The 69420-nt window shown below is 55.7% G+C and overlaps 4 long non-coding RNA genes across 5 annotated transcripts; 3 read left to right on the top strand and 1 right to left on the bottom strand.

Moving 5' to 3' along the window:
• The first annotated feature begins 18636 nt into the window (after window positions 1–18636).
• LOC135330571 (uncharacterized) lies at window positions 18637–20162 on the top strand. Its single transcript, XR_010392546.1, has 2 exons — window positions 18637–18770; window positions 19749–20162. It is a non-coding gene; the product is annotated as an uncharacterized LOC135330571 (long non-coding RNA).
• A 15606-nt stretch (window positions 20163–35768) lies between these two features.
• On the bottom strand, window positions 35769–37340 carry LOC135330570 (uncharacterized). Its single transcript, XR_010392545.1, has 2 exons — window positions 37171–37340; window positions 35769–36140 (listed from the first exon to the last, which is right to left on the bottom strand). It is a non-coding gene; the product is annotated as an uncharacterized LOC135330570 (long non-coding RNA).
• LOC135330569 (uncharacterized) lies at window positions 36503–42318 on the top strand. Its single transcript, XR_010392544.1, has 2 exons — window positions 36503–36689; window positions 37325–42318. It is a non-coding gene; the product is annotated as an uncharacterized LOC135330569 (long non-coding RNA).
• Window positions 42319–54177: 11859 nt separating this feature from the next.
• LOC135330568 (uncharacterized) lies at window positions 54178–58039 on the top strand. 2 transcript variants are annotated; one of them, XR_010392543.1, is made up of 3 exons: window positions 54178–54840; window positions 55667–55744; window positions 56699–58039. It is a non-coding gene; the product is annotated as an uncharacterized LOC135330568 (long non-coding RNA). The 2 variants fall into 2 exon arrangements; XR_010392542.1 differs by lacking the exon at window positions 54178–54840 and having other exon boundaries at window positions 55169–55744.
• The last annotated feature ends 11381 nt before the right edge of the window (window positions 58040–69420 follow it).

The raw sequence follows: 69420 nt of genomic DNA, 5'->3' as shown, positions 1-69420 counted from the left end.
TGATGGTGGTGTGGCCCATGGCATCTGGAAGAAAGCAAGGGTCAGTGACTGTGTGGGGAAAAGGCTCCAGGATGCACACTAAGAGGGGATGCAAACCCTCATAGGAGAAGATTCGCTGTGCCTTGCTCTGCAGCAAGAAGGAAGCAGGGGTGGAGATGGCTCACACATCTGCCAGGGGGAAATGGTCTGGCTTCTCCCTGAGTGGGTCAGCTGCTGCCTGGCACCTCCCCCTGCTGGTACCATCCCTCAGGCCTAGAATTCTGTAGCCCACCCTGTCCCCCTGCCCCGGACCAAGTAGTTACCCATGTCCTCTGCCAAGACAGGCACACACCTCCTGTGAGAATCACACTGGAGCATGGCCTTTGAACAGGCAGAAAAAGGAGGGCTCAGGAGACAAGAGCTGCATTTCAGTGCCTGATCCAGGGGCAGCAGTCACTGCACAAGAACTGTCACTGCTTGGCTGAAGCTGGGCCCCTTTGCATCTGGGGAAGTTCTGCTCTGGGGTGCTCACGGGCAGACCAGCGGAGGATAACCTGGTCATGACCAGCACATCTTCTTGTGACGAGGGTCGTGCACGTACAAACAAGCATACATGTGCTCATGCTCAGCTGTAGGGAATCACATGCAAATTGTTCACCCCAAGCACTCACACAAATCTTGCATACACGGAGTGCACACAAGCAAGCATGCATTCACACACATGACCGACTTTGGACTTGTAGGGACCACCCCAGGAAGGCCATAGCATCCAGGGGCCACACAAGGCCCCAAATGCATGACTGGCATTGAAACCCAGCAGCGCAGCCCACTCACCAAGGGAGGGAACGACCAGTGACCATTAGAACAGGCTAGGAGGGAGGGAGAGAGAGAGAAGGACGCAGCACGTGCTCACACACCGGAGCCCTTTGGCACTTAACTGAGAGCTACAGGGTTGGGAGGAGCTGTGACACTTCCTGCAAACAACCCCAGAGAGGTGCCCCAGGTCAATGTCGCCTGCCTGCAGAAAACCTCTCTGGCCCTTGGGCCACATCTTCTGATGGCACTGACACATTCCTGCCCTGAAAATCCTTGGGCGTCCCATCCCGGCACTCTACAGGAGCCTTCACGGGAAAGCAGGTATGGCATAAACAAGAAAATGAAAAGACAGCAATGCAGGAAACCATCACACAGCCCATATCGTTAGCTGGGATGTTTTGCATTTGAGATGAGCTTGTCAGAAAATTATTACCTCCACTACAGCTGCCTCTGGGCCTGGGGAAGTGCAAGACCAGAGTGAGCAGGGGCTGTACCCTCGTCTGCCTCATGGTCTGCTCTGCCCTCAAGCTCTCAAGTAGAGTTGAGCAGAGTGGTCCCACTGGAGAGCAAAGGGGCAGGTCTGGGGAACGCCCAGGAGGAAGGGCAGGAGAAGGGCTCCAGGAGTGGCAGGGGCAGAGGGCACCGGGGTGAGCAGGTCCTCCAGACCCCAGCACACAGGCATGCATCTCCTCGAGGGACCACAGGATGGGTCGGAGTGTTACCCAAACTTTTTATAATCAAGCAATTAGCAAGATACACCACAGCCAGCATTAGATGTTATTTCTCTGACTTTGAACCTGGCTGATCAGGGTCACCTCCATGCCTACGTCAATAATTCAGTACTCACAAACCAACCCAAATCTCCCCAAACCCGAAGGCTCTACAGGGCCACTTAGTAACATTATGTGGGCTGCGCCCTGCAATCCTTTGACATTCCAAAAATATCTGCTCACCATGCATCCCTGTGGTAATCCCCACTTTGGGGCCAGCACCTCCTGGTGTAGAGACAGGCTGCAAAGGACTGATGGCAGCGGGGCACAGAAGGAGCATTTCAGGTGAGAGAGAAAAAAAGAAACAAAAGCAAATGAACTCCGTCTGGAAATGTTTCCCAGAGGAGCATGTCCTTTACCTGATCACACAGCACAGGGTGCACCTTTACCCCGTAGGGCGACAGAAGGCGGCAGCTGCACGCAGGGAGGTGCGGGGATATTTGACAGCAGCTCTGCAGGCACTGAGGGTGCAGGGCCGGGCAGGACAGAGCCACCAGGGCAGTGTGTTTATGTGTGAGAGAGAGTCAGAAAATCACCTCCCAGCCACAAGAGAACAGAACTGCTGGGAATGACTCTGCAGGAGGAGCAAAGAAAGAAGTGGGGAAGAGAAAACCTTTCTTCTTATCATGCCTTAAACACTCCTTCTCCAGCTCTCCCACCTCTGGCAGTGACACACATTGCTCCTGAGGGTAGAACCCACTGAATGTCTTCACAGTGACGGGGCCTAGCGGCCCTGGGGTCCCCATGGCAGGAAGGGGCTGTTCCAGGTCTGATCTCTCAGTGGAGTCCTCGTCTCCACAGTCAGAAACACCTGCTCTTCTGCACATCCCTGCTTGGCCATTTGGGGATCCAGGGGGTTTGCCTCACTGTGGTTTCACATCCTGACCTGGGTTCCTCAGCTCTCTGGGGACAGTGCTATTCCTTTCAGGAACAAATGTCCTCCCTCTTTCTACCACTCCTCTTTTTTTCCTCTGCTGCCTGGGAACAAAACTTCTCACCAAAATCCCCACAGGTAGGTGGGGGAACCCAGCTTTGCCCTACCCCAGGGAGTCTGGCTGTGTCCTGTTCAAGGCAGATAACCTGCAACCCCAGAGAGGAACCAGGCTCCATCAGGAGCTGTAGAACAGCTACAAAGCCAGAGGTGACAAGGACATCTTATTACATAGGTGAAGGGGTGAGGAGTTGGCAGGGGAAGGGATAAGGGATCAGTGCATTGTCCCCTTCTCCCCACCAGGGAGCACATGGAGCACTCATCAGGGTGCTGCAATGCAAGGGATGTGGATGGGGCAGCCCTGTACTCTGGAGCAGGAAGGGGATGTGAAGGGGTGGGGAAAAGGGCAGGTGGGGGAACCCCCCCCACACACCTTTTTTGGATCAACTCCAGAGCAACCCCATGCACTAGGTACAGCAGAGTTAGCAAGTTCTGATGGTTTTGTTTAGGCCTAAATTGCTCTTTGCTCCTTAAAATCTCCATAAAAATTATAATCACAGTCTTTCTCCCTCACACCTAAGGCATTGAGCATTAAGGTCAGCACAGGACCCTCAAAATCAATGAGCGTCCTGGAAGGAGAGAGCTGGGGTAACAGCAGGGGCTGGAATAAGAAGGTGAGCAGGAGGAGTTGGGATGGAGCAAGCAGGTTGTGCAGCCTCAGAAGGTAATGGGAAGGAAGGATTCATAGTAATTTATGACACACTCCTAGATAAGAGACTGTACTCAAATGTGAGGTTTTAGAAGTACAAAGAGTATCTATCATGCAAAGAGTATGCTGGATCCCCTCATGGTCTAAACTGACTCCTTGGCAACCAGGAGAGTCTGAGGGGTCCTTTATTGAAACAAAGCTTTCCCGTGAACGTGAACAAAGACCCTATCTGGGAAGAGATTGTCCTTGTGTCCATCCCTAACTAAGTCTTTGGCAATGTGACCTGGGCAGGTAATTTCTCTCCTCCCACCAGGGTACTGTTTCTCTCAAACAGAATGAGCATGTTGTTTCCAAGCACAGCTACCATCTATGCACATTCTAGGTGGAGGTTAGTGGGGCTTTTTACCTACTAGTCCATTTAAGATATGCTGCACCTCTAAGTCAAAGGAGTATGCCGTTTCTGTACTGTGCAGTGCTTCCAAGGCACTGTTCACATGCCTCCAGATGGGGATACCAGGAGGCTGAGGAGAGAAGCCCCAAGAGAGGCATCAGGTCTGCATCCCCTGCCGGGACAACATCACTGCCAAATGCTGTTTCTGCATGCCCAGAGCAGCCACTGGGTATGCCCCAGGCCCCACAAAGTGATCAGGAACATTGTCTTTCCAAGAATGGCCTTCTCACCTAACAGCCATAAACCCACGCTGGAAGGTAGTTCCCATTTGCTGTGCCTGTTTTTCCATGCTGTCTATTTTGTATGTAGTATGTCTGGTTAGTTGTTGATGCTCCCTCAAGTGGCAACAGAAGCCTAAATGCCAGTGGTGATTGTCTGTAGTGGAGTGAACGTAAGTGTCTTGATGAAACGAGTGTGTCTGCCTTTTGGTGGCAAACGGCCTTTGCTGTTGAATGTCTGTTTTATCTGCCTGTGTGAAGGGCTGTTGACAGACGCTGACTTTTCTGTCCTCTATTTGGTGGACTCTGCAAGGAGATTAAGAAGAACTTGTTGCTCCGGGGAAGGGGTGTGCCTGGGAAAGGGAGTGGCTGGAGTGGCTGGGATCCCAGGCTCCAACCAGCGCCATCCCGTACTGTGCTGCACCACAGCATATCCCCCTCCAGCACCCAGGTAATCCTCCAGGAGCCCGGGCCACCCCCAGCCGCAGCTCCCTGCCCTGCCAGGCCCAGCAGCATCACCCAGGGCCATAGCACAGCTGTGCCGGATGTGGGACTTCTGCTTGCCACCACTTGCCATAGCCGGTGGGATGCCAGGCAGTGCAGAGCAGACAGCAGGTGGCTCATGATTGATGGGGGGCGGGGAAAAAGCAGGCTGTGGTATGACTGGGTGCACAAACACCTGGATTCACTTTTGAGGCTCCCAGAAGGAGACCAAGGCCCCTCAGTTGCATGGTGTGATGAAGGGACTAGCCTTACAGGCTTGTGCAAGGCTGTTTGCAGCATGCAGAAGAACCTTTCCCTCAGGTAGGCTTTGTGGGGCTGTTTCATTTACTGCCTCAGCTGCATGCATGTCCCCGTGCACCTCATACCCAATCTGCAGGATCCAGCCTTCCCTGCAGGAGGCTTTGCTGCTTGAGGGCTTAAGGCATCCCCTGGGCTCAGAGCCACAGCCCCCCATGATTCCAGCATCTCCTTGCCCTCTGGAGAGATCTTGAGATCCAGATCCCAGAGCTCTGGCCTTGATAGGTCTGTCACAGGCTCTGCTCTGGTATGCTCCATCTGTGTGTGGTTAGACCACTCATCCACACAGCCCCATCCCACAGGTTGTCCTCAGGAGGCTTGCAAGTTGGTGCAGGCTCAGCTATATCATCAGGGAAAGCGGCAGTTCTGGGTGGCTGAGGTCTATCCCCCAGGAGAAAAATGGAAGGAGGAAACGACCACAGCAGGATGCTGGCATAGAGACTCCTGATGCAAGGCTTTTACTGTGCTGGGCACCACTTTGCCAAGTGCTTAGAGAGCAGCAGGCCCAAAGGGGACAGGTCAACCCTTCCTACAAGGGGGCGTCCCATGAACTCTGCAAAATGAGCCTGCTCCTTTTCCCTAAGGTGGGCAGGATACCTTATTTCAAAAATACACTCCCAGAACAGGAAGTATGTTCCTAGACTTGTCTCCTTTCCTGGCAGCACTTGGTACTAGCTGCACTTTTGAATCCTGCAGCCATGCCGCTACCAGGCTCTTCCTAAGACACTCGCCCTCAGCCCATAAGCCATGTCACCCTTTCAGCTTGTGCTGAATCCTAAGCCTAGTTCTGCCCTCCAAATCCCCTTTACTTCAGCCAGATGCAGACTCTGTTTGTCCCCTCCCAGACACTGCAGAACTTCTGTAAGGGTGAGGCAGGGGTACCGCCTGGACTCCCAGCAGGGACGGATACACAAACAGAAGGTATACGATGGTCGATATGGAGCATTTATTACCTCTGCGTCTAAACAGGGGTTCCCCAGCATTTTCCCGATCAAGGCAATAATGGAGCGGGGGATCCCTGGCACTGCTGAGCATCGGTCCAGGGTGAGGAACACTGGGGCAAGGGGCACTAGATGAAGTTTTTATGTACTGTACACATGCACAGTAAGCATGTTGAGCTCATTGTTATTCTTGATTCACAGCTCAGGTGCAGCGCCACCCTGGCACAGGCTCAACTATGTGACTATGGGTCAACATGCCCTGTTGATGCTCCTTTTCCCACAGAACAGTCTGGCTAGCTTCCATCGTCTATCTCCTCGACATTCTTCCGCACTTTCCCATACAGCTTCTTTCCCTCATCTTCCTCCCCTCCCTTCTCACCTCTGTGCTCATCTTCCTGCAGAACGGTCTCACTCTGACAACCATCCTCACTTACCCATGCTCCCCTAGGTCAGCATTACCTGTGGAGACTGAGAGGGTCCCTGCAAGTGAGGGGGGAAGTAGTACCTTTCCCACCAGCCTCTTCTGCTTCCCCAGAAAGGGATCAGAGTGTTGTGTGGAACGTGGCACCCTGTGGCCTGCCTGTATAGACCTGCCAGCACAGTCTCAGAAAGGCATCAGAAACAGAGGAGACAGATTCCCATCCAGCCCATGACGGACTGGTTCTCCTGAATGAAAACTGTCAGTTGTGAGTCCCTCCCTTGAGGACGTGGCAGATGGATTTCCCGGTGTCAGGAATGAACTGATCATAAGTGTTCCAGAGTGCTGCTCAGCTTAGTTGTGTCACCACAGCTTGCCCCCGCCCTGTGCCAAGACTTGCGCCGTGGCAGATGGATTTCCCGGTGTCAGGAATGAACTGATCATAAGTGTTCCAGAGTGCTGCTCAGCTTAGTTGTGTCACCACAGCTTGCCCCCGCCCTGTGCCAAGACTTGCGCAGCTCTCACCCAGCATTCTCTCCTCTTGCCAAGCACACGCGCCGAGTTCTCAACCCAGGGGCTTCCATTATAGCTAGCAGGCACCTTGGGCATTTGAACTGGGCAGTTAAGAATGGGATGACTGAGAAACCAACGCACCCAGGCATTACCAGGCATGCAAAGAGTTGCAAGGGGAGTCAGTCATCACATGGCAATGGTCAGTTCTAACAAAATAGAAGTGCTTGTCCAAGCTCTGCCCAGTTGTCTTTGCTCTGACCTACCACCTGCTCCTCAGCCCAGGCAGGGCCCACCTTCACCTGGGATAGATAACAGGGGCTGATTTTGTGCCTCTGACACCAACAGAGACCAAAAATGTAACCCACCACATCTTTGATTCCCCACTCCTGTCGAGGCTGCTGAATCCTTTTGGACATGGCAAAGCTATTCCAAACCACACAGTGTGTGAGCAGCATCCTGTCACCTGCCTTGCAGCAGTCAAGGCACCTGCTGGGCTGGGATTGGCAGTCTTTCCCCTTGTCCTGCCAGGGCCCTGCAGGGAGTGTGCATGCCCAGGGAGGCTCCTGCCTTGCCCATAACCCAGGAGCCAGCTCAGCCAAGCCCCAGCATCACTGTGAGCCAGACCTTCTTCCCCCTTCTCCCTCCCATGAGAAGCAGCCCCAAGAGCCAGCCTAGGATGAGGCAGTGGGTACTGTGTGAGACAACGCAGGGGAGAAGGAGGAGGAGAAGGGGGCCTCAAACTCTGCTGGTTCACATGGAGGAGGAGGTGAGTGAAGTGGCTGAGAGAGCGAGGGAGTCAGGCTGGTTTCTACACTGGACCTGCACTGCCCCAGGTGCAGCGACACCCTTGGCAGTAGTGACAGTTTTCTAAGATGCTCATAATGAATGGAAAGCATCTCAGCTAATGACGTGGGCTGCATTCCTGCTTCCCTTGAGGCTGCCTTTTCAATTCCTGATTTATGCCATGCCCATTCCCTCAGGGAGGCTTCTTTTGAGTGATGGGATGGGAGGCCCAAGGATTCCCATGCTTGGGAAGCAGTGTATCAGTGTGGGAGAAGAGCAGCAGTGTATCAGTGTGGGAGAAGCCGCGGAACAATTGCCAGAGGGGTCCCATGCAGGCAAGCGATGTCAGCCTGGGACAGTCCTGTGGGGCTGTTTGAGGCCCCATTCTCAGGAAGGGGTGCAGCTGCTCCCCACCCTGCAATCCCTGGAATAATGCCCAACGTTTCCCATGTGTGAGGATGTGGCATGTCCTTCTCTCACCCTCCCTCCCAGCTCCCTCCGATGGTCCCTAGTCCATACCTCCACAAGCAGGTGAGCTATGTTGCCAGGTTGCGTGTCTCTTCCGGGTAACACAGCTCCCAGGAGAAATCTGCTGACCTGTTAGTCTTCCTCCTCTCTCTCTGGGCAGGCAGTCCCTGAGAGTCCTCAAAGAGTGCTGTCAGCTTGCCTGGGGCCTTGTCCTGCGCAGAGTGCTCCAGCCCTGCCCTGCAGTGGAGGTCCTCAGCTACCTTCCCCGTGCCCTGCTTTGGCCAGGGCTTCCCCATAGCCCAGTCCTACCTGCACCTGTCCTGGCTTGAAGGCACCCCACATCCTGAGAGGAGTGTGACAGTGCTGTCTGATGGGCCTCTGCCCTGCTCTGCTCTCAGCCTGACCGTGGGGTTTCCCAGTCTCTCAGGTATATCCTCAGGAGTGGAGGCAGAAAGGGAAGAAAGCATCAGGCCACATGGGCCTCGACTCTCCACTCTGTCCTGGGCCTGTATATCATGGCGAGGAGGAGCCTTCTGAGCAGCAGCAGGGCCATCCCTGGCTCTACTGCCCCAATAGACACCTCCACATTGGCAGGTTTCAGAGTAGCTCTTCCAGGCCAGTGTCCAATGAGGGCCTCTCCCTCCCGGCAGCAAAGGGAGGCCAGTCCTGGAGGACACGCAGAACAAGAGCCTTCTCGGTGCCTGCATCTGTGGTATCTTCTCCTTCCCTCCATGTGAGGACATGCAGAGCATGGAGGCTTCCCTCTACTCCCAGGGAACTGCTGGGTCCCATGCAGAGAGCTGCTGATCACTGCATGCTTGTCCCTGGTTACCCTGTGCTGTGGCATGGCCATAAGATGCCAGGCAGGGCAGCATCCCTGCTTTGTTTTTGCACCCTCAGCCCTTCTTGCCCTGCTCATGATCTGGGCTTGAGGCAGTGCCCACAGGCCGGACCATCTGTTGCAGCTGTTCTGCGGGGAGGCCTCTCCCTGGACACTGGAGGGCAGGGGGAGATCCCCAGCTTCTGTGGCAGGAAGAGGTCAAGTCAGTGTCCTACAGCTCAGAGGGGCTGCTGGAGGAATGCCACAACCCCCACTCTTCCTTGCAGCCCCTTGATGCACTGGGTGACGTGCTGCAGGGGTCCCAGCTCTCTTCCACTTCTCTCTCTCCAGACTGCATCCCACTAACCTGCCAAGCTCCACCATTGGGGCACTCAGGGCACTGTGTCTTCCCTCCTTCCTTCCTCCCACAGATCTTGGGGAAATACTGCTCACCTTGGAAATGACAAGACACCATCCTCATGGCTGTTGAAGGCATGAGAAACACCAGAGCCTATGATGCCCCTGCAGCTGCCCAAGTGCTGGCCTTGGCCATGAGAACCTGCCTCCTGGCTGCAGCATGAAAGCAGCCTGTGGCTGCTGTGCCTTGGGCTCTGGGGGAGCCCCAGACTCTGATGCCGTTTGAGGCCAGCAAAGAGTGATGGGAAGGGAAAGAGGTGTCCTTGGCAGCTGGGGAGACTGCTGCCATCCCACGGCAACCCCACTGTCAGCCAAGTCCTCTCCAGGGGTCCCGGGTTGTGAGGTACATCTATGACAATCTCATGGCCCCCAAACCATCTTCCTGGGGGGGGCCACGGACACCACACACTAGTGCCACAGCCAACAGGGCACTGCCCAGTGCACAATCCCTGTGCGCAGAGACATGCAGCCTGTCCCTGCCTGGGGGCTGCCTGTCCTCTCTGTCCCTGCATGCCCCCACCTTGCTGAGCAGGGCAGAAATGCAGAGCAGGGCAGCGGTAGGGTGAGGGTGAGGGTGAGGGTGAGGTGCAAGGCAGGGGCAGGAGCTGGGCAAGGCAGGGATCAGGGCAGAGGCAGGAGCAGGGTGTGGGCTCTGTGCCCCTGTGTGGAAGGCAGGAGGGTATTTCAGAGGTGCCTGGAGACTACCTGACCAGCAGCTTCCAGGTAATCCATTTGATCTGTGGGTCTGAGCTCTGCGCTGCTCTGCTCTGTTCTGGAGAGCATGGGAGAGGTGGTAGCCTCCTGCAGGGCATGGCTCTACTTTTAGCATGCTCCCAAATGCTCCAAACTCTACACACTGGGGACACCTGAGTGTGCCGGGCAGCCTGGGGCATTTCTGCAATCCTCCCCTACCCAAACATTAGCTGTCCCCCACACAGCACGTCCCCTCCCTGGCCTTGTCCTACAAGTTCACCTCATTCATACACAATTCCCAGAGAAGCAGCTTTGTTTCTCTACCATGTGTGGACGTCTTTTATTTGTGGGGACAAAGGCAAGCAAGAGAAATGGGCCATGCAAACAAGCAGGATCACTAAAGGGTGGCAGGGCACCCAGTGTCTCTGGCATTGCAGGGCAGCCCAGGACATGCAAATGCACTTTGCCTTTGCCACAAAGCACCAGCTGCTCTGCTGGGCCACAAAACCTGGAGCCGAAGAAGAGAGCTTTAGCTGATCCAGGCATCTCCAGAGGTGTTGCAGGGCAGGAAAGGCAACCTGCTTTCTGCAAAGCTTGCATCACACATCTTCCTTTGTTCTGTAGCCCAGGTGTGCATTGGCTCCCAGCACTGCAGGTGCCCTGGCTGCGCTGGCCTGTGCCTGCCAGGAAAGCAGCCTGCTGTGCCCTGCTCCTGCCACAGCCTGTCAGAGCTGGCCCAGCATAGACCCCAAATCCTACCTGAAGACCAGGCAACTCCCAGGGCTGTCAGAGCATTGCTTGGGCCTGGTCTCTACCGGAAGGGTGGACAGCAAAAACAGCAGCCCTGCCACGGCTCTAAGCCCTGGGTTAGCTTGCTCTGCAGTGGGGAGGTGGCTCTGCACTGCAGCCACTGCTGGGTGCACGGGGCAGCATCAGGCCCAAGGCTCCAAGTGCAGGGCAGAAACCCCCAGGCAGGGTCAGGGGGCAGTGCCAGGGAGGGCAGGCAGCAAGGCTGGGTGAGTTAATGGCCCCAGGGCCACCTGAACTGTTCCTTCTGTATGGGTTGCTTCATCATCTGTTGAACCACCTCTTTCATTCCTTTTGGCTGTAGAACTTTGTGGACTGAAACTTTTCTTGCTTTCTCTGCTCTACATTTTAGCCTTTTTGTCATTGTTTTTTTTTCCCCTTTGAAAGTCTGCCTTCAGGGCCACTCTCGATTTCTCCCACTCTAGCAATTACGCCCCACAGAGGACAGTGGAGATCAGTGATCACTGTGCTCCCAGGTGCTCTCTGGTCTCCTGTTACCAGTTGTGGTGGACAGATGAGTGGACTTTTGCCTTAAACATTTCTTGGTACATAAGGTGCAAGCAAACCATAACCCCGAACAAGCCATCTGTCCCTGGCGGAAACAGGACTAAGCTGCTGCGACCCCCGAAATGGTCTCCCTGCGACCACCCAGGACACACCGAGCCTACGCTGAATGAGACTACGATCAGGGAGAGACTTTGGGACCTGGACTGTAAATTATTGCCATTTTAGCACAACTTCTGTAAAACTTGCTTAGCATGAGTAGCTAAATTTGCTGAAGCCTGAGGCCGCCCTCCCTAGTTCAGTGAGAAAGGGCCCCAGAGCTGGTGCAGACTGGAATGATAAGGGAGTCGCCAGCAATTTGCATTCCTGTTCACTGCTGAAACAGTGCTAATTGCTGGAGTTACCAACTCTTTGTCTGGACCTTGAGAGATGATGGCGGGACCCGAGGATTGAAGACACACCTGTCGGCAGAAACTGCAACAGTAAAGATAAGGGAGAAAAAAAAACAGCCTGCCTAGGAACAACGATGAGACCCAATAAGGAGCAGGAGACCCCAGACCCAAAAATTACTATTGGTCTGAACTACCACGTGGGGGGTGGGAAACTTAATTTGAAAAAGCTATAATTGCCCAGGGATTTCTTTGTTCGGGGTACCTCTTCGGAGGCACCCAACTCGAGCTGTAACTACTGCACGTGTGTCATTACAACCTATCTATGTAATTTGCCTTGATTTGGCGCTAAGCTTTCCAGTGGGAACCTAGGGTCGGACCCTGCTCGAGTTGTAGTTACTGCACGCGCATCGCTAAAATTTACACCCAGGGTGAAGAGGACCAACGGGACGCCGCTGGATCCACGGGTGGTGATATCTCTTTCTCTCTCTCCTCCCCGCTCCTTCTCTCTCCCCCCCGCCTTTCTCTCTCCTCCCCTTCGCCTTTCCCCACCTTCCCCCCCCCCCCCCCCACTTCGTGGAAAATAAAGTTAAAAGGTTTTACGATATTTGACCGGGTTTAGCGTCTTAATCTCGTCCTTGGGATCATAACGAAATTCTCCTGATATTGGATCGGGGCACCAGTTCAAATTCGAGAACCTTTTTGTTTCCTCTGCAGTAAACATTCCTTCGAGTGTGATTCTTCCTGAATTTATTCATGAGTGTTGGCAGCTGGTATTGTATCCACTACAGCATAAAACTAATGGCTAAGTTGCTACACTATATGTGCATGAGCATTAGTGAGTGGGAGAATCAGGGGCCTCTCCCTCTCCTGATCAACAGCAATATTTCCTGTATTTCCAAACAGACGTTTAAAAAATTAACATTTCTGTAGATATGCAAATACAATCACATTTACAAAACTCCTGCCATTTCCTTTTGCTCTGCTCTCGTCCTTTCCCCTTTTGATATTTCCAGGGGAGCTGTAGATCCCTGTGAGCAAGATGCCCGTGCCAGGGACGGTCCCTGCCTGCTCTCCCCAACACCCACGAGCGCTGCAAGCAGGTTTCGCTCCCGTGGGGCTCTCACGCGTGCACCCGTTGAGGCCCCGCGGCTGAGCAGCCGCCTTTCCCGGGGCCGCTGTTGCCGGGCTTTCACCGAACAACCGACCGGCGGCAGCAGCTTCGCGGGCAGCAGCAGCCTGCGGCACCTGCGGGGGGGGGTGGGGGGTGTCCTTTCGGGGTGCGCTATTCCCGCGCAGCAGCTCAGGAGCCCTTCCTGCGGCCGGGCTTGAGGAGCTCCGGCACCGCCGGCTCCCGCCACCACCGCGGCTCGTCGCGCTCCGCTTTGTGGCGGCGGCAGGAAGGCTCGTCCCCGCCGCGCTGCCCGGCCCCTGCCGCTCCCCTCCCGCCCGGCCCCTGCTGCAGCCGCGCGCCCGGGAGCGCCGTGCGCGGCGCGGAGCCTCCGCCTGCGTGTGCCGCAGCCCCGCCGAGAGCCCCGCTCCCGCCGCTATTGCCTCCCCGACGCCGCCGCCCCGGCGCGGGCACGGGCGCAGGCGAGTCGGAGAGCGGGGCCGGCGCCGGGACAGGGCGCAGCCCCGGGGCGGAGCTGGCGACAGCGCGGGCGGCGGCGGCGTCCGAGAGGAGACGCCGGCGCCGCAGCAGAGAGTCGCTGCTGGCGGGGGGCAGCGAGGCGCGGGCGGCCGAGCGGTGCGGCGCGATGCGGCGGTGCCGGGGCGCAGGGCTGGCGGCGCTGGCCATGATGGTCCTGGGTGCGCGGGACTGGCAGCGGCGGGGTGGGGGCCCGTCGCTGGGCAGGGGGTATTCTCCGCGGGGCCAGCACCCGCACTCGTTTCTCGGCTTTTAAGGCTCTTTCTGCCTCTCTGCCTCATCTGCCATCTCCCTTTCTCGGCTCTCCTGTCTACTTTTCCTGCCTTCATCTGTCCATCCACGCGTCTGACTTTCAACCCATCCCTTCATGCATCCGCACCAAACCTCTAAGCCTTCTCCAGTCTCTCCACACACTGATGCAGAGATCATTCTCCACGTCAGCCACTCGCCGCATGTCCCCATCCGTCCCAACCGCATCTGTCTCGCTGCCCCTTTCCCTCTGCCTGACCCTTTCTCTGGGATTCTCCTGCGGAACCAGCTGTTGGAGACAGCATATCACGGGCACCAAGTGATTTTCAGCATGTTTGTCTTCTTTCTCAGCAGTGGCTGTGGGCAGGGCCCAGGTGCAGCAGGAGCCGTCGGCAGAGACCACCGAGGGCACTGGCATTAACATCACCTGCTCACACCCCAGCATACAGACCGGCGACTTCATCCACTGGTACTGGCAGCTCCCAGGACGAGGTCCCGCGTTCATCACGAGTGCTATCAAAGGGTCCAAAGAGGTGCAGGACCCGCCGGGGACCCTGTTCGTGGCCGAAGACCGCCGCTCCAGCGTCCTACATCTCGCCCGGCCCCGCTGGCGGGACGCGGCGGTGTATTACTGCGCCGTGGGAGACCCGGCGGCACAGGCTGGGGCTGCGGCCGGGCACGAACTGCCGCGGGCGGGGCGGGGTGGGGCGGTGGCGGGGGCTGGGGATGCGCCTCGCGCTGGCCCACTGGGGGCGCTGCCGCTCCGCCTGTCGCGGCCGCCTCTCCCCGCACCGCGCTGCGCCGGGCCTGCCCGTCGGCGGGTGCCGCTTCGGCGGGTCCTGCTGCGCCGGAGCCTCGGCGGCGGGACGGCCCCCCGAAATGGTTCCCAAGCTGCCGAGTGGGCCAGCAGCTCCTCCCACCCCTCGCCCCCTCCCCCGCCCCACTGCTGCCCCCGCTCCTCTAAACCGCAACGAGGACAGACATTCCCTGTGCAGCGGTGGGTCAGCGACCTGAGTGCTGGTGGTGCTAGTGGTGCCCGGAGAAGGGGCAGTTGCAGTGTAGAGAGGCATCGTTTATAAGAGAGAGGGTTATAGTGGGGTGTCCTCTTCCTACTGGATTCCGGGAGTGTGTTCTACCAGATTCAGGGTGTGTGCCTGTCCCTGCATGGGTGATTGCTGCAGCAAGTGCTCTTTTCGAAGGTGTCTTTCCTGGGGAGCCCCCTCTGTGGCCGAGAGAGAAGGAAGAAAAAAACGCTGTGGTGTGGGTACGGAGTGTCAGACACCTGGGGAGAGGCACTTTTACTTGTGCATGGTTCTATCTGCATCCAGACTGTCCCTGGGACAGGGTGGACGTGGGTGCATGCAAGGGTTCCTTTTCCATCCTTTCCAGAATTGGCTGGAGGTCCTTCTGTCTGCCTGGGTGCTGGATGGCAGGAGGAGATCATCAGGGCTGTTTGTCCCTTGCTGCAGGATGGTTGGGCAGGTAGCGATCTTCAGGAGGGCCAAAATAGAAGGAAGGTGCCAGTAGCCTCCTTTGTGTCCCTTTTGCTTGACCTCAGCCTGCCTTAACTGTCCGTTAGGTTCCTAGAGTCCCTTGGGCAATGCAGCCTGGGCTTCAGAGGAAGCAAATGCCGCCCACCCATGGCTTGACTGTGCAAGTACAAAACTTCCCATGCTGAACAAAACCCATGGCCCTGGATTTGAGGAGCCTGGATCCCAGCAAGGATCCCTGCAGTTTGTCTGCTTTGCTGAGTGCTCTCAGCACTAGCCCACCATCTGTCTAGAGAGCCTTCTGGCGGTAGAGGTGTGGGTCTCAAGGAGGTCTGTCTGAAGCAGCAGTGTGGGAGCTTTGCTCCACCCTTGTGCTGAGGTTTGGATGCTGCTTTGAGGTGGCAGAGGGAGGAGAAGGCAGGCACCTGCAAGCTTCAGCTCGCTCATTCTGGAAGGCCCCTGGTCAGCCCGTGAAGAGGAGAGCTTGACATGGCCCTGATTTTCCTGGCAGCCGTGGCAGGACTGGCAGACTTTGGTGAGACATGACTTGCAGGCTGAGGAGGAACAGGGCAAGAGTTTGTGCTGTCAGCGGTGGAGGGGAGAGCTGTGAGTCCTGACCCTGCAGGTAACTGGCAGTGTTTCTGTAGGGAGGCAGGGGCTGCAGATGGGGCATCACATATAATCTGAGGTCTGTCGAGTGTCATGGGCATCAAAGGAGGAATAAGATGAAACCTTAATTTTGCAGAAACTAACATTCTTGCATACACTGCTGATAGAGAGAGATGCTAGCTAAGAGCCGAGTACTGCATATAGGGCCTTTTCTCCGAGACATATTGGGTAAAATGCTGCAAATCTGTGTGGGGTTGGATGTAATGCTTGAAGGACATAGAGAGAAGGCTAACTCCAGGCAAGAGCTCAAATGCTGTACAAGGACAGGTCAAGGGCAGATTATGTGGTGTGTAGTTTGACAAAAAGGTTACAGTAAGAAGTTACCATCAGAGGTAGGGGAGGAACAGGACATGTGTTGTCTTGCTGAAGGAGAGACCAACAGTTACTATAGCTCAGGGACTGATAGGAAGACAACTGATGGACTCCAAGCCCATGACCCCCCCTCACAGCTGAGGTGTGAGGAGTGACAAGAACCTGCAAGCTGAAGCATGCGTGGACAAACAGCTCAGCATTTTGCACCATAGGAGAAGTTAGATGGAGAATGGGCATAGCAAGAGGGCTGATGAAGTGGTCAATAGATGGATACATAGATGATCAAAGTTAAAATGCCTTCTGGCTTTACAGGTCACGCACAAAAGGACGCCGTGCTCCAGTTCCCACCAGAAACGACCATCCAGGCAGGATACAGTGCAGCACTGCACTGCAATTTCTCCACCAGCAACCCTTATGCCTACATTTTCTGGTACCGGCAGTTCCTGACCCAGTCGCCTGAGATGCTGCTGTGTGTGGACGGATCCAGACCTTGTGTGGATTCAGGGAGGTTCTGCTGTGTGCTGTGTGCTGAGAGCTCCCAGGTGCTTCTCCCAGGTGCAGGATGCTGAGCTCGAGGACAATGCTGTCTATCTCTGTGCTCTGAGCGCACGCCAGTGTGTGCACTGTGCAGCATTGCACAGAAAGGCTTGTGGTCTGCTTTGGGGAGGTCACCCCATTTCTGGGAACTAGTTTGTCCCTCTGCATGTAGTGCTTTTTGCATGCCAGGTCTGACTGGTGGAGCAAAGAGCTGGCCCTGGAGAGCAGGTGTGACTGCTGCTGGCAAATCAGCCATGGTGGCTGCAGAGAAGCATTAGGTGGTGTTTCCTCCCTGAGGGAGGAAATGTGCTGGTGTTTTTTCATACTGCAGGGCACTGTTCCTTGTCCCCGGCATGGGGGAGACAGCTGGGGAGCCACCTTCACTTTCAAGCTCTGCTTCTCCCGGTATTGGATCAAATAGCCAAGCAGAGAGGTGAGGGATGGGGGTGCAGGGACTGTGAGCCTTAGACCTCCCTCTTCCTTTTCAGGCTTGGGATTTCACCTGAGGCACCCTGACTCCCAGCACAGTTTGCTCTAACCACTGGGCCAGGTGTCTCCTCCAGGCGCTGGACACAGGGAAGTCCAACCCCTTTAAGTGGAGCTCGAGAAACCCTTTTCCCAATGAAGGACCCAGAAGTCATGACTCTGCAGTCACAGAGTGTTCTCCAGGCTCCTGGGCTCTGCCCAGTTGTGGAGTCAAAAAAGGGGAGTGAATTCCCACATGTGCAGGTCCCTTGCTCTCTCACAGCTGGGCATGGCGATCGGGTTTGTATAATTTTGACAGAATGGTTGATGTTAGAGGGGACCCTTAGAGATCATCTAGTGCAACATCCCCCCTGCTCAAGCAGGGTCACCTAGGAGGCTGCCCAGGCGGCTGAGGACCGTGTCCAACTGGCTTTTGAATATCTCCAAGGGTGGTGACTGCACAACCTCTGTGGGCAACCTCTTCCAGGGCTCCGTCACGCTCACAGCAAAAATAGCTTTTCCTGAGACTCAGACGGAACTTCCTGTGTTTCAGTGTGTGCCCATTGCCTCTCGTCCTGTCACTGGGCACCACTGGAAAGAGTGTGGCCCCATTCTCTTTACACCTTTCCTTCAGGTATCTATACACACTGATAAGCTCCCTCCTGAGCCTTTTCTTTTCCAGGCTAAAGAACACCAGCTCTCCCAGATCCGGCCGTTAATCTTTAGGAAGCAATGCCTTGTTCTGCTTGGGCCCATCTTTGTCCTGTCAGAAGAGAATGGAGCACCCGGAGGAATGAACATGGCACCAAGGAAGTGATTGGGCAAATCTTTATGTCTGTTGGTGTCAGAGGGTGGCAACACTCCCACTGTTGTAAAATGTGCTGCTCAGTTCATCACCATGGATGTCTAAGCCTGCCTTGGCTCTGGAGCAGGAGGTAGATCAGGGTGAAAGCCAGGAGGGGAGAGCCCTGTAGCCCCTTCCTACACTGCTTGGGTGGCTGTGGGAGGACAAAGTGCAGCCAGCTTGCTTCGGGGGTGGGGGGAGGTGCAAGGAGAGGAGTCCTTGGCTGGGCAAGGCTATGTCAGTTTTGGGAGCTTCCAGCTCTCCAGTAAGCCTTTTTGCACTGTTGTTCTTCCTGTTGTGACGGGTGCGTATGGTTGATGTGAAAAGACGGGGGGGCTCCGCCACCTACCCATGCCCCCACTGCTTCCCATCCCCTTCCTGCTCCAGGGTGCAGGGCTGCCCCATTCACTCCCTCACATTGCAGCACCCTGATGAGTGCATCCATGTGCTCCCTGGTGCTGGTGGTGGGGAGGACACACTGTTAATGCCCCGTCCCATTGCCTGCTCACTGTTCACCCCTTCACCCATGCAGTAAGATGATTTTGTCACATCTGGGTTTGTGGCAGCCCTGCAGCCCCCACTGGAGCCTAGTTCCTCTGTGGGGCTGCAGGTTATCCCCCCCTGCCCAGGACACACACAGACTCCCAGGGCTAGGTCAGAGCAGGGCTCCCCACCCAGCCTGCTAGAGATTTTGTGGAGAGGTGTTGTTCCCAGACACTGGAGGAAGGAAGAGGGAGAAGTGGTAGCAGTAGCGGGGACACCTGTTCATAGAAGAAATACCACTGTCCAACGAGAAGCAGGGACTGCAGAGGAAGGTGTGAAACCCCAGTGAGGCAAGCACGCTGCACTCACAAAAGGCCCAGCAGAGGTGTGCAGAAGAGCAGGCATGTCTAGCTGGGGAGGCAAAGACACTGGTGGAGGAGAGAAAACCGCAGCAGGGGCATTTCAGGCATGCTGAGAGAATGTGCTTCCTTTCTTGTTCCCTTGGCAGTGTCATTTCCAGCAGCTCCACTCCCTCAAGGCTGGGAGGTGTTTTTTGACTCTCTCTCTAACACACAACCCCCGGGGTCAGGCTCAGCATGCACCCTGAGTATCTCATCCTCGCTGCCTTCCTGTGGCAACCACTGGGTAAGCACCGACTTTTACTTGAGGCTTAGTTCCTCTTTTCTATGGGAAACCCTAGCCCCCCTCTCCACCTCCCTGCCCTCCCCTCCCCCCCCCATATCTCTGCAGGGAGGTGGTCTTGCATAAAGGGACAATGCTGGGAAATGTTGGCTCATGTGTGCTTTCACATGAATAGTCTCAGGACACTATTACTGTTGGAAAAAAAAGGGGAAGACAGAGAGAGGAGAAACCTGCCCTGCTCCCTGTGAACCACCGTCTCCCCATTTCCTTCCCGCAGCCATCCATCTCTGTCTGCTTCTCTCTTCTGACCCACCTGGGACCAATGTTTCACAAATGTCCTGTTGTGGGAGCTCTTAGTTGTCCTGCAGTCCCCACTTTCTGTCTTTGCAATGCCAAAAAGGTGACCTTATGAAGACTGCTACAGGGCCTGGCATGACATTATTAGCTTGTCCCAGTCTGTCTGCCAGCTGGCACAGCCCTGACCACGCATTTCCTCCTGCATGTCATTGCTGCTGGGGCTTCCTTTTCCCTCCTTTGAGCCTTGGTTTCCATGCACTCAGGGACACAGGAACCATCGGAGATGACAGGGTTTTGGAAGGAGGATGTAACTTTCTCCCAGCAGCTCCCTGGGCCCCTGCCCAGACTGAAGGTGTCCTGGTGCCAGCACGTAAGGGCCAGGCCTGACAGGATGTTCCCTGGGACTCTGGGCAGCAGGAGAGCAGGGAGCAAGGGCACAGCAGAGCTGTGCTCCGGGGGCATCCTGGCAGGAGGGCATGGGATTCTCACGGTGCGAGAGGTACACGGAGCCAAGAACTGGGTGCTCCTGTGCCAAACCACTCACCAACTTGCTGTTGCCAGCTGTGGGGCTCCTGTTGCAGAGCAAGGGAGAAGGAGCCTTCTGCCCTGAGGCTTTGGCATCCTGTCATGCTTTTCATCCTGAAGGCTTTCCCCACATGCTCACTAACTGTCACTTTCTTCCAGGTGCCATGGGCCAGACCACTGTCACCCAGCAAGAGGGACCAGTCCCGGTGGAGGAGAGGGGCACCTTCCACACCACCTGCACATACCAGACCTCGAACTTTTATGGCTTGTCTTGGTACCAACAGAAGGAAGACCGAGCCCTGCAAGCTGGTCTCATCTCAGGCGGCAGCTGGCCTCAAGCAGAGTGGCTGATTCACCACAGTGCTGAACACCACTGGGTTCTGGAGGCCAAAGCCAGGAGTGAGGGATCATCTAAGCTCTGACTGTGGAATAGTACCTGCCACTGGTGGCTCCTGTAGGGGCTGAAAAGCCTCTTCCTTGTGGCAGTGCTTGTAGGTCTGTGAGGGACAAATGCTGGGAAAGCAGAGGTGTTTTCAGCCTGTGGAGATCAGGAACACGTCTGTGTACTCGTCAGCCTGCACTGAATGTCTTTGGGAGCTCCTCTGTGCTTGAGGACAGGCCTTGGTCAGGCCGGGTGTGCACAGCTGGGCATATTTTGCTGCCAGCTGAGGAGATGTGCAGGGAGTGTGTGGCAGGGTGAGGTGCAGAAAAGGGCTGTGACATTCCCCCCCCACCCCATGCATGTCAGGAGGTTTCCTATGGAGGGGCCATTTTTCACTCACTGCTGAGTTGTTCCTCAGATCTGCTGTGGCACTTGTGGCCTGAGCTCTGAGCATCCCCAGGCAGGAACTGCCACTCTACAGTGCCCTCTGCCTGTGGAGGGGCAAGAGCCTTCTTGTTTCTCTGCTGGGGCCCCTTGTTCCTTCTGTGCCCTTCCTTTCCTTTCCCCCAGGCACTTCCCAGACACTCTCTCTTGCCCGTCAGCTGATGTCCCTTAGACGTCATCTCCTTTCCTTTGGTGAGACCTCCATCTCCCCTCTCTCTTGCTGCATGCCCTGGTTTTCAGCCTCCCCAGCTCACCTGTGAAGCAAGGCAGATGAGCTGGATCAAGCATAGCCAAAACATCCTGTCTGCATGATGCAGCAGCCACAGGACAGTAGAACCCACAGCATAAGTTCATCCAGGGCCTCCCGTCCTACTTTGGAGAGGGTTTGATGGCTGGCCTGTGTCTGGGGATGTCCTCAAGAATGTGAGCAACGCTCACTCCGGTGCCCTCCAACCTTGCTGTCCTTGGAGCCCTTCCTCCAGGGCTTCCCCCAAGCCCTCCCCCATTTGTTCTCTGCTGGGACCAGTCTGCATGGCTCAAGTCAAGCTCCACTGTGCTCTTGTGATCTTCTGAGAGGTTACATGGAGGTCTGGGACCAGCCCCAGCTCTTGTGCAGGGAGCAGTGCCACGGTGACATGCTTCCATGGCCACAGAGAGTTGTGTGTCAGGCACAAACTGGACTCCCTACAGGCTGCAAACACTGAGGCTGGGAGGTCAGAAATGAGCCTGACAACACAGACTTCTCACTCCTCTGTTGGGCTTTGAGGAAGAAAAGGGCGTATACATTCAAAGAGCTCTCTACACAGAAAGCTCTCCTCATTCCCCAGGTTCAGCTTCAGTAAAACACCTATCCTCCCCCCTCCCTAGTCTCCTCTTCCCTTGTTTCCGAGGTGGATTACACTTATTCTGATGCAGTTGCTCTGGTGAGGTGAGAGTAGTGTAGGCGGTTGGGCTCACATGCGTGACGGTTCCGTTGTGCTACTCTTTGCTTCCTTGTTTTCCCTGCTGCACATTGCTTCTTCACTTTTTCCTGCTGCTCTAGCTTTTAGTGCACTGTTCCAGCATGAGTTACCCACAGGTCACAGAGTTCAAATTAATGTAAAAAACATAACTCACCTGTCAGATTGTCTGTGCTGCTTCCTGGAATTACCTGCTGACAGCAATGTTGGGTCATGCTGAGATATGCACCCTGCAGACCGAGGAGGAGATGCGTGGCCATGTGCTGGGGTCTGAAGGACCTGCTCACTCCAGGGCCCTCCAACCTCACCGTCCTTGGAGCCCTTCTCCTACCTTTCCTCCAGGGCTTCCCCCAAGCCCTCCCGCATTTGTTCTCCGGTGGGACCAGTCTGCATGGCTCAAGTCAAGAGCTCAATGGGAAAGCAGACGACCAGGCAGATGTGGGCACCAGCCCCTGCCAGGAGAAGGGCTGGGCCCCGGGAGAGCTGCTTCACGGTCCTGCAGAAGAGCTGCAAAGGTGTGGGCATCCACTGCTGTCCTGTGGCTTTGCTGGCTGAGAAGGGTTGGGGCTGTGTTGGGGGAATGAGGACCCTGGTGTGTGGCCCAGGCAGGCTGATTTCAACATCAGTCTGCAATTCCCTTCAGCCCAGCACATCTGCAGAGCAGCTGGACTGTGCAGGGCTGTGTGTGAGGTGTGGGGGAGGATATGGGACCTGCACTTGCTACCCGTGCCCTTGGGTGCAGGACACGCCCTCTCATTCTGGTGATGGGTGAGAGAGTGAGGAGGTCCTGGGCTGTGGCCAAGGCTATTACTCCCCCCATCTCCACCTTTGCCATCCTTCAGGACCATCATCTCTGTGAGCCTCCTCCACCAGCCCAGCCTCAGCCAGAGCAAGAGGAAACCCCTTCCCCAAGGGTTTGTGGGGCTGCTCCCTTGCCAGGGCCTGCTACAGTCCTGAGCTGCTCATTCAGGGACAGCAGTGGTGAGGCTCCCTATCTGCAGGACATGTTCCATGGCCACTGGGGTGTTTCTGGGTAGAGATTCAGTGAGAGTGATTCACTGATGGCTACTGGCTCTGCAGTAGCTGGGGGTGTCTTTGTCAGCTCCACGGGACAGTGCCTGACAGGGGTCCCTTGCAGTGTGTCTGCCCCTCCCATTACTCTGGGAAAGGGGTCCCCACCTCCCTTGGCTGCAATGCCTTTCCCTGTGCAGCTTGAGATACTGTCCACAGAGGGGAACATCACACAGACACCCAGGCTTGGATGCAGCAGAACTTTAATGAGTCTAAAGAGGGAAAGGTGGTTGCTCTGAGCTTAGGTCCCCAGTGCAGCCAGCACCAGGAGCAGCCAAGAATGTGCGTCCCTTGACCATGGCAGAGTTTTCTCTGGGTGTGTGTCTGTGGATCCCACAGAAGGCTAGGAGGCAGCAGGTCCCCCCTTGGCTGGCCTTAGTGGGTGCCATGGCCAGTGGAGCAGAAGACAACAAAGGAAGGGGCGAGAGTGGAAGACAGGCAAGTCAGCCATTGGCTGTGTTTTCAGGGAGGCCAGGCTAGCCCCTTTCCTGCCCTGCTTTTGCAAGGGGAGCCCTGGATTCTCAGCCTCTGTGAAATCAGTGGCCTGCATCAGCTTCTGAATTCCTTCTCTGGTGCCACTGGCTTTAGCAGGGGAGACACCTTGTGCCACAGCAGCGGCTAGAAATGCTGGAGAGGTCACAGGACCCAGAGGGGATGGGGACTGCCAATGGCAGCAGAGGTGGAGGATCCCACTGTGGTACTCTGTGGGAAGGAGCTGAGGATGGGTCTGGGCAGGACAACCACCATGGGAATGCCATGGTCAATGACCATGGTGGAGTTCCTGCACTGCCTGACACAGGGCTCCTTGCAGCTGTTGGCCAGTGGGGTGGGGCCACAGGCCAGTGTCAGCTGGCCTTTGTAACTTCGTGACAGGGGACTACTGGCAGCTTTCAGGCTTGGGAGAGCAGAGTGCAGCTCACCATCCCTCCTGCCATGGCCTCAGCTCAGCTGTGAGGCCCTGAAGTCCGTGGGAGTGGAGGGCTGTGAATGGGAGTGGTTGTGCAGAAAACCTGCCTGCTGCAACTCCTGCTGAGCATGTTAGCAAAAGGCCCTGCATGAGAGCTGATAAACGATCCTTGCTGGAGGCATTAATGGAAAGAGATGAAGAGTGGGTAGCCCTTGTGCTTGCCGCGGTAGTGAGGTCCTGAAACACAGGGTGGCACAAGCAGTTGGAGGCTGTGTATGGGGATGAGCGAAGAGAGGGACCCCCTGTTAAAAACAGGGCTCTGATGGGCTCTCTTTCCCCCGGCAGAGAGAGGGAGTGTTTCTGTCTCTGTGCTAGGAGCTGCTGCAGCGGGTGCCGTTCTCGGAGATCTTTCCCTTGAGAAGCCTCGTCTGCGTGGGAGAGGAGGGAAAGAAAAACTGCTGTGGGGATACTGAGCCGGACAGCTGTGTCCAGGCACCTCTGTCTGTGCCTAGTGCTACCTACGTCCAGACAATCTGCAGGGCCCAGGTTGGCATGGGTAGGTGCAAGGATTCCTTCTTGATCTCCTGCAGAGCTGGGTGCAGGCACCTGTGTCTGGCTGGGTGCTAGATGACAGGAGTCTCTGGGGACACATCTCCCTTGCTGGGAGATGGTTTGTCTGGTTGTGACTTCTAGCAGGCACAAAGAGATGGAGGTGCCAAGCAGCCTCCTTCCTGTCCTTTGGACTGGACACAGACTGCCTGAACTGCCTGTTAGGCTCCTACCCAAATGTTGGCCCTGGCCATGAGTGTTCAGCTGTTGGTCAGCCACTAGGGAGCCTGGGAGAGAGCAATGATTGCACCTACGGTCCACTCACTCCAAGGATGGTGGGCGTGCTGTAGACGCTAGGCCATCGTCTCTCTAGACATCCTTGCCACAGAAATCTCAGCCCTACTGCTGAGCTCTGCTCTCCACGGCATACTAAGCAAGGCCATGCAGTCACTGTCCATGCAAACACAAGTCCCCACTGCCAGGTTCTCTAGTTTGCCTACATTTGCCTTCCCAGGTCCATTCTGGCATTCCCACTGCAGCTCTGTGCTTCCTCTCAGTCACCTCCCAAACCTCACCCCTCCCAGAAGTGCAGGGTCCCAACTGCCTGTGGGGATTTCCGGGAGAGGTGTTGTTCCCAGGCAGCAGAGGACGGAAAGGGTAGAGTGGGGGAGGTGAGGAACCTCCAGTGGGGAAAACCCCTGAAATCCCCACAGCACCAAGCAGCAGTGTGCAGAAGAGCATGCATTTCTAGCTGGGGAGCTGAGGACTCCAGTGGGACATCAGGCCAGGAACAGCCACTTCCTACCATGGGGAACCCAATGCCCACAGGCCCCCTCATTGTGAAGACATTCAGTGGGCTCTTGCCTGAGGAGCAACGCGTGTCTCTGCCAGAAGGGGGAGAAGTGCAGGCGGCATGTGTCAGGCATGATAAGAACAAACATTTTCTCTTCCCTCTGTCCTCCTGTGCTCCCCTCTCAGCGTCATTTCCGTCAGCTCAGCTGTTTTGGGGCTGCGAGCTGGTTTTCTGACTCTCTCACACAGAGACGGGAGGCTCGGTCTCAGCATGTACCTCAGCTACCTCATCTTCACTGCCCTCCTGGGGAAATCACTGGGTAAGCATTGGCTTCTACTCTTGGCATAGTCCCTCTTTTTCCTCAGGAAACCCTCCCGCCCTCACCAGGTCTCTGAAGGGATCTGCTCTTGGACAGTGCACAAGTGTTGGGCAATATCAGATGACATGGGTGTTTTGCACCTGTGTTCTGAAGACGCTGTTACTGCTGGAAAAGATGAGACAGCAAAGAAACACCTCGTCCCCTCATCATCCAAGATCTCATTCTCTAGCTTTTCCTTCCCCAGCCATCCACCTCTCTTCTCTGCCTCTTCTGTCCTTCTGAAGAAGCCCTGTGCTGTCTGCAGTCCCAAATTATTGCCTTGCAATGCAGATATACAGGACTTTTCAAAGCTGATGCAGGTGCTGGAAAGCGCTGATCCCACTGATGTTGCTAGGGGAGCCCAATCTCTCTCCTGGCTGGCACATGTAATGCAGCATGCCCTGGCCACCCATTTCTTCCTGCAGGTCAGCACAGCCAGGGCTTCCTTTTTCCTCATTGCCCATGACCGGGGAGGCGCACAAGATGACAGGTGATGGAGAGTGGGATGAAAGTTTTTGTAGCCCCTCCCCGGAGCCCTCACCCCACTGCAGGTGTTCTGGTGCCAGCACACGAGGGCCAGGCAAGACAACCTGTCCCCTGGGCAGCAGGAGGGAGAGTGGGGAGCTGGGAGCAGGGTCACAGCAAAGTGCTCTTCCAGCAGAATCCTGGCAGGAGGTGATGGGATTATCATGCTGTGAGATCTGCACTGAGCCAAGAACACCAAGCTCCTGCCCCAAACCACTCCCTACCTTGCTGCAGAGCAAGGGAGAGGGAGCCCTCTTCCCTGGGAGTTTGCATCCTGAAGCCTTTTTCCCGCATAGTCACTGACTCCTGCTTTCTTCCAGATGCCATGGGCCAGGTCACCGTGACTCAGAAAGATGGTCTAGTCACAGTGGAGGAGAGAGGCACTTTCCAGACCACCTGCACATATCAGATCTCTAACTTCTATGGCTTGCTCTGGTACCAGCAGAGGAGAGGCCAAGCCCCACAGCTGGTCTCGTATCAGGCAGCATCTGGTCTCAGGGAGAGTGGCGGATTCACCACATTGCTGAACACCACTGGGAAATACAGTCTCCTGCGGCTGGAGGAAGTCAAGGTCTCTGACGCTGCCTTGTACCTCTGTGCTTTGCAAGACACCCTGGTGCAGGAAGCTTCCTTGGCTGTGCAAAAACTGGAGGTGGGGAGGAGGATGGGGGTGCATCTGGGCAAGGCGGAGCTCTGGGGAAGGGGCCCTCAGCTTTCTCCTGAGCACCCAGGGGTCTGCAGGCCAAGCTCCTCTTTCTGAAAGGGGCTGGTGTCCATTGCCTCACAGGAAGGAGAAGCTGGTGAAGGAGCCTCTGCCATGGAAGTGTTTTCCATCTACACTCCAGCATGGGACTGCACTTGCCATGGACTGCGCAGAGCGTGCACGGGCTCTTGAGATCTGACCTCTCGGCAGAGCACCAGGGCTGGAAGGGATTGCTCTGGGTCTCATCCAAGTCTTGCAGTCCCATTCCAAATTCCTTGCTCATTGTCTGCATGGCACATTTGCCCAGATCACCAACAGGATGGCCCTTCCCAGATTAGGTGTTTTCTGAAGTACGTAAGGGATGGTGGCACAGTGCTTCAGGAGGAACTGGAGCCATGACCTGAGAGGAGTGAGAATCTCTTGGAGTGGGGAGGAGCAATGGACAGGGGCCAAGGTTTCCTAGTGCATTTGCCAACTGCAGTGACAATCAACCAGCATTTTCTCCCACTTGCATGCATGTTGACCACAGCATGTGTGTGTGTGTGGAGAAGGGGGGGGTGATTCTTGTTCTGGATGCCAGCAGCTCTTGTAAATAGTATATTTTTCACCCTGACGGTTCTGGAGGCCAGAGCCAGGAAGGAGGGCTGTTTCAAGCCCTGGGGGCCTGAGCAGTTCCACAGAGGGCAGTTTGATTGCAGCGCCTGCAGAGGTGAGGGGACAGGAGCTGGGAGCAGAAGCAGAGAGATCTCCAATTGGGGAACTGTCCAGGCAGTTTGCTAGCTTGAAAATATTGACTGCACTTTATGCATAGAAATTGTATTCAGAGCAAAAGACAGGAAAGCAAAGCCCCATGTTTCATGTCATCAGGAGAAAGAGGATTTCCCTAGGAGAGGAAAACAAGCAAACCCCTCACTCACCAGCCCTCTGAGAAGCTGCTAGTGGGAAATGGGGGTGTGGGGGGGAATCTTCTCTTTGTGTGCCTAAAAATGTGGCTTTGTGAAGGAAGCGCTGACCTGGCCTGGAGAAACCTGGACTGGTCCTCCATGTGTGTGAGTGGCTCTGGCTGAGCAGCAGAGCTTGCCCGCAGCACCTCTGTCTGTGTCTGGAAACAGCCTGCTTTGGGCAGTCCTTGTAGGTCTGTGAGCAACAAATACTGGGAAGAGATGGGTGTATCCAGCCTGGTGGGAACAGGAGCACGTGTGTGCACACACCAGGTTTTACCACACTGCTTGTGGAGCTGCTCTGTGCTCGGGGACAAGCCTCAGCCAGGCAGGGTGTGTGCAGCTGGTGAGATTTTACTGCTGGCTCAGGAGATCCCTGGGGAAGAGTGTGCCAGGGTGAGGAGCAGAAAAGAGCTGTGCCACTCTGGTCCTGTGCATGGCAGTCCTTGAAGAATGCAGTGCTTGTGAAATCCCATCTCAGCTGGCCTGCCTAAGAGCATGAGGAGCTAGCCATAGGTATTCATCTTTCTGAATCTATGGCACAACTCAAGGAGTGATCCTCATGTCAGGAGTAAATACAGGTTCACAGCAAACAATCACTCCTAGATAAGAGACTGTACTCAAATGTGAGGTTTTAGAAGTAGAAGGAGTATCTATCATACGAAGAGTATGCTGGATCCCCTTGTGATCTGGACTGACTCCTTGGCAACCACCAGAGTCTGAGGGGACCTTTACTGAACAAGCGAACAAGACCCCATCTGGGAAGAGATTGTCCCTGTGTCAATCCCTAACTAAGTCTTTGACAATTTGACCTGGGCAAGTAATTTCTCTCCTCCCACCAGCGTACTGTTTCTCTCAAACAGAATGAGCGTGTTGTTTCCAAGCACAGCTACCATCTATGTACATTCTACATAGAGGTTACTGGGACTTTTTATCTACTAGTCCGTTTCAGAGATGCCACACCTCTAAGTCAAAGGAGTATGCCATTTCTGTACTGTGCAGTGCTTCCAAGGCACTGTTCACATGCCTCTGGATCAGGATACCAGGAGTCTGTGGAGAGAAGCCCCAGGAGAGGCATCAGATCTGCATCCCCTGCCGGGACAACATCACTGCCTAATGCTTTTTCTGCATGCTGAAAGCAGCTACTGGGTATGCCCCAGACCCCACAAAGTGACCAGGAACATTGGCTTTCCAACAATGGCCTTCCCATCTAAGAGCCATAACCTCACATGCCTCCACTTGGGGATTCCAGGAGTCTGGTGGAGAGAAGCCCCAGGAGAGGCATCAGGTCTGCATCCCCTGCCAGGAGAACATCACTGCCAAATGCTGCTTCTGCATGCCCAAAGCAGCCACTGGGTATGCCCCAGGCCCTACAAAGTGGTCATGAACATTGTCTTTCCAAGAATGGCCTTCTCACCTAACAGCCATAACCTCACGCTGGAAGGTAGTTCCCGTTCACTGTATCTGTTCTTCCATGCTGTCTCTTTTGTATGTAGCATGTCTGCTTTAGCTGTTGATGCTCCCTCAGGTGGCGACACAAGCCTAAATGCCAGTGGTGATTGTCTTTAGTGGAGTGAACAGGAGTGTCTTGATGAAACAAGCATGTCTGCCCTCTCTGTCTGGACCCATAAAATGGGCAGTGCAGCCCCAGGCTTGGGGTATGGAAGGGCCACACAGGCAGCCCCAGGGACCGGGAGCACCATCCCGTGCTGTGCTGCACCACAGCAATTCCCCCTCCAGCACCCAGGCAATGCTCCAGGAGCCCGGGCCACACCTGGACGCAGCTGAGCACCCTGCTGGGCTTGGCAGACTTGCCCAGGGCTGCAGCAGGGCTGCGCTGGATTTGGGGCTCCCACTTGCTGCCTCTTGCCGTGGCCAGAGGGATGCTGGGCAGTGCAGAGAAGAGAGCTGGGGGCAAGCTGGGCCGGTCCGCAGTGGGGGGATCCCAGCCCAGTGGCACGGCAGTTCCCTGGCTGCTGAGGGCTCATTGAGAGACACTGATTTAAAGGGCAGGTTGTTTGTTCTTAGGGGCTGAGACTGGGATCTCTGAGGCAGGGTTATGCAAATACAAGGTTACTGAGAGGTGGAGACTACAAATGATTGATGAAAAGCAGAGACTAAAAGCTCTTCTGCCTCACCAGGTGCTGTGGGCTCTCTCATGCCTACATTTGGTGCCCTGCCTCAATGGGACAGGGCTGGGCACAGGTCAGCAGAGACTTCAGCAGAGACTATGCGTCACCAGAGTTTGACAGTGGGGAAGAATCCCTGTGAGCATCCAAACACAACAACTGTCAGCAGGGTCTACTTGGCTCTGCCCTCAGGTTCCGGTGGGAGGAGAAGGGCACAGAACCAGAGGGGAAGAGAGGGTGGGTGGAGGAAAGGAAAGGCAGTGCTCCAAGGTTGTAAGAAGGGGCAGAGAGAGCCTGCACACAGGTAGGGGTGTGAAGCAGAGCAGATGGTTTGCAGAAAGAGAGAAGCTGCTGGATGGGAGCCGGACCAGAGTCCTCAGATCATTGCCCCACTGTCAGCCTTGCAAGGACCAGACCAGGATGCCCTGATTCCCTCCTGCTGTCAGTGAGAGCTGAAAGCTCTCAGGTTAGAGCACAGGGCTCTTGCCTGCAGCCCTGTCGAAAGGTGAGTGCTGTCCCAGCACAAACAGAGCTTGAGGGGAGACATTGATGTGCAGAGTCAGAGACACCCTTCTGCCCCCACCATGCTCGAAACTCAATGTCTGGGAATAGCAGAGAAATGGAGTGTGGAAAGCATTCCAGAGTGGCCTACTTCATTCATCCTTGGGTGGGTTCCCACACCTGCCAGAGCTGTGAGTGCCTTTGGTCCTTTTTTTCCTTCTCATCTACCTGCTGATGCTGTCTGGGAATATCCTCATCCTGCTGGCTGTGTACTGGAAACCAAAACTGCACCAGCCCATGGACTGGTTCCTCTGCCACTTGTCCTTGCTGCATGTGGCCCTCTCCTCCATGGTGGTGTCTAAAGCCATTGCCAGCCTCATGGCAGGGCCTCATGTCTTTCAGGGGCTGTGTGTCTCAGGTCTTCTTCCATTTCCTGATCTGCACCAAGTGCTTCCTCTACACAGTGATGGCCTGGTGTGTCCTAGACATCTGCCTGATGCTGTGGTATGGAGCACTCGTGGACTGCAGGGCCTGTGTGTGCCCGGCAGCAGGCACCTGGCTGGTGGCTGCCTGCACTCCACCCTCCAACCCAAAGTCACTTTCCACCTCCCCTGTGGCCAACTGCATGGGCTACATCTGCTGTGACATCCCCACCATGCTGAGGCCAGCCTTAATGAGAAGGTGACCCTCCTGGATGGGTGGTTCTTGGCAATGACCTGCTTCAGCCTCACCATCACCTCCCACTTGGGCATCATCACAGTGACGCTGAAGATGTGCTCTGCCCTAAGCAGAAGCCGTGCCGTCTGCACCTGCACTGCCCACCTCACCATGGTGACCACCTATACCATGCTGCTGGTCTTCATCTAGCTGAGACCAGGGTGCCAGCATCCCTTTGGCAGCATGGTTGCTGCCTCCTTCCGCATGGTGACAGCTCTGCTAAATGCCGTGGGATACATGCTGAGGAGCAAAGAGATGAAAGGTGCCCTCACCAGGCTGTCCCGCAGAAGCAAAGGGCTGGGCCAGGTAAACAGACAACTTTCCTTCAGCAGGCAGCAAAGCTTTTCCTACCTGTGCATTGCAGGACTCCTGGGTCCTGGTGCTGCCTCAGCAGAAGCATGATGGTGGGGCTTTGGAGCATGGTTGGTGCTGGAGTTAGGACAGCTGGCTGGGGACCAGCATGCAGCAGGCCTGGGGACGCAGGTCTGCTTCCCTTGTTTCCCATTGCTGAATGTGGTTGGTGGGGGCAGGGAAAAAGCAGGCTGTGGTATGACTGGGTGCACAAACACCTGCATTCACTTCTGAGGCTCCCAGAAAGAGACTAAGGCCCATCAGTTGCATGGTGTGATGAAGTGAGTAGCCTTACAGGCTTGTGCAAGGCTGTTTGCAGCATGCAGAAGAACCTTTCCCTCAGATAGGCTTTGCGTGGCTGTTGCGCCAAAAAAGGGCTGGGAACCAGGTAGATGCTGCATCAGCCATACCTACTGACTCTCTCTTTTCTCTGCCTGCCACCAGGAAAGAGCTGTGTGTATTTTACTCCTTGTTTGGTGTGAAACTACCAATAGTAGGACAAGAGCAGGTCAAAGGAAACTCTCTCTCCTGCCCCTGCATAGCCTCACTTTGGGCCGTGGTGGGGGTAGTTAGGCAGAGGCCCCTTTCCAGGACACCCTCCAGCCTAACCATCTGTAGGGACAGAACCTCAGGTAGAGGGATATCAGCTGTCACATCTGGATCTCTCCAGGGGTACCTCCACATGCTGTGCAGATGGAGACATACTGCACCCAGAGGTGTCACTGGCTGAGGCTGTCAGGAGTAGGGCACTGATGAGTCTGAGCAGAGTAGGAAGGCACAGAGTGTGACGTCATGGGTGGGGAATGTCACATTAGCACAACTGGCACCACGAGGTGTGTCTGGCACCAGAAAGACCACTACACATTTGTGCTCCCATTGCTTTGTTCAAGTTGTTAGCATTGTACACAGGCCTGTATGCTAACAGAGCTGAGAAACCTGGCAGAGGGGACAGAGCTCATCCTTGAGGGACTCCCAGAGACTGTGGAGCTTCTTGCCTTCATCTTCCTCCCCTCCCTTCTCACCTCTGTGCTCATCTGGCTGCAGAATGGCCTCACCCTGACAACCATCCTCACTTATCCATGCTCCCCTGGGTCAGCATTACATGTGGAGACTGAGAGGGTCTCTGCAAGTGAGAGGGGAAGTAGTGTCTTTCTCACCAGCCTCTTTGGCTTCCCCAGAAAGGGATCAGAGTGTTGTGTGGAACGTGGCACCCTCTGGCCTGCCTGTATAGGCCTGCCAGCACAGTCTCAGAAAGGTATCAGAAACAGAGGGGACAGAGCATGTATAAACTGTAGAGTGATGGCCAAAAAGCAGGGACTTCTTGCAGGGAGGCACAATAAACAGTAGATGAAGGACGTCACAATGTGATCCAGAAGAGGGAAAGACCCTCTGCCTGGATTGTGCTGCCTTGTCTAAGGGAAGGCAATTTCCACAGCTGATAGGGGACTCCTCCTGGCAAAGGCCCCTGGTTGCCAGGGCTTTTGGTGCAGCCAATGCCCAAGAGCATCAGGCAAAGCCAGAGTGGCCCTTCTGAAATAAGAGGAAGCCACTAGAGCCAGCTCACAGATGCTGCTAAGGGCAGAAGCAGGGTGCCCATTGTCTGCCCCTCAGTGAGATAGCAGCCAGAAGATGCCTGCAGTGTGGCTTTGGGTTGCCTCAGGACCCAGAGGAGCAGAAGGCAACAAAGAGCAGGCAGAGAAAGGAGTGAGTGGAAGAAGGGGAAGTTAGGTCTCGGTTATGTTTTCAGGGAGCCCAGGCTGGCCCTTTCCAGGCAGCCATTTCCAGAGGAGGCAAGGATGGTCATGTGTGCTGAAAAGAATGGCCTGAAGCACCACTGTGTGTCCAGTTGCACGTTCTGAGTTCCTTGGTGGGTGCTTCTTGGGGTGTGTTCTCAGTGGCTTTAGGAGGGGAGACACCTTCTGCCACAGTAGCAGCTGGAAATGGTCACAGCACCCAGAGGGGATGGGGACTCCCTCACAGCTGAGGATGCTGCCAAAGGCAGCAGAGGTGGAGGATCCCACTGTGGTATTCTGTGGGAAGGAGATGAGGATGGGTCTGGGCATGCAACAACCATGGGAGGGGGCTCAATGGCAATTATGGAGTCCTGGCACTGCCTGACACAGGGCTCCTTGCAGCTGTTGGCCAGTGGGGTGGGGCTGCAGGGCTGGCATGGCAGGCACTGGTGGCAGCAGGACATGTCTAGGGGCTGGAGATACACTGGGAAGAGAGGGCAGGGAGGAAGCAGAGCAGGGAGGTATGTGAGCAGCATCCCGTCACCTGTCCTGCAGCAGTCAAGGCACCTGCTGGGCTGGGATTGGCAGTCTGTGCAGGGAGGCACACAGGCTTCTTCTCCTTCCCCTTTTCCTGCCAGTGCCCTGCAGGGAGCGTGCATGCCCAGGGAGGCTCCTGCCTTGCCCATAACCCAGGAGCCACCTCATCAAGCCCCAGCATCATTCTGAGGCAGACCTTCTTCCCCCTTCTCCCTCCCATGGCAAGCAGCCCCAAGAGCCAGCCTAGGATCAGGCAGCAGGCACTGTGTGAGACAATGCCACAACCCCCACTCTTTCTTGCAGCCCCTTGATGCACTGGGTGATGTGCTGCAGGGGTCCCAGCTCTGTTCCGCATTTCTATCTCCAGACCCCCTCCCACTGATCAGCCAACTCCATCGTTGGGGCACTCAAGGCACTGTGTCTTCCCTCCCCTCCTTCCTCCCACAGATCTTGGGGAAATACTGCTCACCTTGGAAATGACAGACACCATCCTCATGGCTGTCAAAGGCATGAGAAACACCAGAGCCTATGATGCCCCTGCAGCTGCCCAAGTGCTGGCCTTGGCCATGAGAACCTGCCTGCTGGCTGCAGCATGGAAGCAGCCTGTGGCTGCTGTGCCTCAGGCTCTGGGGGAGCCCCAGACTCTGATGCCATTTGGGGCCAGCAAAGAGTGATGGGAAGGGAAAGAGGTGTCCTTGGCAGCTGGGGAGACTGCTGCCCTCCCACGGCAACCCCACTGTCAGCCAAGTCCTCTCCAGGGGTCCCAGGTTGTGAGGTACATTTATGTCAATGTCATGGCCCCCAAACCATCCTCTCCTGGGGGCCACGGACACCACGCCCTAGTGCCACAGCCAGCAGGGCACTGCCCAGTGTACGATCCCTGTGTGCAGAGACATGCAGCCTGTCCCTGCCTGGGGGCTGCCTGTCCTCTCTGTCCCTGCATGCCCCTGCCCTGCTCAGCAGGGTAGAAATGCAGATCAGGGCAGTTGTAGGGTGAGGGTGAGGGTCAGGTGCAAGGCAGGGGCAGGATCCAGGGGCAAGGCAGGGATTGGGGCAGAGGCAGGAGCAGGGTGTGGGCTCTGTGTCCCTGTGTGGAAGGCAGGAGGGTATTTCAGAGGTGTCTGCAGACTACCTGACCAGCGGTTGCCAGTTAATCCATTTGATTTGTGGGTCTGAGCTCTGCTCTGGAGAGCATGGGAGAGGTGGTGGCCTCCTGCAGGGCATGGCTCTACTTTTAGCACACTCCCAAATGCTCCAAACTCTACACACTGAGGACACCTGAGTGTGCCGGGCAGCCTGAGGCATTCCTGCAATCTTCCCCTACCCAAACATTAGCTGTCCCCCACACAGCACGTCCCCTCCCTGGCCTTGTGCTACAAGTTCACCTCATTCATACACAATCCCCACAGAAGCAGCTTTGTTTTCTTTACCATGTGGGGACAAAGGCAAGCAAGAGAAATGGGCCATGCAAACAAGCAGGATCACCCAAGGGTGGCAGGGCACCCAGTGTCTCTGGCATTGCAAGGCAGCCCAGGACATGCAAATGCACTTTGCCTTTGCCACAAAGCACCGGCTGCTCTGCTGGGCCACAAAACCTGGAGCCGAAGAAGAGAGCTTTAGCTGATCCAGGCATCTCCAGAGGCACTGCAGGGCAGGAAAGGCAACCTGCTTTCTGCAAAGCTTGCATCACACATCTTCCTTTGTTCTGTAGCCCAGGTGTGCATTGGCTCCCAGCACTGCAGGTGCTCTGGCTGCTCTGGCCTGCTCCTGCCACGAAAGCAGCCTGCTGTGCCCTGCTCCTGCCACAGCCTGTCAGAGCTGGCCCAGCATAGACCCCAAATCCTGCCTCAAGACCAGGCAGCTCCCAGGGCTGTCAGAGCATTGCTTGGGCCTGGTCTCTACCGGAAGGGTGGACAGCAAAAACAGCAGCCCTGCCACAGCTCTAAGCCGTGGATGAGCTTGCTCTGCAGTGGGGAGGTGGCTCTGCACTGCAGCCACTGCTAGGTGCACGGGGCAGCATCAGGCCCGAGGCTCCAAGTGTAGGGCAGAAACCCCCAGGCAGGGTCAGGGGGCAGTGCCAGGGAGGGCAGGCAGCAAGGCTGGGTGAGTTATTGGCCCCAGGGCCACCTGAACTGTTCCTTCTGTATGGGTTGCTTCATCATCTGTTGAACCACCTCTTTCATTCCTTTTGGCTGTAGAACTTTGTGGACTGAAACTTTTCTTACTTTCTCTGCTCTACATTTTAGCCTTTTTGTCATTGTTTTTCCCCTTTGAAAGTCTGCCTTCAGGGCCACTCTCGATTTCTCCCACTCTAGCAATTACGCCCCACAAAGGACAGTGGGGATCAGTGATTACTGTGCTCCCAGATGCTCTCTGATCTCCTGTCACTCATCCAAATTCGAGAACCTTTTTGTTTCCTCTGCAGTAAACATTCCTTCAAGTGTGATTCTTCCTGAATTTATTCATGAGTGTTGGCAGCTAGCATTGTATCCACTACAGCATAAACAGCTAAGTTCCTACACTATATACATGTAAGCATTAGTGAGTGGGCGAATCAGGGGCCTCTCAGTCTACTGATCAACAGCAGTATTTACTGTATTTCCAAACAGACGTTTAAAAAATTAGCATTTCTGTAGATATACAAATACAATCACATTTACAAGACTCCTGCCATTTCCTTTTGCTCTGCTCTCGTCCTTTCCCCTTTTGATATTTCCAGGGGAGCTGTAGATCCCTGTGAGCAAGATGCCCGTGCCAGGGACGGTCCCTGCCTGCTCTCCCCAACACCCACGAGCGCTGCAAGCAGGTTTTGCTCCCGTGGGGCTCTCACGCGTGCACCCGTTGAGGCCCCGCGGCTGAGCAGCCGCCTTTCCCGGGGCCGCTGTTGCCGGGCTTTCACCGAACAACCGACCGGCGGCAGCAGCTCCGCGGGCAGCAGCAGCCTGCGGCACCTGCGGGGGGTGGGGGGTGTCCTTTCGGGGTGCGCTATTCCCGCGCAGCAGCTCAGGAGCCCTTCCTGCGGCCGGGCTTGAGGAGCTCCGGCACCGCCGGCTCCCGCCGCCACCACCGCGGCTCGTCGCGCTCCGCTTTGTGGCGGCGGCAGGAAGGCTCGTCCCCGCCGCGCTGCCCGGCCCCTGCCGCTCCCCTCCCGCCCGGCCGCTGCTGCAGCCGCGCGCCCGGGAGCGCCGTGCGCGGCGCGGAGCGGCCGCCTGCGTGTGCCGCAGCCCCGCCGAGAGCCCCGCTCCCGCCGCTGTCGCCTCCCGGACGCCGCCGCCCGGGACAGGGCGAGTCCGACAGCGGGGCGGGCGCCGGGACAGGGCGCAGCCCCGGGGCGGAGCTGGCGACCGCGGCGGCGGCGGTGGCGTCCGAGAGGAGGCACCGGCGCCGCAGCAGAGAGTCGCTGCTGGCGGGGGGCAGCGAGGCGCGGGCGGCCGAGCGGTGCGGCGCGATGCGGCGGTGCCGGGGCGCAGGACTGGCGGCGCTGGCCATGATGGTCCTGGGTGCGCGGGGCTGGCGGCGACGGCGGGGCGGCGGCATGAGGGCCCGGCGCTGGGCCCGGGGGCATGCTCCGTGGGGCCAGCGCCCTCACTTGTTTCTCGGCTTTTAAGTCGCTCTTTCTGCCTCCCTCCCTCATCTACCATCTCCCTTTCTCCTCTTGCAGCTCTCCGGCTCCCCCCTCACCTCCTTTTCTCATTCTTCTTCATCCGTCTCATAAGTATCAGTTGGCTTTCCTGTGCTGCTCCATCACTCCATACATCCATTCATTTCCCTATGCCTTCAGCATTTGTTCTTGCCCTGAAATCAGCTGTCCATCCTTCACCATCACACCCCTGCTCTCCTGTCTACTTTTCCCGCCTTCATCTGTCCATCCACCCATCTGACTTTCAACCCATCCCTTCATGCATCCGCGCTGAACTTCTAAGCCTCCTCCAGTCCCTCCACACACCGATGCAGAGATCGTTCTCCACGCCAGCCACTTACCACATGTCCCCATCCGTCCCAACCGCATCTGTCTCGCTGCCGCTTTCCCTCTGCCTGATCCTTTCTCCAGGATTCTCCCTCGGAATCGGCTGTTGGAGACAGCATATCACGGGCACCAAGTGATTTTCGGCATGTTTGTCTTCTTTCTCGGCAGTGGCTGTGGGCAGGGCCCAGGTGCAGCAGGAGCCGTCGGCAGAGGCCACCGAGGGCACTGGCATTAACATCACCTGCTCACACCCCAGCATACAGACCGGCGACTTCATCCACTGGTACTGGCAGCTCCCAGGACGAGGTCCCGCGTTCATCACGAGTGCTCACAAAGGGTCCAAAGAGGTGCAGGACCCGCCGGGGACCCTGTTCGTGGCCGAAGACCGCCGCTCCAGCGTCCTGCATCTCGCCCGGCCCCGCTGGCGGGACGCGGCGGTGTATTACTGCGCCGTGGGAGACCCGGCGGCACAGGCTGGGGCTGCGGCCGGGCACGAACTGCCGCGGGCGGGGCGGGGTGGGGCGGTGGCGGGGGCTGGGGATGCGCCTCGCGCTGGCCCACTGGGGGCGCTGCCGCTCCGCCTGTCGCGGCCGCCTCTCCCCGCACCGCGCTGCGCCGGGCCTGCCCGTCGGCGGGTGCCGCTTCGGCGGGTGCTGCTGCGCCGGAGCCTCGGCGGCGGGACGGCCCCCCGAAATGGTTCCCAAGCTGCCGAGTGGGCCAGCAGCTCCTCCCACCCCTCGCCCCCTCCCCCGCCCCACTGCTGCCCCCGCTCCTCTAAACCGCAACGAGGACAGACATTCCCTGTGCAGCGGTGGGTCAGCGACCTGAGTGCTGGTGGTGCTAGTGGTGCCCGGAGAAGGGGCAGTTGCAGTGTAGAGAGGCATCGTTTATAAGAGAGAGGGTTATAGTGGGGTGTCCTCTTCCTACTGGATTCCGGGAGTGTGTTCTACCGGATTCAGGGTGTGTGCCTGTCCCTGCATGGGTGATTGCTGCAGCAAGTGCTCTTTTCGAAGGTGTCTTTCCTGGGGAGCCCCCTCTGTGGCCGAGAGAGAAGGAAGAAAAAAACGCTGTGGTGTGGGTACGGAGTGTCAGACACCTGGAGAGAGGCACTTTTACTTGTGCATGGTTCTATCTCCATCCAGACTGTCCCTGGGACAGGGTGGACGTGGGTGCATGCCTGGGTTCCTTTTCCATCCTTTCCAGAATTGGCTGGAGGTCCTTCTGTCTGCCTGGGTGCTGGATGGCAGGAGGAGATCATCAGGGCTGTTTGTCCCTTGCTGCAGGATGGTTGGGCAGGTAGCGATCTTCAGGAGGGCCAAAATAGAAGGAAGGTGCCAGTAGCCTCCTTTGTGTCCCTTTTGCTTGACCTCAGCCTGCCTTAACTGTCCATTAGGTTCCTAGAGCCCCTTGGGCAATGCAGCCTGGGCTTCAGAGGAAGCAAATGCCGCCCACCCATGGCTTGACTGTGCAAGTACAAAACTTCCCAAGCTGAACAAAACCCATGGCCCTGGATTTGAGGAGCCTGGATCCCAGCAAGGATCCCTGCAGTTTGTCTGCTTTGCTGAGTGCTCTCAGCACTAGCCCACCATCTGTCTAGAGAGACTTCTGGCAGTAGAGGTGTGGGTCTCAAGGAGGTCTGTCTGAAGCAGCAGTGTGGGAGCTTTGCTCCACCTTCTGTGCTGAGGTTTGGAGGCTGCTTTGAGGTGGCAGAGGGAGGAGAAGGCAGGCACCTGCAAGCTTCAGCTTGCTCATTCTGGAAGGCCCCTGGTCAGCCCGTGAAGAGGAGAGCTTGACATGGCCCTGATTTTCCTGGCAGCCGTGGCAGGACTGGCAGACTTTGGTGAGACATGACTTGCAGGCTGAGGAGGAACAGGGCAAGAGTTTGTGCTGTCAGTGGTGGAGGGGAGAGCTGTGAGTCCTGACCCTGCAGGTAACTGGCAGTGTTTCTGTAGGGAGGCAGGGGCTGCAGATGGGGCATCACATATAACCTGAGGTCTGTCGCGTGTCATGGGCATCAAAGGAGGAATAGATGAAACCTTAATTTTGCAGAAACTAACATTCTTGCATACACTGCTGATAGAGAGAGATGCTAGCTAAGAGCCGAGTACTGCATATAGGGCCTTTTCTCCGAGACATATTGGGTAAAATGCTGCAAATCTGTGTGGGGTTGGATGTAATGCTTGAAGGACATAGAGAGAAGGCTAACTCAAGGCAAGAGCTCAAATGCTGTACAAGGACAGGTCAAGGGCAGATTATGTGGTGTGTAGTTTGGCGAGAAGGTTACAGTAAGAAGTTACCATCAGAGGTAGGGGAGGAATAGTGCATGTGTTGTCTTGCTGAAGGAGAGACCAACAGTTACTATAGCTCAGGGACTGATAGGAAAACAACTGATGGACTCCAAGCCCATGACCCCCCCTCACAGCTGAGGTGTGAGGAGTGACAAGAACCTGCAAGCTGAAGCATGCATGGAGAAACAGCTCAGCATTTTGCACCATAGGAGAAGTTAGATGGAGAATGGGCGTAGCAAGAGGGCTGATGAAGTGGTCAATAGATGGATACATAGATGAACAAAGTTAAAACGCTTTCCTGGCTTTACAGGTCACGCACAAAAGGATGCTGTGCTCTAGTTCCCACCAGAAACGACCATCCAGGCAGGATACAGTGCAACTTTGCAGTGCAATTTCTCCACCAGTGACCCTTATGCCTACATTTTCTGGTACCGGCAGTTCCTGACCCGGTCGCCTGAGATGCTGCTGTGTGTGGACAGATCCAGACCTTGTGTGGATTCAGGGAGGTTCTGCTGTGTGCTGTGTGCTGAGAGCTCCCAGGTGCTTCTCCCAGGTGCAGGATGCTGAGCTCCAGGACAATGCTGTCTATCTCTGTGCTCTAAGCCCACACCAGTGCGTACATCATGCAGCATTGCACAGAAAGGCTTGTGGTCTGCTTTGGGGAGGTCACCCCATTTCTGGGAACTAGTTTGTCCCTCTGCATGTAGTGCTTTTTGCATGCCAGGTCTGACTGGTGGAGCAAAGAGCTGGCCCTGGAGAGCAGGTGTGACTGCTGCTGGCAAATCAGCCATGGTGGCTGCAGAGAAGCATTAGGTGGTGTTTCCTCCCTGAGGGAGGAAATGTGCTGGTGTTTGCTCCTAGTGCAGGGCACTGCTCCTTGTCCCCGGCATGGGGGAGACAGCTGGGGAGCCACCTTCACTTTCAAGCTCTGCTTCTCCTGGTATTGGAGCCCAGTTCCTCTGTGGGGCTGCAGTTTACCCCCCCTGCCCAGGATACACCCAGACTCCCAGGGCTAGGTCAGAGCAGGGCTCCCCACTCAGCCTGCTAGAGATTTTGTGGAGAGATGATATTCCCAGGCACTGGAGGAAGGAAGAGGGAGAAGTGGTAGCAGTAGCGGGGACACCTGTGCATAGAGGAAATACCACCATCCAACGAGAAGCAGGGACTGCAGAGGAAGGTGTGAAATCCCAGTGAGGCAAGCACGCTGCACTCACAAAAGGCCCAGCAGAGGTGCGCAGAAGAGCAGGCATGTCTAGCTGGGGAGGCAAAGACACTGGTGGAGGAGAGAAAACCACAGCAGGGGCATTTCAGGCATGGTGAGAGAAAATGTGCTTCCTTCCTTGTTCCCTTGGTGGTGTCATTTCCAGCAGCTCCGCTCCCTCAAGGCTGGGAGGTGGTTTTTGACTCTCTCTTTCACACACAACCCCTGCGGTTGGGCTCAGCATGCACCTTGAGTATCTCGTCCTCGCTGCCTTCCTGTGGCAACCACTGGGTAAGCACCGACTTTTACTTGAGGCTTAGTTCCTCTTTTCTATGGGAAACCCTAGCACCCTCTCCACCTCCCTCCCTCCCCCCATATCTCTGCAGGGAGGTGGTCTTGCATAAAGGGACAATGCTGGGAAATGTTGGCTCATGTGTGCTTTCACATGAATAGTCTCAGGACACTGTTACTGTTGGAAAAGAAAGGGGAAGACGGAGAGAGGAGAAACCTGCCCTGCTCCCTGTGAACCACCGTCTCCCCATTTCCTTCCCGCAGCCATCCATCTCTGTCTGCTTCTCTCTTCTGACCCACCTGGGACCAATGTTTCACAAATGTCCTGTTGTGGGAGCTCTTAGTTGTCCTGCAGTCCCCACTTTCTGTCTTTGCAATGCCAAAAAGGTGACCTTATGAAGACTGCTACAGGGCCTGGCATGACATTATTAGCTTGTCCCAGTCTGTCTGCCAGCTGGCACAGCCCTGACCACGCATTTCCTCCTGCATGTCATTGCTGCTGGGGCTTCCTTTTCCCTCCTTTGAGCCTTGGTTTCCATGCACTCAGGGACACAGGAACCATCGGAGATGACAGGGTTTTGGAAGGAGGATGTAACTTTCTCCCAGCAGCTCCCTGGGCCCCTGCCCAGACTGAAGGTGTCCTGGTGCCAGCACGTAAGGGCCAGGCCTGACAGGATGTTCCCTGGGACTCTGGGCAGCAGGAGAGCAGGGAGCAAGGGCACAGCAGAGCTGTGCTCCGGGGGCATCCTGGCAGGAGGGCATGGGATTCTCACGGTGCGAGAGGTACACGGAGCCAAGAACTGGGTGCTCCTGTGCCAAACCACTCACCACCTTGCTGTTGCCAGCCGTGGGGCTCCTGTTGCAGAGCAAGGGAGAGGGAGCCTTCTGCCCTGAGGCTTTGGCATCCTGTCATGCTTTTCATCCTGAAGGCTTTCCCCACATGCTCACTAACTGTCACTTTCTTCCAGGTGCCATGGGCCAGACCAGTGTCACCCAGCAAGAGGGACCAGTCCCGGTGGAGGAGAGGGTCACCTTCCACACCACCTGCACATACCAGACCTCGAACTTTTATGGCTTGTCTTGGTACCAGCAGAAGGAAGACCGAGCCCTGCAAGCTGGTCTCATCTCAGGCGGCAGCTGGCCTCAAGCAGAGTGGCTGATTCACCACAATGCTGAACACCACTGGGTTCTGGAGGCCAAAGCCAGGAGTGAGGGATCATCTAAGCTCTGACTGTGGAATACTACCTGCCATTGGTGGCTTCTGTAGGGGCTGAAAAGCCTCTTCCTTGTGGCAGTGCTTGTAGGTCTGTGAGGGACAAATGCTGGGAAAGCAGAGGTGATTTCAGCCTGTGGAGATCAGGAACATGTCTGTGTACTCGTCAGCCTTCACTGAATGTCTTTGGGAGCTCCTCTGTGCTTGAGGACAGGCCTTGGTCAGGCCAGGTGTGCACAGCTGGGCATATTTTGCTGCCAGATCAGGAGATGTGCAGGGAGTGTGTGGCCAGGGTGAGGTGCAGAAAAGGGCTGTGACATTCCCCCCCCCACCCCGTGCATGTCAGGAGGTTTCCTATGGAGGGGCCATTTTTCACTCACTGCTGAGTTGTTCCTCAGATCTGCTGTGGCACTTGTGGCCTGAGCTCTGAGCATCCCCAGGCAGGAACTGCCACTCTACAGTGCCCTCTGCCTGTGGAGGGGCAAGAGCCTTGTTTCTGTGCTGGGGCCCCTTGTTCCTTCTGTGCCCTTCCTTTCCTTTCTCCCAGGCACTTCCCAGCCACTCTCTCTTGCCTGTCTGCTGATGTCCCTTAGACTTCATCTCCTTTCCTTTGGTGAGACCTCAGTCTCCCCTCTCTCTTGCTGCATGCCCTGGTTTTCAGCCTCCCCAGCTCACCTGTGAAGCAAGGCAGATGAGCTGGATCAAGCGTAGCCAAAACATTCCTGTCCTGCTTTGGAGAGGGTTTGCTGTCTAGCCTGTGCCTGGGGATGTCCTCAAGAATGTGAGCAATGCTCATCCCAGTGAGCAACCTTGCCGTCCTTGGAGCGTTTCTCCTGCCTTTCCTCCAGGACTTCCCCCAAGCCCTCCCCCATTTGTTCTCTGCTGGGACCAGTCTGCATGGCTCAAGTCAAGCTCCGCTGTGCTCTTGTGATCTTCTGAGATGGAGGTCTGGGACCAGTCCCAGCTCCTGTGCAGGGAGCAGTGCCGCAGTAACATGCTTCTATGGCCACAGAGAGTTGTGTGTCGGGGACAAACCGGACTCCCTACAGGCTGCAAACACTGAGGCTGGGAGGTCAGAAATGAGCCTGACAACACAGACATCTCACTCCTGTGTTGGGCTTTGAGGAAGAAAAGGGCGCATGCATTCAAAGAGCTCTCTACCCAGAAAGCTCTCCTTCTCATTCCCCAGGTTCAGCTTCAGTAAAACACCTGTCCTCCCCCCTCCCTAGTCTCCTCTTCCCTTGTTTCCGAGGTGGATTACACTGATTCCAATGCAATTGCAGTTGCAGAGCAGTGGCATTCCAAAAGCCTTGGATGGACCTTCCCAGACTGGGTGTTTCTGATGGAACTAAGGGATGGCAGCACACTGCTTCAGCAGGAACTGGAGGCATGACCCGTGCAGAGTGAGAATGTCTTGGGGTGGGGAGGAGAAATTGGCAGGGACCAAGGGTTCCTGGTGCATTTGCCAAACCCAGGGACAATCAGCCAGCATTTTCCCCCACTTGCAGACATGTTGACCACAGCATGTGTGTGGAGGCGGGGGGTGGGGGGGGGGCGGGGTGATTCTTGTTCTGGATGGCAACAGCTCGTGCAGATAGTATGTTTTCACCCTGACGGTTCTGGAGGCCAGAGTCAGCAATGAGGGCTGTTTCAAGCCCTGGGGGCCTGAGCAGTTCCACAGAGGGCAGTTTGCTGGCAGCGCCTGCAGAGCTGAGGGGAGAGGAGCTGGGAGTAGAAGCAGAGAGATCTCCAATTGGGGAACTGTCCAGGCAGTTTGCCAGCTTGAAAATACTGGCTGCACTTTATGCATAGAAATTGTATTCAGTGCAAAAGACAGGAAAGCAAAGCCCCCATGTTTCATGTCATCAGGAGAAAGAGGGTTTCCCCAGGAGAGGAAAACAAGCAAACCCCTCACTCGCCACCCCTCTAAGAAGCTGTTAGTGGGAAATGGGAGTGTGGAGGGAAAATCTTCTCTTTGTTTGCCTAAAAATGTGGCTTTGTGAAGGAAGCGCTGACCTGGCCTGGAGAAACCTGGACTGGTCCTCCATGTGTGTGAGTGGTTCTGGCTGAGCAGCAGAGCTTGCCCGCAGCACCTCTGTCTGTGTCTGGAAACAGCCTGCTTTGGGCAGTCCTTGTAGGTCTGTGAGCAACAAATACTGGGAAGAGATGGGTATTTCCAGTCTGGTGGGAACAAGAGCGTATGTGTGCACATCCCAGATGGTATCTACTATGAGAAACAAGCTTTATTTTTACAAACTCATTAAAGAAAAAAGAAGACGACGAAGAAGAAGAAGAAGAAGAGACTAAGCAAACAAGAGGTTAATCCCTTTGCTCTAGATTAGGCTGGGGACTGCCTGTGGGACAAGTGGAGAGAGGGAGATCCTGAGGGACATGGGCAGCTGGCTGGGCATGGGCAACTCACCCCCATGCTGAGGCTGCAGGCTCTCGGTGGGAGAAAAGGTGAGGCCTCGGCTTCTGGGAACCCCAAGAAGATACCCAGTGCCTGCAGCAATGATGCTCGATGCGATGTGACTAGAGATGGGGACTATTCCCTGAACGACAGGCAGGAGGATCATGAAGGGACCTTTGCCTGCTGCCCTAGGCCCTGGATGCCTGAGTCCTAATCTGAGCCCACCATTGCATTCAAGAGTTCCTCCTTTGCACCCAGTGGACCGTGGATGCTTGAGGGGTGCCAGCCTTTTAACTACTACCTTAAGCTATGGGTGAAGGGCCAACAAGAAATTGTCAAGTATCACAGAAAAAGAATAGTGGAAGAGCATTAATTGTGAAGCCAGGTGTCCCTAGAACAAAGTCAGGGAAGACCACGAGCAGGTGAGAAGGTCTCTGGTTGCTGAGGCTTTTGGTCCAGCCAATGCCCAAGCGCATCAGCCAGAGCCAGAGTGGCCCTTCTGAACTGAGAGGCACTCACCAGAGTCAGCTCACAGATGCTGCTAAGGGCAGAGGCATGCCCCACTGTCACTGCCCCTTCACAGTGGAGGTGGGGGGATCGGTTCTCACACAGAGCTGTTCTGGAGCAGAGCAGGATTCTGGCACTGGTGGGAGCCTCAGAGGATCTGGGCACCAGGCAAGCTGCTCCGTGCTTGGAAGAGACAAGGCCCCACGGAGCAGATGTGGTGATTTGGGAACCAGTTGTTTTCCTGGGGCTGCCCTGGCACATGAGGGTGGTGAGCCCACAGGGCTCACGAAGGCTATTCCTGCTATCTCCACTCCTGTCAATCCTCACAGATGTCTTCTGTCCAAGCCTCCTCCCCCAGCACAGCTCCCTTTCTCAACAGCCCTTGGGGCTGCTGACCTTGCAGGGCCAAGCGGGCCATCTTTTTGGCAGAGATGCAGCAAGGCAAGGACTGATGGCCTGTGGCTCTGGAGTAGTCAGGAACATCTCCCTCAGCTGCGAGGGACAGTGTCCGAAAGAGGATCCACTGCAAGGATTCCCTCCCTCCCATTCCTCTGGGAGTGAAGAAAGGTCTTTTTGTGCTCTCACCTTATCCCCTGCCCTGACCAATGCCTTTCTGCACGGACAGTTTGGGAGAGGGTGCACAGAGGCAAAGACCACACAGAGGCCCAGGCTGGGATGCAGCATTGCTTTACTGAGTCAGAAGAGGGGAAGGTAGTTGCTCTGAGCAGAGTCCCCTTGTGCAGGCAGCACCAGGGGCAGCTGAGAGTCTGCACCCCGTGAACACACTAGAGATCCCACAGGTTGCCAATTGCCTGCCGCTCAGTGGGAGAGCAGCCAGAAGATCCCCGCAGCGTGGCTTTGGGAGTGCCTCACGGCCCAGGGGAGCAGAAGGCAACAAAGAAAAGGCAGAGAGAGGAGTGAGTGGAAGAAGGGGGAAGTTAGGTCTTGGTCATGTTTTTAGGGAGCCAAGGCAGCCCTTTCCAGCTAGCCATTTCCAGAGGAGGCAAGGATGGTCATGTGTTCTGAAAAGAATGGCCTGAAGCACCATTGTGTGTCCAGTTCTGTGTTCTGAGTTCCTGAGGGTGCTTCTCTGGGTGTGTGGTCAGTGGCTTCAGTGGGGCGGGGGGGGGCACCTTGTGCCACAGTAGCTGCTGGAAATGCTGGAGAGTTCAAGCTCCTGTCCAATGCAAAACATCCCAGCTAATGAGATGGGCTGTGCTTTCGTTTCCTGTGTTGCTGCCTTTTCATTTCTCCGCTTCTGCCATGACCATTCCCCCGTGAAAGCTTCTTCTGAGGGCTGGAGTGAAAGGCGCAAAGACTTCCGGGGCAGGAACACGTCAGTGTGGTTGGAAGACTCAGCTCAAGTGCCAGAGGGGTCCAGTGCAGGCAGGTGATGTAGACCTGGGTCACTCCTGTGGGGCTGCTTGTGGCCCGTTTTGCCACAAGGAGCTCAGCTCCTGCAATCCTCAGCTGGATGCCCAAGGGCTCGCATGCAGGAGGCTGTGTCACATCCTTCTCTCTCCCTCCCTCCCAGCTCACTCCACTGGTCACTTCTTGTCCCCTCCCTCTGTGGGTGGGCTGTGCTGCAAGCTTTTGACCCTATGCTGCATACCACCATTCTCCAGGACATTTTGTTGGCCTGTTTTGTCATAGAACCTGTCTGCAGAGTCTCTGAGAGAGTCCCCAACAACACCATTAGCATGTTTGGGGCCTAGTCCTTCCCCAGGGTGCTCCAGCCCTGCCCATCCAGGGTGGCTACCAGCATTTCCTTAGCTGAGTCCACAGGTGCTCATGCTTAGGCACACGCTCTTTTCTTGGATGTGCTTGTGGGCATGCTGGATTTGTGTGAGTGCATGTGGGTGCACAGATTTGTGCATGATTCCACAGAGGTGTGCATGAGCAGGTGCATGTCTGTCTGTACCTGCACATACTTGCTCCCTCCCTATGAGGGAATGTGCTGCTCCAGGCAGGGGCACCCTCCACTGCTCTATCCACAAACACCACGGAGCAGCAGGCTCCCTGGGCCAGAAGGAGCTCGACTGCAGCTGAATGGTTATGGCACAGTCCCATCAGAGAGCTGCCCAGGGCATAGGCACAGGGATGCAGACCCTGTCTCCCGAGCCCTCCTTTCCTTGCCCCTCCAAAGCTCACACATCTGCTACTGCCTCTTTCAGGCCCCAGCAAGGACACTTTTACACCAGCTGGGAACCTTGCTTTTGTTACAGGGAACACTACTTGGAGGGCCTTGGCATGGCTGGTAGGCCCCATCCACCGCTTCTCCAGGCCAGGACCCATCTCCGCTGCCCAGTGCTAGAGAGTTCAGAAGGATAAGTTTAGCTTTACGTATAAGCTGAGAAAGGCTGAGAAATCCTGCCTGCCTCATGCTTGCCATCCCTGAGTGGATCTGCTGCCAATGCAGTGTTGGTGGTGTATGGGATGGGAGGCAGGCTCCTCATGGCCAGCTGATGCCAAAGGCACCCTTGCGGCTCACCAACCTGGTGCTGTGTCAGGCAGACCTGGGGCTGAACAGGTGTTGAAGCCGAGGGACGTGGGTCCTCATGTCACTGTGCTGTGAAAGGAAAGACAGAGCCCCTGCGATGCACAGGGATGCACAAACAGCTTATGATTCCTTTGGTGCTCAGCCATCAGGCCCTTCCTGTCCCTCATTGAAATCTGAGTCTGAGTGACCAGCAGCTGCCCTGAGAGGGAAGGGAGGTCTGATTCAAGGCCACAGACCCCATATCCTGCTGCTGTGCCACGAGGGGCCTCAAGAAAAGACCCTTTTTCCAGCAAGGGCTGCGTGCAGTGTGCAAGCTCCCTCAGTGCATGTGGGAAAAGGCAGGAGACCTTGGAAGTCCATGCAGAGGTGCAGAGCTGTGACCTGTCTGGGGTTTTGGAGACCTGCTGGGATAACTCTTGCTGCTGCAGTGCTTCAGTGGAGGGAAAGAGGCACTTTTGGGAAAGATAGGGTGGGCATGGGTAGAAGAGGGGTTGTGATCTGTGGGGAAGAGTGGCTTGAATGCATGGAGCTTTGCCTCGAGGCAGGGGGTACAACAGTGAAGAGAGCTGGTGAATGAAGATTAGAGGGCAGGCCAGAAGAGGTGATACTGAAGTCGATGTCTGCTGCAGACCTCCTGATCAAGAAGAGGAGACAGAGGAAGCTTTCTTTAAGCAGAAGGCAAAGCCTCACAGTCCTGGTACTCCTACTACAGGGGGATGATGTAAAGGTCAAGGGCAGCCTTGGCTGCCGGGACCCTGAGCCTGTGGAGACTGAGATCCTCAGAGGAGGGAGCAAGCTGAACAGCAGCATTTGGACTCGGGACTTCAGGAGAGCAGATCTGAAACACCTCAGGGAGCTGCTTGGCTCAGGCCACTCAGCTGTCCCAGGCTGGGGCTGGTGCTGTGCATGCTTGCTGGGCACTCTCCAGCTGGGCTGATGCTTTCTTCTTGCTTCTCTGACGAAGGAGGGGGTCTCAGCCTTTTCCCACCTCTCCTTTCTTTTCTCCTGTGCCTGGGGCTGTGCCGGAGGAAGGGAAGTATGCAGTTCCCAAGGGCCACACTGTGTACGAGAGACACTCGTACTCAAAATGACTGCAAACAGAAGCTTGTGGTTTGTTTTTGTGTTTTTTCCCCCTCCCTAAATGACATCTGGCAGGGACAGTGCATCAATCGAGGGGAAGCTGGGCAGTCATGACAACTTGCCCTCAGTGGCATGCCGCAGTCTGACTACAGTTTCACTGTAATTCCCTGTTGGCCCCTTCAGCTCATGCTCATCCCACTCATTGACCTGCTGAGGGCGTGGAGGGAATTATACACACACCCCCAAAGACATGTGCAAAACCATGTCTACCCCCATACTCCTATGGGTTCCCCACGGAAAAAAAAAAAAAAAAAGACAAAAAAAGGAATCCTACAACCTTGAAGATTCCTGCCTCTCCTTAGTGATCTCCTCAAGAGAGACCTGGGGGCCTGGGACCAGCCACAGTAGCTCCTGTGCAGAGGGTGGTGCTTCAGTTCTCACCATGGCAGCTGATGCAGCTGAGGGGTGTGCACGGGGGACAAGCCAGGCTACCCGCAGGATGCAAATGCTGTGGCCAGGACTCCAGAAGCAGAGTGCTGATGAAGCTGCCTCCAGACTCACCTTAAGGTAACTCAGCTCTCTGCAAAGGACAAAGAAAAGCAAAGGAGCAGGTGGCACCGAGGAGAGATTTCAAACAGCCTGAGCCAAGCCCAGCGTGTGCTGGTTCACACTGCTGATGAGAGCTGGCTGAGCTGCATTGCTGGGGAGTCTGTCTCCTCCTCTGCTTTGGGCACTGGAGTGGTCTCCAGAACCACAGGAGTGGTGGTGGGGGGGATGTGCCCAGTGCTGTGCAGGCCCCAGAAGGACAAGCCTTGTGCCCTGAGAGCCTGCCAGTGGGAGAGCTCTCACCCGGCCTACGAATCTCCTATTTCAGATGCCCCCAAACATGACCTGCTTCTCCTCCTCCTGTGTGGGGACTGTATCTGTTCAGGCTGCCTCAAAGCAGGCTCTGGTAATGCTGCTCCCCCTTGCTCAGCAAATCAGCCTGCTGCATGTCTTTTAGGTGAGGTCTTCTCTGATTCATTGCCTTGAAAACTCGGCAGTATTTCAATAGTCCGGAGGCCATCAGTGCTGCAGAGAGATGCTGGGGTGTGTTCAATGCTGTGATACCTGTTGTGTAAACTTCTCCCCTTTCCCTGCCTGTTCCCCTTGGACGGAGGCTGGCTTAACCGGGGCAGGGAGTCTAGGCTGGCTAGCACAGCTCAACCCACAACAATGCAACGTGCCTTCCATCACAGGATTTGAGCTAGCAGCTGCCCATGCAGAGCCCTGAAATCCTCCAAGCAGCTCTTGCAAAGTGCAAGGAGCAAGACCAGAGAGGCGCCTGCCCCACCTCCTCCTCCTGAGGAGCCGCACTGGGGAGCCTGGAAATCTCTGCGCTGGGCAGCTTTGCACTCTCTTGTGCCATGTGCCCAGAGCAATGTAAATGATGCTGCTGGGAGCAGGGGGCTGGCGCTCCTTGTCCTGTTCCTGGGCACCTGTGTCCTGATCCAACCTGGGTAAACCTGTCCCAGGTGTTGGCAGGACGATGCAGCCAGCAGCAGAGGGGCTACAAATGCCCTCACATGGAGACCTCTGAGTGCAGAAAAGGATAGTGGTCAGGACTCGCCATTTCTGGGGAGGGTGGGTTAGTGCCCTGCCTGTGCTCGGGGCAGTGTCAGGGCAAGAGAAGCTCAGGCAGCCCTTGTGTTAGTGCTGCCAGGGCAGAGGTGTGCTGCAGGCTTCCATGACAAGCAAGGCCTCTTCGGTGCAAGGCTCTGGGACATGCGTGTCCCTTGGGGTGAATCCTGGTCACAGGCCCCACTGGGAGGGTGGGTGGGCAGCAGCAGTGATGGCCCTGCTGCGGCTCCAAGGCCCGCGAGCAACAGGCGAGCTCGGGGCACAGCAGGGAGGCAGCTCCTCACTGTGGTCATTCTTAGGTGCACGGAGCAGCACCAGGCTCACGACTCTGAGCAGGGGCAGAAAACCCCAGCAAGGGAGGGCAGTGCGCAGCGTTTGTGGGCCTCAACCTCGAGGGAGCCCAGCTTTGCTTGGCAGCTCTGTCCTACCCAGCCCCGCACCCTCAGTGCCTGCAGAGCTGCTCTCAAATACCTCCACACCACCCTGCCTGCACATGCCGCCTTCACCTGCCCCACGAGGCAAAGCTGCACCCCTTGCTGTGCAATCAGACAAACGACAGGCTCCTCTGCAAAACACTTCCAGACTTCCTTGATTTGGTCTGGGGGGGGTCTTTCTTTTCTCTCTCTCACCTGAACTACTTCTCTGTACTGATGGCTTCACAAGCTGCTGGGCCACATCTCCCATTCCTGCAGTTTTTAACCACATTGTAAAATTAAAATTACTTTTACTTCCTATAATTTATAGCTTTTTCTTCTTTTTTTGTAAGTCTGCCTTCACGGCCACACTGTTTCTTGCATTGTCACGATGCTCCCCACAGAGGACAGCAGGCACCAGCAATCACTGCTCTCCCAGCAGCTATCTTTTCTTCTGTCGCCTGCTCAACTTCTCCCTCCCTGTTTCTTCTGCAGTAAGCACCCCTTCTCCTGGTACCAGCTCTTCTGCATCAGCTCCTTCCTAAATTTTTCCAGGACAACTGCAGTTTCCTCTGCATCGGCTACAGCCTGCCTCTAACAGCTGACTCTCTGCATTATATAGAAATGTAAGCCAGAAGGAGAATCCAGAGACTCTTTATCTCCCAGGAAACACCTCACGTTTACTGCATTTCCAAAAAGAAAAGTAGAAAATGTAAACATGTACAAAACATGTAATGCATTTAACTTTCAAAGGCTCCTGCCACTCAGCTGTGCTCTGCCACACCCCCCGTGGCTACTTTCAGGGCAGCCAGGGTGCCCGTGGCCAAGGTGCCCGTGCTGGCAGCAGCCCCTTTCCCGGGGCCGCTGTTGCCGGGCTCTCACCGAACAACCGACCGGCGGCAGCAGCTCCGCGGGCAGCAGCAGCCTGCGGCACCTGCGGGGGGTGGTTGGTGTCCTTTCGGGGTGCGCTATTCCCGCGCAGCAGCTCAGGAGCCCTTCCTGCGGCCGGGCTTGAGGAGCTCCGGCACCGCCGGCTCCCGCCGCCGCCACCGCGGCTCGTCGCGCTCCGCTTTGTGGCGGCGGCAGGAAGGCTCGTCCCCGCCGCGCTGCCCGGCCCCTGCCGCTCCCCTCCCGCCCGGCCCCTGCTGCAGCCGCGCGCCCGGGAGCGGCCGCCTGCGTGTGCCGCAGCCCCGCCGAGCGCCCCGCTCCCGCCGCTATCGCCTCCCCGATGCGGCTGATCGGGCTCAGGCGAGGCGGAGAGCGGGGCGGGCGCCGGGACAGGGCGCAGCCCCGGGGCGGAGCTGGCGACAGCGCGGGCGGCGGCGGCGTCCGAGAGGAGGCGCCGGCGCCGCAGCAGAGAGTCGCTGCTGGCGGGGAGCAGCGAGGCGCGGGCGGCCGAGCGGCGCGGCGTGATGCGGCGGTGCCGGGGCGCAGGGCTGGCGGCGCTGGCCATGATGGTCCTGGGTGCATGGGGCTGGCGGCAGCAGCGGCGGGGTGGGGGGCCAGCACCCGCACTTGTTTCTCGGCTTTTAAGTCGCTCTTTCTGCCTCCCTCCCTCATCTCCCATCTCCCTTTCTCTTCTTGCAGCTCTCTGGCTCTCCGCTCGCCTCCTTTTCTCAGTCTTCTTCATCCTTCTTATCAGTACCAGTTGGCTTTCCTGTGCTGTTCCATCATTCCATACATCTATTCATTCCTCTGTGCCTTCAGCATGTGTTCTTGTCCTGAAATCAGCTGTCCGTCCTTCACCATCACACCTCGGCTCTCCTATCTACTTTTCCTGCCTTCATCCGTCCATCCACCCGTCTGACTTTCAACCCATCCCTTCATGCATCTGCACCAAACCTCTAAGCCTCCTCCAGTCCCTCCACACACCGATGCAGAGAGCATTCTCCACACCAGCCACTGGCTGCGTGTCCCCATCCGTCCCAACTGCATCTGTTTCGCTGCCGCTTTCCCTCTGCCTGACGCTTTCTCTGGGATTTTCCTGCGGAACCGGCTGTTGGAGACGGCATATCACTGGCACCAAGTGATTTTCAGCATGTTTGTCTTCTTTCTCGGCAGTGGCTGTGGGCAGGGCCCAGGTGCAGCAGGAGCCGTCGGCAGAGACCACCGAGGGCACTGGCATTAACATCACCTGCTCGCATCCCAACATACAGACCGGCGAGTACATCTACTGCTACCGGCAGCTCCCAGGACGAGGTCCCGCGTTCATCACGAGTGCTCACAAAGGGTCCAAAGAGGTGCAGGACCCGCCGGGGAGCCTGCTGGTGGCCGAAGACCACCGCTCCAGCGTCCTGCATCTCGCCCGGCCCCGCTGGAGGTACGTGGCGGTGTATTACTGCGCCGTGGGAGACCTGGCGGCACAGGCTGGGTCTGCGGCCGGGCACGAACTGCCGCCGGTGGGGCGGGACTGGGGGTGCGGGGCGGGGCCTGGGACCGGGCCCGCCCGGGCCCGCCGGGGGCGCTGCCGCTCCACCCGCCGGGGCCGTCTCGCCTCGCCCCTCGCTGCACCGCGCCGGGCCTGCCCCTCCGCGAGTGGCTCTGCGCCGGGTCCTCGGTGGCAGGAGGGCCCCCGAAATGGCTCCCAAGCTGCCGAGTGGGCAAGCAGCTCCTATCCCGGCCGTGACGGAGACAGACATACCCCCACCGCGGCTGCGGGGGGTGAGGAAACAGCGACCGTAATGCTGGTGTTGCCCGCGGTGCCCGGAGAGGGGGCGATTGAGCTGATCAGGATCTCCCGGTCACCCCATTTGCTGGCACCTCGACACACGAACCCCCAGTGCCCACAGCCCCACAAGAGTTAACGGTGTGCCGAACTACACACACACACACTGTGGACAGGGTGGATTCCTCCAGTAACTGGCCTTAGACACTCAGGCCTATAAATAGATGCTGTGGCATGACCTGGTCTCCCAGTTGCCTCATGCGCAAGACACAGACACACAACAGAGGCACAAAGGTCTCTCCAACAGTTGGTCCAGCACCTTACCTGTGGCCTTACCTGTAGCTGAGTCTCAAAGCTCATGGTCTCTCCAGGAGCTGGCTGGGAGCTCCTGGTCCCTCCAGTAGCCAGCCCTCAGCCCACCCTTGTCTCTCCTGTATGTGACTCCCAGGGTCCAGGTGAGCACAAGCAGCTGGAGGCTGTGCACGTGGATACTCGAAGGGATGGAGAGGGCTTTTCAGCAAAGCAAAGCACTGTGCTGCCATTTCTGCCACCCTGCCAGAGGGGACAGTGTGTCTGCCTCTGGTGGAGGGTTTCTGCAGCAGGTGCTTTTCCCAGAGCCCTTTCCCTTGAGGAGCCTCTTGACTGGCTGGGGGAGAACAGAGGGGAAATCCTTGTGGGGAGAGACAGCCTGGGTCACAGTGTCTTTGTCTGTGTCTGGTCCTAGCTCTGTTCAAACAGTACTTAGGGCCAAGGAGGATGTGATTGGGAGCAAAGTGGCCCTTCTCCATCCCCTGCTGGAGTGGGCATAAGCCTCTGTCTTGGGTTGGGCTCTGGATGGCAAGAAGAGTTCATCACGGACACTTCTTCCTTGCTGGGGGATGTCTGGGCTGCTTGTGATCTCCAGGAGGGGCAAAAAGCAGGAAGACACCCAGCAGCCTCCTTGTGCCTGAGAGCAGGCTGCACGATGTTAGGCTCCTACAGGAATTTTTTGGTGCCCAGGGCCCCTTTGGCAATGTGGTGCAGAGTTCAAAGGCAGCAGTGCTACAGCTGGGAGTGTCTGACTGAGGATATCCAAGCACCTTTGGGCCTAGAGGCTTGTGAAAGAGCTCAGCTGTGGCCTGACTGCACATAGGGACCTCCGAGTGCTGAAAAAGCCTCCCGTTGGTCCTTGGGAACATGGAGCACAGGAAAGGCTGCAGCTTGATTGCTTTGCTTAGGCTGAGCATTTTAACAGCTTCAGCTCCTTTCTCCAGAGAGCCTCCCTGGGGCAGAGGTGTAAGGTCCCAAGCAGATCTGTCTGAAGCAGCAGTGAGAGAGTGTTGCTCCACCCTCTGGGCTGAGGTCTGGAGGGTGCTTTGAGCCTGCAGAGGCAGGGGAAGACAGGACCTGCTATCTTCAGCACCCTCTTTCTCGGAGATACCTGGACACCTCGTGGAGTGGAGATCGTGACATGGTCCTGATTTTTCTGGCAGCCCAGCTGGGACTGGCAGCCTTTGGTGAGACACACTTTCAGGCTGGGGAGCATCAGAGCAAGAGAGTGCCTTGTCAGTGCTGGAGGGGGAGGTGCAAATTCTGACTTCACGGGGAACTGGCAGCCTTTCTGCAGGGAGAGCAGGGGCTGCCGGTGGAGCACTGCAAGTACTCTGAGGGATGTCAGGAGTAATGGGCATAAAAGGAGGAAGGAGGCTCTGCATGACTCTTTCTGAGATAACAAGTGCCTTTGTGTGCACTGTTTATCCATATGTATTTAGCGAGAGAGAGAGCGAGCGCGATCTGCCAGGGGAGGGACCAGTGCTAGACATGGGAAATTCTGTCCTCGGTGGATTTGAAAAACATGTTGTCAATCTATGCTGGAATGTCAAAAATCCTTGAAGACTGTTCAGAGAAGGCTAAGTCCATGCTAGGAGAGGTGGAAAGCTTTATAAAGCCAGGGCATGGACAGACACTGTGGTGTGGCTTAGGGAGAGAATGTTGTAGTGAGAAGTATGACCAGAGCTAGGCAAGGCAGAAGGAGAGACCAATAGCTAATAGAGCTGCTTCTGATCTCCAGGAGGGGCAAAAAGCCAGTGATAGGTACAGAAACAGCGGATGGCCTCACAGCCCAGTGAGATACTGATGAAAATCAGGATGAGTTCACAGACTGGCCTCTGAGGAGTCACAAGAACTTGGAGAAAGAAGGGTGTACAGACAAACACCTTAGTTTTCCATAGGCTGTGAAAAGAGAAAAATGGAGGTGGGGGATATTGAGAGAGCTGAAGAAGTGATAGATAGATAGATGCATACACAGACAAGCAGTGCTGAAATGCCTTTCTGCCTTTACAGGTCATGCACAAAAGGACTTTGTGCTGCAGTTCCCACCAGAAGCGACCATCCAGGCAGGACACAACGTAACACTGCACTGTAATTTCTCCTCCAGCTTTTCCAATCCCTACATCTCCTGGTACCAGCAGCTCCCAGCGCAGCCCCCTAAGCTGTTGCTGCAAGTGGGAAAATGGAAACCTCAGGCAGAGTCGGGAAGGTTCTCCTCTTTGCTGTCTGTGGAGACCTCCCTCGTGCTTCTCCACATGCAGAAAGCTGAGCTCCAAGACAGCGCTGTCTACCTCTGTGCACTGAGCCCACGCTGGTGTCCTCAGTGCGCAGCACTGCACAGAAAGGCATGCAGAGTGCTCTGTGGGGCATTTCTCTCCTTGCCTCTGTTTGCATGTAGCTTTGAGCTCAGCCTGTGTGCAGTGCTCTTGTGGTGCTAAGTCTGTTTGGTGGAGCAAAGAGCTGGCCCTGGAGAGCAGCTGTGGTGGGAGGTGACAGAAACAGCCAGGGTGCCTGAAAGGAGACACTGGCTGGGTTTTCCTGCCTGGGGGAGCAAATGTGCAGGTGTTTGCAGTGAGGCCTCCTGAGGTGACACACAGAGCTCAGTCTTTGTGCCAAGGAGGGAATGCAGGAGAATGCATGAGAAGGAGAGACAGGACAGAAAGAATGAGAAGGGGGGAAGGAGAAGGAGGCACCTGGAGAAAAGAGATGGCCTGTGCCTGTGGGGGATAGGAAGGTAGATGAGCAGCCATGCTCCCACTTGGATGGGAAAGCAAGCAGTAGTTTGGATGGCAGCTGGAGGATGGTTTCCGTTCCGTCCTCTTGCTCTTGAAGCACCCAAAGATGTGTGATGGAAGAGTCAGGATTTGGTGAGAAAAGTGGGGCATGTGGGAGACCAAATAATAGACAGGTTTGCATATGGGGGCACTACTACCTCATTCCAAAATGACATTTGAAATGACCTGCGTCCTTTTTTCTAAGCACGTTACATTGATTCTGATTGCCCATGGGACTAATCTCACATCTGTTGTGTTTTCCTGGCCACAGCTGGAGTTGGAGAGCTGGATGCACAGTGTGGCTGGCGAGAGCTCAGAGGATGATTCTTCCATGGGGCCGTCTGCAGTACTTCTAACACTCCCGCCTGCCAGGAGTGGCTCATCTTGGCCCAATGACTCATCCCAAAACAGCAAACTAAACTGCTGGTTCCCTGTGCCCAGGTGTCAGACAGGAGGGAGGCCCTGCTTACCAGGGCATTTTCCCCTAAAGGCTTGCCTCAAGAGACAACATTTCCCCTGGCAAAAGGCTCCTTTCAGCTTCTTGAGGCACTGACATGCAGAATGAGATTGGCAGAGGCCAGCCAGAAGGTCATGGGGCTGGAGCATGTGGCACACAAGCAGAGGCTTGGTGAACTGGGCTTCTTCAGCCTTAAAAAGAGAGAGCTAAAGGAAGACTTGCTGTCCACAGGTCCCTGATTGGAGACTAAAAAAACAGACGGAAGCAGAGTCTTCTCAAAGGTGCTCAGCCATAGAGTGAAAGGCAATGGACACAGGTTGGAACATGGGAAATATGGATTACAAATCAGGACTTGTTATTGTTTTTATTGTTGTTGTTGTTGTTGTTATTTACCCTGGGGGTGGATCAAGTTTCCCAGAGAGGCTGTAAAACAGCAGTGCTTGGAGGTATTCAGGACTTAACTGGGCAGGACCCTGAGCAGCTGGATCTCATGGCATCTGCTTGGACTAGATGACCTCCAGAGGTCTCCTCCAGCCTAAATCACTCAACAGTTCTATGATTCTATGCAAAGAGGGAAAGCAGGATTTTCTGCAGCTAAAGGTGAAGACCAGGGCAAATGGAGATGTAACTGGCTATGAAGAAACCAAGTCTAGTAGTGACTGAGAAGGTGTGTATTTGTTTGCTTTAGGGGGAAATGGCTGCTACAAGAATGGTTTCTGAAGTGGTCTATGATTGCTCTGAGGCTGGGATGGTGTGACAGGAAAGGGGATTGCCTGGCTTATGAGGTACCTTCATGCAGACAGGAAGAGAGATTTCACCCTGCCTGGAGGGATTGGCAGGACTGTATTTCATAGATTGCAGGCTGGAATGAAAAATTTTCTGAAATTGATGTTAAATGGGTTAAAGAAAATCATATTTTTTATGTTTTTTCCAGTTTGACGATTTGTATGATGTCCAGTTAAGTGTTTGTTCATTTTTACTATGAAGGCTATAATAGCTACAGAAAACAGAAAATACAGAAGGTAGCTATTACTACTATGGATATGCATAATTGCATTCAGCATTTTGTGATGTTCCAATTCTGATCTGACTTTTCTGGTAATTAATAACTCCTCACTACCTACTAAGTAAACTTGCATGAAGATTTGACAGGTAGCTGCAACTGTTTTATAATATTTATGTTATCTCTATAATATCTGTTAAATTAGTAAAACCTTACTGATATAATCAATCATCTGGATACTGGTATTACAATTGGAAAAACACTCTTGATCTAATTCACATTTACACTAAAGACTGTTTTACTGAAGTCTGAAAAAGTAAAGGTGTCTCTAAAAGATGCAATCTTAAAGTCAGCATAGGCAGAAACCACAACCATAGCATTTGGGGGACTGCAGGGCTCAGGAGTGGTGTTCCTTCAGATGTCTGAGAGCTGCAGCATTGGAGTGTCCCGAGAGGGGCTTGGAGGCAGACACGATACAGCAGCCAGGTGCATCCAACGCAGGCAAGACCTTGGGGATGGAGAGAGGAGACACAGGAGTCAAGGAAGGAGAGTCTTTCACATGGGAAAAGGCTGTGTCAGTCTTGAGAGCCCCCACATCTCTAGGAATTCCCTTCTGCAGCATGTGAGGTGCAGCATGGTCATGAACTGGAGGGGTTAGGGTAGAGCCTGCAGGCCTTACTGCTCCAGGTCTTAGAAGGTTAAAAATTATTACTGTTATTTTAATTGTTGTTATTATTATTATTTATAGTAGTAGTAGTGGTAGTGGTAACAGTGCTGTTGTTGTTGTTATCATTATCACTGTGGAGTTTTTTGAGGCAAAGCCTAAATCAGCCTTAAAGTGAACAGAACAGAGCTCGTTATCTCTGCTGTGGCTGGTGCATGGGGTCGGTCTAGAGTTGATCCAAGAAGGAGGTGGAGATGGGGGGGGGGGTGGGCGTTCCCATCTGCATCATCTCACCCCTTCCCATCCCATTCCTGTTCCAGGGTTCAGTGCTGTGCTATCCACAGACTTCACAGACTAGCACCCCGAGGAGTGCCTCAGGTACACCCTGGGGAGGCAGCAACTTACTGATTCCCAGCTTTTCCCCCTTCAGCCATACAGTAGGATGTGCTTGTCACCTCTGGGTTTGTGGGAGTCCACAGTCCCCATTGGAGCCAGCTGCCTCTCTGGGGTTGCAGGTTATCCTGCCAGAACAAGACACAGCCAGACTCCCTGGGGTGGTGCAGAGCAGGGTTGCCCACCTGCTTCTGGGCATTCTGGTGGGAGGTAGTGTTCCCAGGCACCGGAGGAAGAAAAAGGGAGAAGCCACAGAGCTGGAGGATACTTCTGTTTCAAGAGGAAATAGCACCTTCCACAGAGAGCAGAGGAAGCTCAAGATGTGAAACCCCAGCGGGAAGAACCCCCCGAAGTTACAAGCAGCCAAGCAGAGGGTGTGCAGGAAAGCAAGCACTTCTAAGTGGTGAGGAGAGGACTCCATTGGGAGATCAAACCAAGAACAGACCCTTCCTGCCATGAGGAGCACAGAGCTCCCAGGTCCCCTCCACTGTCAGGACATTCAATGGCCTGACGTGTGTCAAAGCCAGAGGAGAGAAAAACAGAGGAAGCATTTCAGGCATAATAACAACAAGAGCACTTTCTCTTCCCCACTTCTGCCTTTGCTGCCTGCCCCATGGACTCATTTCTGACAGCTCTGCTCTCTCTGGGCTGGGAAGTGGTTTTCTGACTGTCACTAACTAGCAGGAGTGTCCCTCTAAGTATGCACCTCAGGTATGTTGTCCTCACTGCCTCCCTGAGGCAATGGCTAGGTAAGTATGGGTTTTGCCTCGAGGCACAATTCCTTTTTTCTCCAGGAAACTCTCACCACCCTTACCAGGTCACTGCAGGCCACTGCTCTTGAATAATGGGAAAACGCTGGGAAATCTCAGCTCACAGAGGTGTTTTTGCACCAGCTTTCTCAAGGTGCTGCTACTGCTGGCAAAGAAAAGAGGAGACAGGGAAGGGACTCATCCTCCCCATTCTCTTCAGACAATTCTCTCCTGCCTTTCTTTCCCCTGCTGCCCATCTTTCTCTGCCTCTCTCTCCTGACCCTTCCTGGGACCAGTGTTTTACAGCTATTTCACAGCTATTCTACAAACCCACATTTCTGTCTTTGCAACATGAAAGACTGATCTTATCAAAGCTGATGAATAGACTTGCAAGCTCTCCTCCAGTTAACATTATTAGGGAGTCCCAGTCTCCCTGCCAACTGGCACCTGCAAGGCAGCATGCTGTGGCCAGCAGTCTCCTTCAGAAGGTCAACACTGCCAGGGCTTCCTTTTCTGTGTGTACCTGGGCACCCAGGAGTCATCTGAGATGACAGGGAATGGGGATCAAGAGGGATCTTTTCTTAGTGGCTTTCCTAGTTCCCTCACCCTGCTGGAGGTGTCCTGGTCCAAGCACGTGAGGGCCAGGATTGACAGTGTGTTCCCTGGGCATCAGGAGAAGGAGGAGCAGGGGCACAGCAGAGCTCTCCTCCGGGGGCATCCTGGCAGGATGGGATGGGTGTTATAGGGCTGTGGAATCTACACTGAGCCAGGAACTCCGAGCTCCTGCCCCAACCCACTCGACACCCTGCTGTCCCCAGCCTGGAGCCTTCTTCCCTGATGGTTTTGCATCCTGTCTTGGCTGGTGTCCTGAAGCCTTTCTCTGTGCAGTCACTGACCCTTGCTTTCCTCCAGGTGCCATGGCCCAGACCCTCCTCACGTCCTAAGAGGGACTAGTGCCAGTGGAGGAGACAGGCACCTTCCAGATCACCTAGATTTACCAGACCGCCTTACTCTGGTGACCAGCACAGCAGAGGCCAGACCTCAGCTGGTCTCCTATCAGGCAGCTGCTGGTCTCAAGAAGAGGGGCTGATTCACCACATTGCTGAACACCAGGGGTAGATATGCCTCTTCTAGCTGGAGGAAGTCAAGGCCATCCATACGACCTTGTACCTCTGTTACATGCAAGAGAGCCTGGTGCACGCACATTCCTTGGCTGTGCAGGAACCTGGGGAAGGAAGGGGGTGTCTCTGTGCAAGGCTGAGCTCCAGTGGGCTCTCCCTTGCTAGTGCCAGCTTTCCTCCACATCCAGGGATCTCCAGTCAAAGATCCTCTTTCTGAAAGCTGTGGTGCCAGTGGCTTTCACTATGAAGCAGGGAAAAAGCCTCTGCTGTGCAAATGTTCTCCCCACACTCCAGGACAGGACCACACTGCCCACACCCTTTTTGCATGGAGCTGGTGGGCTGTTCTGCTCTCTGTGTGGCACCAAGGGCTGGAAAAACCCAGTCAGGAACTCCTGTGAGTCTTGAAGTCTCATAGAAAATACTGGGGGGTTGTCTGATTGTTTGTTTGCTCTTTGTTTGCTTGTTTCTGCACAGGACGTTTGCCTGGAGCCCAGTGAGGAGGGACCTTCTGAGACTGGGCATTGCTGGAAAAGCTAAAGGATGCCCTCACACAGCCTCAGCCAAGAACTGGATCCCTCAGCCCAAGGAGGGTGATACCGCTGAGGTGAGGAGGAGCAAAGGGCAGAGAGCAAGGTTTCCCCTGTGACAATCTGCACGCAATTTCCTCCTGCTCAGTGCAGGAGGGCACTTGGCTGAAAACACCTCTTGCAGCAGGTATCTTTCCACCCAGCTGGTTCTGGAGGATAAACCCACGAGTGAGATATCATCCAGGCTCTGGCTGTACAGTAGTACTTGCCACTGGTGTCTCTTGTTGGGACTGGAAAGCAGTGTCCTTTTGGCAATCCTTGCAGGTTTGTGAGGGTCAAAGGTTAGAAAGAGACAGGCATTTTCAGCCTGGCAGCATCAAGAAAACGTGTGCACAGCAGGTTTCAGCAAAGTGGTTGGGGACAGGCTCATGGACAGGCCTGCAGCCCCTCTGGGCCACAGTTTGCAAGTTCCTGAAAGGCTGCTGTTGAGAAGGGAAATCAGGCACTCAGCCAGCCCTGCCTGGCTGCCATTAGATGAGGTGTTTTGACAGAGATTCAGGGGCTTGTTTTCTAACTGCAAGGACAAAGGAAATAAACTCTCTGTGTGTGTGATTAGATTCATTTCAGCCTCTTACTTTCTCCTTTCCTTTAACTGCAGCCATGAGAGCCCACCCAAAGAGAACCTGTCCCACTTTTTCCTCCTTGTATTGGCATGCATGACAATAAAACAAAGGAAGAGGGAGAAAAAGCAAAGTTAAGCAGCAGTTACCAATCTGTGTAAGTAGCTAGCTCATCCCTACCATTATGGGCATTTATCTGATGATCTGATGAAATGCTTTAGGAGGTGGTGGGTGGGGGGTGAGGGGGAGAGAGAGACTGAAGACATAGATCAAGAGGAACTGCAAAAAGCACGGAGAATAAGAACCACAGGATGTATTGGCCAGGTATGGCTTGGCTGTCAGAGCTGAAATCCACACACACCAGCTCTAACACGCTGCTCTCCACCATGTTGACTCATCGTCACTCCTTGATTAAAAAAAAAGAAGAAAAAAACCCTCTTCCCTTCTTTGTACTCTGTGAAAGCATACCTTACTTCTCCCAGCTCTGTAAAGCCCACTGTGATAAGCCTCTGCTCACACAGCTGACCCCATCACCCAGGCCACAGGCTGTTCAGGTCCTGGAAGAGACTTGGGACTGATCTTGAAAGGAAAGCTGGTTCAATCTACAAGCTCTAAGGGTTTGAGAGGAGCAAGAGAAAGACTCCAGGAGTTGCCTTGGACCCACAGACAGCCAGGCCCCGAGGCCGTCTCCCTGCTGGGGTGCGCAGATGCCCGCTCGGAGGTCCCAAGGCAGCGGAAGTGCCGTGGGCTCCGGGGCCGAGTTCGCCTCCCACTGCCCACGCTGGGCTGCACCACCGCCTCCCCAGTCGCCCCTGCAGGGCCGGGCTGGGTCTGCTGATCTGTCACCGCTAGCACCGGCAGCCCCTGCCAGCACCCGGCGCTGCCCCACACTTGGCCCAGAACCACTGCCCAAGGGCAGGCAGCGCTCAGCCCAACTGCTTACCGGGCACTGCCTGTGGTCTCTCGCCCTGCCGGGTGCGGCGTTGGGCCGCGCAGCACCAAGCCCTCGAGTGCAACATGGCCGGGGCTGGGGCCGCCAACTGGGCTGGGAGCAGCTCTGGGCCGGCGGCCCCAGTGGGAGCGGAGGGCAGGAAGTACCTCTCACCCCTGCAGAGGGCTGTGGCAATCTCAGCACAGCAAGTGTAAACATTTCAGTTTATTGCCGCTCAGCACAAACTTCTGGTCACTGTTTCAGGCTCTAGCAAAGAAAAGGACACGCAGGTTCAAACAGTCCTCTACACACACAGCTCTCCTTCTTCCCCACTTCGGCCTCAGTAGAAGACCTGTGCTCCTCCCTTCCTAGCCTCACCTTCCCTTGTTTTTGCTCTGGATTGTACTCATCCCTCTGCCTGCCCCCAGTTGCTGCAGTGAGGTAAGGGGTAATGCAGGGGTTTGGGTCTCACCTGTAATGTGTTAGGTTATGTGATAAAAAGCTCATCTGCACACATACAAAAGAGCACAGGGAAACAATGGCACAATACCCTGCCCCAGCTACTTGCAGGCCCATCTCAAGAGAGCCCTCAGCCCATCAAGGACTTACCTCTACAAGCATTAAGGAGCACAATGGCAGGTGGAGGAAGCCAAATTACATACTCAGAGGAAAAGACCCCCTGTCTGGGCGCCTCCCAGGAATGTCCCAGGAGAGTCAGGGGCTCCACAGTCAAGGTGTGAAACCCACTGAGATATATCATTGGGAGCAGCTTGGCAGAGCAGCTTTTGGATTAAGTGTTTGTGTGGGGGTGTTACTGCTGAGGTGTTTGGGACACATTATGGGATGCAGGGCAAGAGCATTTGGGGGTTGCATGAGACATGAAGATTGCCTAAGGGCTGTTTTGGGGTGGAACCAAAGGCAGGGAAGGGAGAGATCAAGCATCACTGATTGCTGTGTGCTTGTGTCAGGTTACCCTGTGCTGTGAGATGGCCATAAGATGCCAGGCAGGGCAGGATGCGGGCTGTGTTCTCTTGCCCTCAGCCCTTCTCACCCTGCTCGTGGGCCTTGTGCAGTGGCCACAGGCTTGTCCATGTGTTGCATCTCTGTGGTAGCTGGGGATGTCTTCCTCAGCTCCACGGGACCATGCCTGAAAGGGATCCATTGCAGTGTGTCCCTCTCTCCCATGATTCTGGGAAAGAGTCAACTTGTTCCACTACCTTAACTGCCCTCCGTCCTCACCTACCCCCCACCCCTCCCCAGTGCAAGCAATGCTCTTCTCCCTGTGCAGCTTGAGATACTGTCTGAAGAGGGAAACATTACATGGACACCCGGGCTTGGACGCAACAGAACTTTAATGAGTCTAAAGAGGGAAAGGTGGTTACTCTGAGCTTAGGTCCCCAGTGCAGCCAGCACCAGGAGCAGCCAAGAATGTGTGTCCCTTGACCATGGCAGAGTTTTCTCTGGGTGTATGTCTGCGGACCCCACAGAAGGAGAGGAGCCAGCAGGTGCCCCCTTGGCTGTCTTGAGGGAGCATCATGGCCAATGGAGCAGCAGACAACAAAGGAAGGGGCGAGAGTGGAAGACAGGCAAGTCAGCCATTGGCTGTGTTTTCAGGGAGGCCAGGCTAGCCCCTTTCCTGCCTTGCTTTTGCAAGGGGAGCCCTGGATTCTCAGCCTCTGTGAAATCAGTGGCCTGCATCAGCTTTGAATTCCTTCCCTGGAGCCATCGCCAGTGACTGCAGTGGGGGGGAAACCTTGTGCCACAGTAGTGGCTGGAAATGCTGGAGAGGTCACAGGACCCAGAGGGGATGGGGACTCCCTCACAGCTGAGGATGTTGCCAATGGCAGCAGAAGTGGAGGACCAGAGGATGGCCCCGTGCAGGGCAACCACCACGGGAGGGGGCTCAAGGACAACGGTGGAGTTCCTGCACTGCCTGCCACAAGGCTTGTTGCAGCTGTTGGCCAGCGGGGTGGGGCCGCAGGCCTGTGTCAGGTGGCCTTTGTAACTGCGTGACGGGGGACTACTGGCAGCTTTCAGGCTTGGGAGAGCAGAGCACAGCTCACCATCCCTCCTGCCATGGCCTCGGCTCAACTGTGAGACCCTGAAGTCCGTGGGAGCGGAGGGCTGTGAATGGGAGTGGTTGTGCAGAAAACCTGCCTGCTGCAACTCCTGCTGAGTATGTTAGCAAAAGGCCCTGCATGAGAGCTGATGCAGGATCCCTGTTGGGGGCATTCATGGGAAGGGATGAAGAGTGGGTAGCCCTTGTGCTTGCCTAGGTGAGGTCCTGAGACACAGGGTGGCACAGGCAGTCAGAGGCTGTGTATGGGGACAAGTGAAGAGAGGGACCCGCTGTAAAAAACAGGGCTCTGATGGGCTCCCTTTGCCCCTGCCAGAGGGAAGGAGTGTTTCTGTCTCTGTGTGATGAGCTCCTGCAGTGGGTGCCGTTCTCGAAGATGTTTCCCTTGAGAAGCTTCGTCTGCGTGGGAGAGGAGGGAAAAAAATGTTGTGGGGATATAGAGCTGGACAGCTGTGTCCAGGCACCTCTGTCTGTGCCTGGCGCTACCTACGTCCAGACAATCTGCAGGGCCCAGGTTGGCATGGGGAGGTGCAAGGATCCCTTTTTGATCTCCTGCGGAGTTGGGTGCGGATGCCTGTGTCTGGCTGGGTGCTGGATGACAGGAGACACTGCGGACACGTCTTCCTTGCTGGGGGATGGTTTGTCTGGTTGCGACTTCTAGGAGGGACAAAGAGATGGATGTCTGCAGCAGCCTCCTTCCTGTCCTTTGGACTGGACACAGCCTGCCTGAACTGCCCGTTAGGCTCCTACCCAAGTGCTGGTGCTGGCCTTGAGTGTTCAGCTGTTGGTCAGCCACTAGGGAGCCTGGGACAGAGCAATGATTGCACCTTTGGTCCAAGGATGGTCGGCGTGCTTTAGACACGAGGCCATCAGCTCTCTAGACATCCTTGCCACAGAAATCTCAGCCCTACTCCTCCACGACATACTAAGCAAGGCCATGCAGTCACTGTCCATGCAAACACAAGTCCCTACTGCCAGGTTCTCTAGCTTGCCTACATTTGCCTTCCCAGGTCCATTCTGGCACTCCCACTGCAGTTCTGTGCAGTTCTGAAATAATGGTAATGGCTGTTCTCAGGAGAAATAGCACCATTTCAGGGCAAGGTGAGGAACCCCCAGTGGGGAAAGACCCTGAAATCCCCACAGCACCAAGCAGCAGTGTGCAGAAAAGAATGCATTTCTAGCTGCGGAGGTGAGGACTCCACTGGGACATCAGGCCAGGAACAGCCACTTCCTACCATGGGGAACCCAGAGCCCGCAGGCCCCCCTCATTGTGAAGACATTCAGTGGGCTCTTGCCTGAGGAGCAACATGTGTCACTGCCAGAAGAGGGAGACCAGCAGGTGGCATGTTTCAGGCATGATAAGAACAAACATTTTCTCTTCCCTCTGTCCTTCTTTGCGCCCCTAATAGCATCGTTTCCAGCAGCTCAGCTGTTTTGGGGTGGGGAAGTGGTTTTCTGACTCTCTCACACAGAGATGGGAGGCTCGGTCTCAGCATGTACCTCAGCTACCTTGTCCTCACTGCCCTCCTGGGGAAATCACTGGGTAAGCACTGACTTTTCTTCTCAGCATAGTCCCTCTTTTTCCTCAGGAAACCCTCCCACCCTGACCAGATCTCTGAAGGGATCTGCTCTTGAACAGTGGACAAGTGTTGGGAAATATCAGATGACACGGGTGTTTTGCACCTCTGTTCTGAAGACGCTGTTACTGCTGGAAAAGAAAGGAAGAGACAGCAAAGAAATGCCTTGTCCCCTGATCATCCAAGACCTCCTTTTCTAGCTTTTCTTTCCCCAGCCTTCCACCTCTCTTCTCTGCCTCTTCTGTTCTTCTGCAGAAGCCCTGTGCTGTCTGCAGTCCCAAATTACTGCCTAGCAGCCCAGATATACAGGACTTTTGAAAGTTGATGCAGGCGCTAGAAAGCACTGATCCCACTGACGTTATTAGGGTGTCCTAGTCTCCCTCCTGGCTGGCACATGTCATGCAGCATGCCCTGGCCACCCATTTCTTCCTGCAGGTCAGCACAGCCAGGGCTTCCTTTTCCCTCTTTGCCCATGACCAGGCAGGCGTACAAGATGACAGGTGATGGAGAGCAGAATGGAAGTTTTTGCAGCCCCTCCCGGAGCCCTCACCCCACTGCAGGTGTTCTGGTGCCAGCACATGAGAGCCAGGCAAGACAACCTTTCCCCTGGGGATCTGGAGGGAGAGTGGGGAGCTGGGAGCAGGGCCACAGCAAAGCGCTCTTCCAGCAGCATCCTGGCAGGAGGTGATGGGATTATCACACTGTGAGATCTGCACTGAGCCAAGAACACCAAGCGCCTGCCCCAAACCACTCCCTACCTTGCTGCAGAGCAAGGGAGAGGGAGCTCTCTTCCCTGGGGGTGTTGCATCCTGAAGCCTTTCCCCGCATAGTCACTGACTCCTGCTTTCTTCCAGATGCCATGGGCCAGGTCACCGTGACTCAGAAAGATGGTCTAGTCAGAGTGGAGGAGAGAGGCACTTTCCAGACCACCTGCACCTATCAGACCTCTTACTTCTATGGCTTGCTCTGGTACCAGCAGAGGAGAGGCCAAGCCCCACAGCTGGTCTTGTATCAGGTAGCATCTGGTCGCAATGAGAGTGGCCGATTCACTACATTTCTGAACACCACTGGGAAATACAGTCTCCTGCGGCTGGAGGAAGTCAAGGTCTCTGACGCTGCCTTGTACCTCTGTGCTGTGCAAGACACCCTGGTGCAGGAAGCTTCCTTGGCTGTGCAAAAATGGGAGGTGAGGAGGAGGGTGGGGATGTACCCTCCACTGCTCTCTCCACAAACACCACGGAGCAGCAGGCTCCCTGGGCCAGAAGGAGCTCAACTGCAGCTGAATGGTTATGGCACAGTGTCGTCAGAGAGCTGCCCAGGGCCTAGGCTCAGGGATGCAGACCCTGTCTCCCGAGCCCTCCTTTCCTTGTCCCTCCAAAGCTCACACATCTGCTACTGCCTCTTTCAGGCCCCAGCAAGGACACTTTTACACCAGCTGGGAACCTTGCTTTTGTTGCAGGTAACAATACTCAGAGGGCCTTGCCATGGCTGTTAGGCTCCACCCTCTGCTTCTCCAGGCCAGGACACATCTCCTCTGCCCAGTGCTAGAGAGTTCAGAAGGATAAGCTTAGCTTTACGTATAAGCTGAGAAAGGCTGAGAAATCCTGCCTGCCTCGTGCTCGCAATCCCTGAGTGGATCTGCTGCCAATGGTGGTGTATGGGATGGGAGGCAGGCTCCTCATGGCCAGCTGATGCCAAGGGCACCCTTGCAGCTCACCAGCCTGGTGCTGTGTCAGGCAGACCTGGGGCTGAACAGGTTTTTGAAGCCGAGGGACGTGGGTCCTCATGTCACCGTGCTGTGAAAGGAAGGACAGAGCCCCTGCGATGCACAGGGATGCACAAACAGCTTATGATTCCTTTGGTGCTCAGCCACCAGGCCCTTCCTGTCCCTCATTGAAATCTGAGTCTGAGTGACCAGCAGCTGCCCTGAGAGGGAAGGGAGGTCTGATTCAAGGCCACCCCCCACCCCCCAAAAGACTGCTGCTATGTCACAAGGGGCCTCAAGAAAAGACCCTCTTTCCAGCAAGGTCCGCGTGCAGTGTGTAAGCTCCCTCAGTGCATGTGCCCTCATGGAGGCTGGTCTGCCTGGACTCAGGTCCAGCTTACACATGGCACAGCTGAGGCCTGCCCACCTTTCCTCGAAGGGCCTTGGAGAGACAGATCACTGCCAGGCAGCTCTGCTGGCAGGCCTCAGCCAGGGCTGACCAATCCTTCTTGTGGCAGCAGCTTGAAGCTGAGGCTCTAGTGCTGGGCCCCCAGCTGAGCTGCAGCTCCAGCTGCTTCACAGCCATGCCTGGTGAGTGGCCATGGTGCCTGCTGATCTGGAGTCAGATTCTGACATGTGGAGGACTTCCCGTCTTGCCCTCGGACTGCCTCATCACTATGGACTTGTGCAGCAATCATGGGACTGTGCCATAGCCTGATTACTGCCAGCAGCCCTGATCCTGGCCCTGTCTTGCTCACTCACCTCCCTGGCTCGACCTCAGACTTTGGCAGAGACCAGAACCTGAGCCACACAAAGCAAGGAGAGATGGAGACCATGGTCAAAGAGGCAGTAGAGGGAGGCAGTCAAGATGGGGAATGCTGAAAGATGGTGACTCCTGGAAACAGGACACAGGCTCCTGCTTTACCTGCAGGCCTGCAACTTCAGAAGGGGTGTAGTGGCCTGGGCACCAGTGAGGACAAATGAGCGCTTTTTTAGAAGGAGCTGACCCAAAGCTTTTGTCTGTGTGAAGGAGGAAAGGCTTGTGACAGTCTGAAGAGACTCCCTCCTGTGGGGTCCAGAGGCACCAAATGGCTGAGCTGACCTGTTGTCTTGGGGGGCTGTTTGCTTGCCAATGGTGAGGAGCTTGGATGTTGCAGAGGGACTGCCAA

This window comes from Dromaius novaehollandiae, chromosome 22, assembly GCF_036370855.1.
Source record: "Dromaius novaehollandiae isolate bDroNov1 chromosome 22, bDroNov1.hap1, whole genome shotgun sequence".
Classification (NCBI taxonomy): Eukaryota; Metazoa; Chordata; class Aves; order Casuariiformes; family Dromaiidae; genus Dromaius; species Dromaius novaehollandiae.
This window is presented reverse-complemented; position numbering and strand designations above follow the sequence as displayed.